Below are 71265 nucleotides of genomic sequence, written 5' to 3'. Positions count from 1 at the left end.
GGTTCCCTAGAGAATCAGGCTGTTTGGGGCATTCAGTAGAATCATCTCCTGGGACCTGACACAGACAAAGTGTTCAGTTAGAGCTCGTTATTGATACTATTGTCCAGTGCTTAAGAAACTTCCCCCTTCCCCACCCCGTGCCCGGCATACTGCAACTCAGTGGCAATGTCAGGATTTGAACCCAGACTGTTTGGCAGGATATGGCAGGAGAAGAGGAAGCATAGAAAACAGGACTGGAAAGGTCAGGTAGGATCAAAACTTGAGGGCCTTGGATGCTGTACCAGGAGGTTGAGATTTTACTCTGCACATAATCAGAAACTTGGAAGTAAATCTGGAAGATTCTTCTGGCAGAGGCATGGAGAGGCTAGAGGTGAGACTGGGAGAAGGTGCCCTGGTAGAAGGTCTTGTGACAGTCGGGTGACACGGAAGCAAATGTGTGACCTAAGGGAGAGGCAATGGGAAGGAAGACAGGGATGAAGATTCAGGACATGATTGCCAGGAGGATGTAAGACCTCGTGGCTGTGGACTGGGGACCATTCAGTCCCACACAGTTGAAATCCCTGTGCTGCAAACAAATCTTCAGCTCACAGTTTGGACACCATTCTGTAATTTCCAGAAAGGCAGGGGCTCTAGGGCAGGTGATCTGTTTCTGATAAGACAGCGTCCCACCTTTGGGGACAGAATGTGGAGCTGACCAACAAGGCCCCTCCTGATATACCAGACCCTCAGCTGCCCCTGAGCTTGCAGACTCTAGAACAAAAGCAAGATTCCAACCCCCAGGTATCTGGGGGAGCTTTGGCCACTGAAACCCGTAGCAACGCGAGAGCACTGTGTGCCTAAGGAATACCACCTGCTAGGTTTGCTGCAGATTGCGTTTGTGATAGGAGGTTGGGATGCTCGGGCCTTTGCAGCCCCCAGCCAGAGGTGCCTGAGCAAAGGCACTCAATATTCCAGGTACTTTCTTAGCTTCACGACTGAACCCCCAGCAGTTTGCCTTCAGCTTCTAAAGGACCAAGAATTGCTTTCGGGAAACAGAGGCTGCCCAAATGTGTCAGTGAGGTGTTCAGTGGGAGATGAGGAGGGGCAAGGGGAGAAGGAGAAAACACCCAAAGATTCTGCCTATTCACAGCTGCAGGAGAGAACATGACACCGCTCCCAGGAACGAGGCGTGGGTTTGGAAGCTCGCTTACTGGGTGACAATAGGCCCCTGGAGGGGGAACCTGATCCAGAGGCCCGGGTGGTCCGAGCTGGGGAGCTGGGCACTCTCGGCATCAAGGGATCACTGAAGGTGGGACTCCCTCAAGAGACAAGACCTGGGAGAGATCCTCGGAGAAATGCTGACAGCATGACATTGTCCCCAAGTAGCTCAATCCAGGTGAAGACCTAGCACATCTCACACACGTGAAAAGATAAAGCAGACAGATTGACAGACACTGGGGCTCTGCGGTAGACACCTGCGTTGGTTCACAGCACTACCATAGCAAACACCACACCCTGGGGGGCTTAACAACAGAAGTTGATCTGGAGCTTGGAAGTCCAAGAGCAAGGTGTCGGCTTGGTCGGTTTAACTAACATGTATTTTCTGGTGCCAAGAAGAAGCCCTATCCTCTGTACCCTCATCCTTTTATCCAAATGAAAGGAAGTCCCTTGGAATAACTGGTACATAACTGGAGAAGAATATCCTAGAGTCTCAATCTTTTTAACCATATATTTTTTTCTTACATGGTTACATACATTTAAGATGCACCCACTGGAAACATCCATTTCTTTCCTTACACAAAATCTAAATACGATACAGCTTACTTACCTAAGCTATTTTTTATTTATCTTTCTTCTTTAGAAACTAGATATGACATCACCGAGAGGCAGGGAGGTTGCCGTGGCAGGAACAGGTGTTTGTATTTGCAAGAGCTGAGCGGAAGTCCCACTCCATCGAGTGACGCGGACACCATGGGATACAAGTGCGCGGCGAGAGTGGTCGTATTTGCACTAGAAGGACCTGCTGCTTGTTCCAAACCCTCTCTGTTCCAGGCTGCATTCCAGTTTCTGCATGGTACTTCTTGCTACTTCTGTATTCTGCTATTTGTTTGTTTAGATGTTTATGGCTGCCTCCCCCTCTAGGGTGTAAACTCTAGGAGAGCAAAGCCCTTCTTGATCCTCCAGCTCCTTGAACATATAGTAGGTGCTCAGTAAATGTGTGTTGAATGAATGAATGAAGGTCTAAACCAACACTCCCTTTGGTGTGGGGGCCAGCCCAGGTGCATCATGATCACTTAAGATGTTCGTTGAAAGTGCAGGCTCTTGGCTTCGTCCGAACCCCCTAATCAGAATCTCTGGGCAGGGGGGAATCCCAGGACATAGCATCACTCATTCTGGCCTGACTTGCTTCCAGAGAACTCCAACAGAGTGTGGGGTGTAGCTGGGTGCCCTCAGCAAACTCACCCTCTAATTGGCAAAGCAAGTAGCCAATGATTCCAGAAAATGTATCACTATGAGCTCCGTGGCCAGGTGCCCATTTCAGGTGTAGAGGAAGTTTACCAAGGGTGGGCTCAGCCTGGGCTCATGGGGTTAAAGAAGCTTTCTGGGGAGACACGGCTCTGAGACAGTACACAAAAGATGCGTTGATCTGGGAGATGCAAACAGGCCCATTTGCAGACCAGCAGGCTTTACGAAGATTGTGAGGTTGTTTATGAGGTTGGCAAAGTTGTACAAACCCAGAGAGGTTTGGTACCTACCGCTGATGAGAAGCACAACCTTGGAGGAAAAGCAGGGGCATGAGCTCTCATCTTGCTTGAGTCGCAGACTAATTTCAGAGCCCGGGCAGGTCATGTCTTCTCTCCGAGCTTTAATTTCTTCACTCAGAAAAGAGGGAGAATAATTTATGTCAACCTCTCCCGTAGGCCTAGGGTAAGGAGAAAAGGGAGCTAATAGCTGGGATAATAGTTGGGATAATAAGGAATAATGGGAAAAGTCGGTCATTACTATTACCTCTATGATTTGGCAGCATACAATTAGTAATCCCTCTGCATCCCATCACCAAGAAGCATCTCGAAGCTACGAATTCTCTGTGGGCACTTTATCTTGAAATGCACCAGGTTTTGTAGATACTAAAACCCAGTTTCCACAGTTTTATTTTCCACTATAAGCTTGCGTATTCCCTACATGCTTAAATCCCTGTATCTCCTTCCAAGTGGCTCCTGACTCACGCTCGGGGTCACTCAGGCTTCCAGAATTGGGCCCCTAGAATGTGTGTTCTGACTTAAGCCACATAAAAATGGAACATATGGGGAGGGGGGTGGAAGGAGGGGTTAGCCTGGTGATGGGTATTGAGGAGGGCACATTCTGCGTGGAGCACTGGGTGTTGTGCACAAACAATGAATCATGGAACACTTCATCTAAAACCAATGATGTAATGTATGGGGATTAACATAACAATAAAAAAATTAAAAAAAAAAGAAATGAACTTCCAAGGGAACAGAGAAAGAGCAATTCTAATGTATAATTTACCTCACATAAAAAAAAAATGGAACATATGACACACTTTATTTTTTTTTAAGACTTTATTTATTTTTCTTGAGAGAGAGATGGATAGAGCACAAGCTAGGGGAGCAGAAGGAGGGGGAGAAGCAGACTCTGCACTGAGCAGGGAGCTGACTGGGGGCTCGATCCCAGGACCCTGGGATCATGACCTGAGCCGAAAGCTTAACCCACTAAGCCACCCAGGCGCCCCCATACAACACACTTTATAAATTTTTTTTAAAGATTTTATTTATTTATTCATGAGAGACAGAGGCAGAGGGAGAAGCAGGCTCCCCGCGGAGCAGGGAGCCCCATGCGGGACTCGATCCCAGGACCCCGGGATCATGACCTGAGCCTAAGGCAGACGCTTAACCGACTGAGCCACCCAGGCACCCCCATACAACACACTTTAAAATCAAACTTTCTCATATTTGGAGTCCCAGATTGCATCTGAATGGCATTTTATAATTAGCCCAGGGCTCTGCGCTTCCTCCAGCACAAGGGCAGGGGGTGATGGAGAACCTGACACGGCCTGTCTTCCTTGGGCATCAGCTTCAGTGAATGTTAAGTGTCGTCATCACAGTACGTCAAACATGCTTCACTGGGTGTCTCTGATCGCACAAGCTTGTGTGTAAAAAGAAAATTTTAAATACCCCTAACGCCAAGATGTGGATGTCATGAGTTCGCACCAGGCTGCTTGCTGGAATTTCCAAGAATTCCCAAGAGTGCTGCCTCACTCCCAAGAACGTCTCTCACGATTCCAGGACAGATCACCTTGCTCTTGCTGCCCTCTTTGTCCTCCGAGGGGCTGCCATGATGCAGCCTTTGATCTCCACAGTCTCGTGAGATACCTGCCCATTGAGCCCCGCTGTCTTTGGCCACCAATGCCACCCACTGTCAGCCTCCTCTCGTTCTCCGCAGCTCAAAGATGGTGCGCTGCCTCTCAACAGAGCGTCACTAGGGACTGGGGACAACTGAGGCACCACCCAGAGGGTGACAGTGCTGCTCACCCAGAAGGTCACCCCACCCTGGCTCAGTCACCCTCGCGGTCACCCACACGGCCGTCAGGGGGCTTCCTGGGGGCACAGAGCGCCACATGGGCACCCACCGCCCAGCCGTGAGACTGACTACCCAGGTGGCCCTGCACCACATAAGCGCCAAGAAGAAAAGTCCTACTTCTCCTAGTTTCTGTCCCCGCTCTTTCCGACTCTGGGATTAAACTCTTTTCAGGAAGGTGAACACCCATTTACTGAGAGGAACACATGCACTCCCACCCACAGGGGCTGGTCACCACCAGTCGGCACCGGTCAGTGGAGTCACTGATGATGCATTGCACGGAGCCCAGCCTACTCAGACTCGGGCGCCAGCAAGAAATCAGTCCAGGAGGACAAATACTATGTAATTCCCCTCATACGAGGTACCCAGAGTAGTCAGGTTCATTAGACGGGGAGTGGAACGGGGTTGCCCCAAGCAGAGGCGGCGGGCGGCGTGGGGATGAAGAGGTAAGATTTCATGGGGACCAAGCGTCAGTTGCAGAGGTTGACAAAGGTTTGGAGATGGATGGTGGTGACGGCTGCACAGCAGTGTGAATGCATTTCACGCCATGCTTCAAAGGTTACAGTGATACATTTTCTGTTAGGCATATTTTACCATAAAAGAAAAGAAAAGAAACAATCAGCCCGGGTCACACTGTGCCTGGGCTGGGCGGCTCTTGTCATCAGCTCGCTCCGGCGCGAGGCGACGCGGGACCAGGCCCTCCGGCAGCGTCCGGCACTCCTGAGAGCATGTTTGCCCCAAAAGGCACCGAACATTTCCCGAGAGCAATATATTTTTCTGCTCAGGCTAAATCCACATTGAGAAGGGAAAAAAAAAAAATTCTTCTAACTCTGCAGGGGTGCAGTGTGCTGGTACAAACAAGTGCCCTCAGGGGGTCAGGATCAAGCACGTGCTCCCCTCTCTGACCTAAAGCCCCTTCCTGGACTATTTGCTCAAAACAAGAAGTCTCCCCGGGGCCTTGGGAGCGTCCACCTCCCCCATGCAGGAAAGTGCTGGGAACTTCTCAGTGGTAAAGGGGGAACCATCAGGCTCTATGAGCAGTGGGTTGTGCGTGGATAGAGCGTGGGCACCTTCAGGTCTGTGCGGATGTGGGAGATCAAACCTGAGTCCAAAGAACGTCTTGTCTTCGCTCCAGCTACACCCAGTCCCCTTCCCAGTTACTTGCTCTCTCGCTTTCGGCCTTCAGCAGCATTCCGGTGGAAAGGATTGGGTGACCTGACCCAGTGTCAACTATTGCCAACATCCCATGTTGGGAAAGGCTGGGGTTGTGTCCCTTCTGGTTGGAGGCCCCTCCCAGAAACTGGGAAATGCTCACTGTTGGACCGATCACTCTTCTCCACTCACGCACACGTCAAATACAGTGACTGGAAAGGGAGTTTGAGCAAGAGAAAGAAACAGAACCCACCTGTGTGCATCAGTGAGATCTCAGAAGGAGAAACCCCCACTATGGTTTATAAACCCCAGGCAAACCCTACACACACCCTTCTTGGGCCTGGGAATGCCAGCACCCCCACCCCCACCCCAGCAAGCCTCAGTGGGGCCTCTGGGCTTCAACACACTCCCCGAAGAAAAAGAATTCCAAGAAGTCACTATGAATTGTCCTAAGGTGGTCATCAACAGCATCTGAGCATTTGTTAGGATGGGATTTTCTTTTTTTTTTTTTTAAGATTTTATTTATTTGAGAGAGAGAGAGAGAGAGTGTGTGAGAGCACAAGCAGGGGGGAGGGGCAGAGGGAGAGGGAGGAGCAGATTCCCGGCTGAGCAGGGAACCCCATGAGGGACTCCATCCCAGGAAACCGGATCATGACCTGAGCCGAATGCAGACGCTTAACCAGCTGAGCCACCCAGGCGCCCTAGGATGGGATTTTCCAAAGCAGGAAAAAAAATCGAACCTGTACCCAAGTCATTAGATTTTGCTTACCACTATTAAACATATTTTCTGCTGCCCCAACTTTCTGAGAAGTTAATCTGAACGGAAATGATTCTTTTTGTTATGCTTTTTGGCCGCCCCACATCTAAACGTCTTCATTTCAGGAATCCCGCCCACCTTATTGAGACAAAGCTTGCCTTTGGAAGGAAGAAAATGCCAGAGGCTCACCTTCCCAGACTCCCTTGCAGCTCAGGCAGTGACGCAGGCTCTGTCCATCAGGGTCCCAGCCCAAGCTTTCCACTGGAAGCAACCAATGTGAGGAAGCAGGGGCAGGGCAGTATCCATTTCGGTGCTGGGTGGTGGCAGCCACACGCTCTCTAGAAACACCTCGAGCCAGCAGTTGGTAATCTGTGGTCCCTGTAGGGACTTGAGCGGTTCTGGGCAATGATTTTGGCAGTTGTTTCTGGCCACACGGTTCCCAAGCCGAACTGTCCAGTCCTTCTGGCGATTCTGTCAACTACCCAATATCCTTTCTCCTGTAGCCTCTTTCTTTTCAAGTAAACCAGAGTTGGTTTCTGTTGCTCAAAAATAAATTCCCAAATGAAGTCTTCTACTTGCATTATACCTAGCACCATGTACAAGAGAATTTGTATTTAGATTAAACCCTGACTTTGCAAAAAAATATCAAACATAGTAGGGTGCTTTAAAGTAATTTCCAACTCTCTAAAAACATCAGCAGTAAGTTCTTACTTCCTGAAGCACGGTCTTCATGGAAGAGGCAGAGGAATGGACATTGTAAAGAATTTGCTGTATACCAAGCATTTCCCAGTGGGCTGAAGAATCAACGTACCCAGCTAAAGGACAGCTAAAATTCAGAGAGTGTCAGACTTGAGGAAGAGTCCAGAGCAGGGCATACAGGATCCAGAGGACAGGCTCGAGAAGGGAGGGGCTCCTGTTACTCCCTCTGTCTCCCTTATCCATCCCTCCCTCCCTGTTCCTCATGCAGGCAGGCCCGGGCTGGGTCCAAGAGGGTCCTTGGGTTCGCGAAGGATGGAAATCAAATGCGAGCCAGCAGAGGTGACTGAAGATGTATATATAGAGAGAGAGATGGATGGAGCGTCCAGGAGACTCAGAAAGGAATGGAGCATGAGGCTCTTCTTTGCTTGAGATCTGGGGTTTTTATTGGAGATTGTGGTCTGGTGCATGTGTCCTCTTAGGCATCCAGGAACTGGGCTGAACAAGGACAGGGCCCAGGGGTCCTCCATCAGTCACTCGTTCCCTGCACTCAGGGGTCTTGGCGTCAAGGAGTGTAGAGTCAGTGGTCTTGGAGAATGTTATGACAACCCCGCCCGGTCACTCCTTAGTTGTTACCTACTGTGCTGGAACAACCCAAAGATACCATGATCCCTTTGTCCCTTACAAGGGAGACATACGCCATTTGCATTACAAGGCACGTGTAGAGTGGGGTGGGGGTGCAGGCCCTAGCAAGGATAGATGCCTGAAAAGGAGCTAAGGAAAAAAAAAAACAAAAACCAAACCCCTTTTTAATGCAGTGCCTTCAGGTTCCCTGGGTCATTCCCAGGACTATATTAACCATCCGTGGAAGGAGAGAGATGGGGCAGACAGCAGGTACGCTGGACTTGGATTCAAAAGGCTCTCCCTGCACAGAGCTGTTCCCCAGCTGTGAGCTGGCGCCTGAGATTGGGCCATGCTTATGGTCCCTTGGACCCTCAGTTTCCCCACTGGTAAAACAGGCAAGAGGTGTGAATTATATCAGTTCGTTCTGAAATCCTAACGCAACAACTGGTACTGGACTGGAAAGAAGTTTTTGTTTTTCACGGGTCACCGTAGAAATGAGCAAACACCCCCCAAAAATGTAATGAGTTTTTCATAAAGCGAATTTATTTCTGTTAACACACTAAGTTATATTTTGTCGTAATTCACTTTAGATGTAATGTCATGGGGGTGATAGTGAATAACAGGTGCTTTAATTACTTTATCTGAGGGAATAACAAGTTGGCAAATTCTATATCGGTCTTCTATATCCTTTTGTGGAATTTTTATCAGTCTGTGAAATCCCCAAATCTGGAAACTGTTAGACGAACTAAACTCTAGTTTCCCTGGGTCTGCTCTACACTTCTTTGTGTCTATAGATTTGACCCGTTGGAAGTACCTGGAGAGTCTGTAAATAGTCGAGAGTCAGATTTTGATTTAACATTCAAAATTGTGCTTAATGCTTAAGCAGTAATATATTCTCATAGCATTGGTTGAATTTAATTGACATCCCGGTTCTACTCCCTACGGTCTCTTATAGATGGATTACAGCCAACACTGTATACCTCCCTTTCGCCACTGGGGAGAGTGAACTCTGACTTACCTAAGCCACCCACGTTCTTTCAGAAAACCTTGAACAAAGGACATTACCCTCACCTTTTACCTAGATAGCAGTCAGCATTTGCACTATTACTAAGTCTTGCGAGCATCCCAGGCTTGCCACACTGCCATCTTCCTCCCCCATGTCCATGCCTCAGTTCAGTATGGAGCCAGACCCACCCTTCTGGGCTTGAAACCCTTGAAGGAGCCTGGGGTCACCTTGGGGACGTGACATCGCTTATGGGACTTGGGAACATTCTCCTTGTCCCTGTGAACATCTTCCAAGCCCAGCACCTCCCAACCTGTCTTCCCCCACCCCGCCCCCTAGTAATGGGGTTCAGCCCACAGGCTGGGTAGTTTGATTCCCTTTGTCCTTGGCGGTTGTGAGGGAGAGTGGAACTGACACCGGGTTCTCCCCCTGCCTCTCTCCCCACTTCTCGATGCTCTATCCTTTCCCCTATTTGTCACACAGAAAACTCAGATGCTTGGGACTTCCTCAGCGCCCCCCCAGTCTGTAGCGGACCTGCCAGGGTTCCACCCCATGTTCCCCTTGGGCATCTCTCTTCCGACCAGTCCCCCGCAGGGCTCTGGATCTCTGTCCCGGATGCTGAGATTCCCTCCGGTCCAGGGCAAGCACCACCTGCCCCTCCCCTGTGCCCGCGGTGTCAGTGACCAAGCCCCTGCCCAGCCCCTCCTCTGCGTGCTCCTCTTAGGCATCCTCTCCCTGCCCCATGGACACGGGCGAGGCCTTTGGCACCTAGTGACACCCCATCCCTAGCACATCCTGGAGGGGCTCAGCTTCTAGCCTCTCTATTCTTGAATCCATTAGATTAAAAATTGCCAGGGTTTTTGGGTGTCTGAGTGGCTTAGTCGGTTAAGTGTCTGCCTTCGGCTCAGGTCATGATCCCAGGCTCCTGGGATCGAGTCCCGCATCGGGCTCCCTGCTCCGAGGGGAGCCTGCTTCTGCCTCTGCCTCTCTCTTTCTCTCTCTGTCTCTTATGAATAAACAAATTAAAATCTTTAAAAATATTAAGAAAAAAACCTGTTAGGTTTTTACATTAAAAACCATGGACAGCACCTACGGGGTCTTTCGGGGGGCTTGTTAGAATGCAGACGCACAGGCTTGCTGCAGCCCAACCCCCCCCCCCCAATAAAGCACTATTCGGAGGTGGCCCTGGGGACTGTGCCTTCCAGCTGACATCCAGATGCCTGACCACGTTCTGAATTCACGGTGCTAATCTGTCCAGGATGGCATGGTGACAGCGCACACTGTGGAGCCACACACGCCTCGGGTTCAGATCCCAGGTTGCTCACTTACTGGTTTTGCGACCTTTAACGAGTGATTTAACTTTCCGGTGCCTCGGTTTCCTCCCCCGTAAAATGGAGCTGGTGTGACGATTAAAACTCACAACACATGCGAAGCATCGAAACCAGCCTAAGTACTACTAAAGGTTAAGATGTCCCCTTCTAATACACCAGCCACACACGGAATTTCATTCCAAAATACTCCTTTCACCAAGTCATTTTCTTTACTCAAAAATACCCAATGCTTACTTCCAAAGAGTAGAGTTTGGAGACCAGGGGAAAAAGGAACGATGGAGAAACCTGACAAACAGTACCTTGGCCAGGTGGTCAAGGATTCCATCAACAGTGATAAGTCCTGTTGACCGTCTGTAGCCCCCGGTAGGGTGAGGTGAGCCGGGCACTTTACCCTGTGGTCTTCCTCCAAAAACCCACAACCCCAGTGCAACCTTGAGAAAAACAAGTTAAGGGATGGTCTACGGAACAGCTGACCACAACTCCTCAAAATTGTCCGCAACATCAACTGAAGGAAAGTGTGAGAAACTGTCCCAACTGAAGAGACTGGACAACTAGAGGTAATATATACTGGTGGCCTCCTGGCATAGAAAAAGGATACCAAGTAACAATTAAGGAAACCGGGACAGTAGAGACTGCACTTAACAACATATCGATATTGGTTCACTAATTGTAACAAGTCTACCATACTAATGAAAGGTATTAATAAGAAGGAAAACTGAATGCCCAGTATATGGGAACTCTGTACTATCTTTGCAGTTTGGGATGGGTACAAATTTGTATGCATATTCTGGAGGAAATCCTGCAAGAGAAAAAGGACATCAGGGGAAATCTGAATAAAGAATGCACTTCAGTTCATAATAATGTATCAATATTGGCTCACTAGTTGTGACAAACATGCCCTAGTAATAGAAGATCTTAACATCAGGGGAAACTGGGTGAGGGGTATGTGGGAACTTTTTGTATTATCTTTACAACCCTTTGGTAAATCTCAAACTATTCTAAAATAAAAAGGTTATTTAAGTTAAAAGAGGAGTCCCAACAACTCCCACCATCTACACCACCCACTCATTCCTGTGACACCCAACCCACCTCCTTGCATCTCAGTGGGAACCCTCCACTCTACCTGGTGGGTCTTCCAGACCTCACCACCCCAGCCCCAGCAAGCATTCTGCTCTGAACCCCACATGCTCATCTCTGCCTCCCTCCCACCTCCCTTCAAAACTCAAGATTCTGCCAGGCCGTTGGGGTGGAGGGATACTTCTTCCATAGTTTTCCTGCCATGACCCCTCAGACATCCTGGCAGTGCCCTCCTCTGAATTCTTATACTAGTTCCCTTTCTCTCCTTTTGGATTTGCATTTTGTTAGTCAGTGTCATCGAATCCATCTCTCCCCCAGCAAAGCATAAGCCACTCAAGGGTATTTCTCTGTGTCTCCACAACACTTACCATGGTCCTCCCACTCTCCAGATCTCTTTCCTCTACCTAAGAGAGGCTTCGCAACTGGTTTTGAAATTGTGGTAAAATCTACACAGCATGAAATTTAGCATTTTAGCCATTTTTAAGTGCATGGTTCTGTGGCATTAAGCACATTCGCGTCGTGCAACCATCAGTTTGCACCAATCCCTCCCTCTGAATACCTCATTTACTGGTAGCAGTGATGCTGCTGTCATGTGTTAATAGAAGCTAACTTTTGATCATATTGCTCAGGAAAAATCCTGAAATCTCAGTGACTTCATAGATTAAGGCTGGTTTCTTGCCCCTGTCGGGCAGGTAGCTGTCCTGCATGGTGGTGCGCCTCCACAGAGTAACTCAGAGCCACCTTCCTTCTTGCAATTTCACCACACCAGATGCCTTTCCTCCGGAATGGGAGGGACAGAGAAAGCAGAAAAGCCACCCCTGTCTGAACAGGCGCAGACTGGAAATGACTTTTCACATCTGTTGATAGTCACGTGACACCACCTAGATGCAAGGGGCAAATTCTCCCTTCCTGAGTGTCCAGAGAGAGGAGACAATCACACAGCATGGTCTCTGCCACAGTATTGCCACATATACCTCGAGCTCAGTGACCCTCTCTGAGAGCAGAAAGGTCTTTGGCTAATTCTCTGCAGAGTCTGCAAGAGAGATTTGCCCAGAAAATTCAGTTGTTGGGCTTCATGGTAATAATAGCCATCATTTACTGCACGCTGACTGAAAATCAGACGTCAAGCCAAACGTTTTATGTGCATCATTTCATTTAATCCTCTTCACCACTTTATCAACAAATATAATTATTCTTTTTTTAAGATTTTTTTTATTTGAGAGAGAGAGAGAGCACGAGCAGGGGGAGGGGCAGAGGCAGAGGGAGAAGCAGACTCCCCGCTGAGCAGGGAACCCGATGCGGCACTCCTTGCCAGGACTCCAGGATCATGACCTGAGCTGAAGGCAGACGCTTAACCGGCTGAGCCACCCAGGCATCCCTAATTATTCTTATTTTACAGATGAGAAAATACATCTGGTTCCCTGTACTGGTTAGCTAGAGTTGCCATAACAAAGCACCACAGACTGGGCGGGGTGGGGGTGGAGGGGCGCTTAAACCACTGAAATTTATTTCTCATAGATCTGGAGGCTGGAAGTCTGAAATCAAAGTGTCAGCAGGATTCATTTCTTCTGAGGCCTGTCTCCTTAGCTTGGAGATGGTTGCCTTCACCTGTTCTTTCCTCTGTGTGTATACATATTTGGATCCTGATTTCTTAGTATAAGGACACCAGTCACATTGGCGTAGGGCTCACCCTAAATCCTTGTTTCAACTTAGTTCCCTCTTGAAAGAGTTTATCTCCAATGACATTTACATTTGAGGTACTAGAAATTAAGACTTCAACATATAAATTTTGGGGGGAACACAGTTCAGCCCATAACATCTCCCAACTTTTGTGAATTTATCCTATAAAAGTAGTTAAGAATGTGTGCAAAGATTTCACCATTAGCTATTTATTGTTTAGAACCTTGCTTCTAGTAACAAAAATATCTTTTAGGAATGAGTTCAGCAGCAATGGACAGAAAACCCAACTTCAAGTGACTTAACACTACCCAGGAGCTTGGGTGTAGGTGATTATTGGTATTGGGTCATTGGCTCTCTGAAAATTTCTTGCTGTTCTCTCATGCCCATCCCCTCATGGTCACATAATGGCTGCTGCAGCTCCAGACATCATGTCTTTGTTTAGGTAGGAAGAAGGAGACAAAAAGAAGTATTGCATTTTCTGCCTCTTTTTATGAGGAAAGAAAAACTTTTCCAGAAATCTCCACAGAAAACTTTCTGTAATGTCTTGGATTGGAACTGGGTCCCTAACCCAGCTCCAGCTGAACAACTGGGAAGTAGAGAACTTTAGGGTGAGTTTTAGGATGTATAAAGCTCTGGCGTACCAGGTGGGAGAGAAGGAAAATCTGTACAGAGGTCACTGAGGCTCTATTTTTAAAGATTAACATTACCAGAACATTCTGGGTGGATCAGGACTGCTCCAATTCACCCGGGAAGAAGTCAGGACTGGTGATGTGGGCTCCGCAAGTGGATCCAATCGTTCAATGGTGAAGGGCGGACACTCACCTAGGGTGTGACTCAGGCAGCCCTCCCTTCCAGACTTAGCACACTTCTTTGGAGGCAAGGCTAAATTTATGAGTATAAGCTTAAAAAAAAAAAAAGTAGTAGCCTTGGAAGTTCGGTTGTGGGCATCACTGTTACTTGTTTGGGAATCTGTTTGTTTGAATCTCTAAGATTCAAACCATTTTTCTGCAGACACTCCAGCCAGTAAGAGAACAAGGCCAGTGGATCACCCAGGTGATCAGCTACACTCTCCAACAACCTCTCCATCGTATGTTTGGAATAAGAAACAAGGCTTCTGGGTCCTCAGGATTTTTAGGTAATTGAAGAGAAAGGTCGTCCAACTGCTGTGCACAAGGACTCAGACAATTAACTGGAAAGATAGAAAGTGAGCCCACAAGTAGGTTGTAAACATGCCAAGTAACTTTTACTTTCTAAAACTTCTGCAATGAACATGTTTTAGCTTTGTAATAGGAAACAAAACATAATATTTTTTAGGAATCAAGGTAATTATTATTGACAAAAAGAGAACAAGCCCAAATTTTCAATTATTTCCAGTTATACTTCTCATAGTAGCAAAAAAATTATAAACCATCCACATGCCCAACCTTTAGGGTATTGTTGTACATCCATTTGAAAGACTTTAGAGCCATGAAAATAATAAACATGTGGACTGTGTCAATACGTGGCAAGTGTGTATGAATAGAAAGAATAAAGACACACACATTCATTGATTGCTACCATGGAAAATCACGTTTAGACAATGATAAGAAGGAAAAATAAGAGAGTTAGGCAAACAGTTGGCACTTTCAAGCCTCTGCCGTGTGGCTGCATTTTCCCTCAGGTTCAAATCTTCAGGGCTGTCTTAGGCTGTCTGGCGCCAAAAAACATAAGTTCCTTTAAAAAAAAAAAAGAAGAAGAAGTAAGTTCCTCCTCCAATCTTCCTCCCCAGTTCTGCCCTTCCTAGAATCTCAGGACTCTGGGTCAGTCGTGGGTTAGTCTGTCTCTCTCGCCTTCCCACAGACTGAGCACAGTGGACCCATTCTCCATAAACTTGCTCTCTGCTCCTTGGTAGTTAGCCAACGTGGATGAATTAATCCCTGCTTTTATAATCAGTGGGGACATACCAGTGTTTGTTATCTTTTTGGGGAAATATTTTACTTTCTTATAAAATATTATTTTCTACTCCTCCTGTCCTCCGATTTGAAAAGTAACAGGTGCCAATTATAAAGAACTTCTAAATTTTGCAAATTACATTGCCAAGCGATCTGTTATGTTGTAGGGGCCCACCGCATTCACAGTCGTTCCTGGGGGATCCTTCCCCACCTTGTGCATGCCGCGTGCGTGCCTTGCGGTCCTGCCGTTTAGCCAAGGCTGGCTGGACCAGGGTGGACACCTGCCACGAGGTTCAGCCAAACCGTGAGCTGGCCATCATTTCTGCGGTGGGTTCTTGAGAAAGTCTCACTCCAGTGATATTGTAGCTCACTGAGCCAACAAACAGATCTTCTCTCATGGGGAACTTAAATGTGAGGCACGCAGCCTAAGGACATACAGTACAAAGGAAAGAAACAAAAGCTGGAAGATGCAGGAATCAGGCACACACAGGAGCCACAGAGGAGAACTAAGGGGAGTAGACGGAGTTCGGCTGGTGGTAGGAGAAGGGAGAAGGGACCACGTTTGTATTGTACCTGGAGATCAACAGTACCTGGCACACGGAAGCTACCCTATGGGAGTGAGAAGACAGCACACTCAAGTATTTTGCAGAAGTGGGGTGAGCAGGGACTGTTGTTGCCTTTATCTCTCCCCCCCCACACACACAGATTGGGTGACCACAGAACCAATCCACTCCCCTTCAGCTAAAGGGTCAGAAGGGGCTCCTGGGTGGCTCAGTCGGTTAAGCGTCTGCCTTCGGCTCAGGTCATGATCCAGGGTCCTGGGATCGAGTCCTGCATCGGGCTCCCTGCTCCGCGGGGGAGTCTGCTTCTCCCTCTCCCTCTGCGGCTCCCCCTGCTCGTGTTCTCTCTCTCTCTCTCTGATAAATAAATCAAACCTTTAAAAAAAATAGTGTCAGGAAACTCCTCGTCCACCAACTTCCATTCCTCCATCCCTAAAGCCAGAACGCAGCGCCCCCCAGCATCGTCCAGTTGTCGTGGGAACTGTTCTGTACATGAGTGTCCCCTCCACCAGCCACGCTGAGCTGAGTTCTTGAAATGCGGCTAGTGCAAATGAGGGACTGCATTTCAAATTTTTCTTTAAATGTTCAGTCTAAAGTCTTAAGTTAAAACTTAAAACAGCCACACGAGGCTAGCGGCGAGCCTACTGGACAGCACAGCTCTAGAACAAATCTGGTGCCCGAGGACAGGAGACACAGAAGGGTCAGTAGCTCGGCGTCCCACGTCCGGTCAGGCCAGCTGTGGGGAGCACATCAATGGTGCAGCCCAGGCTCTGGCCTCCAGTCTCAGGACACGGCCCCTGTGTCGGCCTTCCTGCTGCGGCACCTGCTCAAGTTCCCCTCCTGGTCCTCCGCCCTTGCCCCCACCCACCCATCTTGCTCCCTTTAGCCCTCTGGAGACCCGTCCTGTCCTTGGCCCCCTTCACAGGCTGGACACCGGTGCTCCAGACACCACATCCCACTCAGCTGGCATCGGCCCTCCCCTCCCTCCCTCCGAACCTTTCATCGCAAGCCTCAACGCTTATCTTTGAGAACTGACCTCACCCGTTGGGACTCCTCCTAAATGCCACATATGCCAGGTGTGTTGGAAAAGGCTGCGTGGCCAGAGAGGAAGCATTCGGAGAAGGAGCAACTACCGATTCAACCTTCTCCATCCCAACTGAAGCCAGCTTGGCTGGTTGCTAGGAGGAAGCGAAGGGAAATACGACAGAGGGTCCTGGATGGTCTGGTTTCAAAGGTACGCCTGACTCCTCTCCAGCTGGAAGTAAGTCCCCACAAGCACCTCCCCAGCCCACTCCCAGCCTGCCTCCACACCACGGGGCCTTCGTTCCCCAGCCCCGGGTGACACAACCACAGCCCTAGGGAGACGTTGGCAGAGGTCCCCTTTCTGGCCCATCCAAAGTCAACACCCACCTTCCGAGCTTCGGTTTCCCAGTAGAAGATGTGGGTCTTCCCGGAAAACTGGGACACATGTGGCATTCACTGGGATGTGGATATGAGTGGAGACTGTTTGCTCACACTGCCTCCAGTCTCCCACCCTGTCTCTCCAGACGTGGCATTCCTGGTGAGCTGAGCGCTGGCAAGGATTCGGACAGGAGGCCTCTTGGTCCTTTGCGTCAAGGACATTTATGGCCTCTGAAGGGCAGGAAAGGAGATGACACATTTGTTGTCCAGGAGCAGTCTCCCAAAATGACGAGATCTTGGCAATGATCATAGGGTTAACATAGGTCATTGCTACTATGGCTAATGATGACAAAAAGCTGTTAGGGAAAGCCATATATTTGCAGTACATATTTGGAACACAAGTGGTCAGGAGATACACGGCAACGTCATCGGGGGGGCGGGGGGCACTCTTGTCCGTGTTCATTGCCCCGCCGACCAGCGCGCAGCTCCCGTCCTCAGGACACCCCTGAGAGAACCACTGTGCCTCTCCTGTTGTGTCCAGAAGACTGAAGAATAATGGGGGTGGGGAGGGCAGTAGTCTGGAAATTCTAGTGCTCCATTAAAAGGGGTTTCTAAATTACAGCCACAAAAGTATTGTGTGAGTCTGTCATCTACCACCACCTTGTCCCTTGGCAACTCAGCATTTAGTGCCAGACCTTGGAAGCTAAAATGATTAGCTGAAATGTGGTTAAATATATAGGTGATACTTGTTTACATACTCTCCTGAGTCCCACCGCCGTCTGAAGACGTTTAATAATCAAACTGTATTTCTTTTGCCTGTAAAACGTGGCATCTTCTATTTGGGTACATAATATGTCATAAAACCCGACTGGAGAACAGAAGGCTCTGACTGAGTTCACAGCCCGGTTATAGGACCCATAGGGGTCATCAGACACAGGCTGCGACCAGGAAAACTGAGGCCTGGAAGGATTCTTAGAAAAGGTTACCGATCTTCCACAAGCTGGAAGGCAAGAGGTGATGGTTTTGTCAAGGTTTCCTGGGTGTTGTTCGGCCTTCCTCTGATGAGTCAGGTCTGTGACTTCCCGGGGGTGCCGCGGGGACACCCAAAGGGCATCAGTCCTGGGCTGCGAAGACATGGGCGATTGTGCGGACCCCCCGCGGACGGACTCTAGAAACCCTTCGCATCGATCGATCTCTGTCCCGTGCAGGGGGAGCCTATTTCGTGCACAGTATTTGGTTCCTCGAGCTGAAAACTTGGGATTTTAGCTGAAATGTTAGAGATGAGTCAAATGGCATGTCATCAGCCCCACGAAGCAAACGGTTAACAATGAATGTGTGAGCGTTCATCGTACTTTGTCACACTCTGCACAGAGGTGTTCAGATCTGGTGAGCAGTTCACACTTGAAATAGCTCATGTGTCTTTTAAAAGGTCTGAGAGAGTTAACTGACTGGGCGCATCACGAGAGCTTCAACTAGCCTCCAGTGTCCAACAATCTCCGCCTCTCTCGCGGAGCCCCACTGAGCTCCGTCTCTCTGCCTCCCCAGGGCCCCGGACACCCCGCCTGTGTTGTCCACGTGCCTCTCCAGCTCACAGCCTCCCCCCGGGCCTCTTCTCTCCCCCAGAAGCCTCTGCACCATCCCGTGAGCTGGGAAACTCAGAGTCAACCCTCTTTGCTCTCCTTCATCCCCAGCCAACGGATCCCCAAGCCCCATGGGTGCTGGGTCAGAAATACCAGTCAGGTGTTAGCCCTGAGCATTTCAGGCTTCCTCCTACTCACCCAGGTTCCTGCAACAGTCTACCCACCGACCTCCTGCCTCCAGGCTCCACCTCTTCCACCCTCCACTCTGCCCCAGAGTCCTCCTTGAGACCTGTGTAAAGGTTTTCAAAAGACGGAATCCAAGCTCTCCAGAGGAGGAGAGGACATCTTTGAGCATCTGGCCCCCAGGCTAACTTGGCTCCCCTTCTCCTCCCAGCCCTCACGCTCTCGATGCGCCAGCCCAGCTGAGTTGTGCTTCAGGCCCCGGCCACATGCACACTTCACCCCTAGCACTCACCCGCTGCCCACCTGCTCAATTCACTCACCCCTTGAGGCCCTCCTGTAAAGCTCTCCGACGCCCCCTAACAGCCACACCTCTCAGAGCCCTTGTATAATGTTTCGTGTACGTGTGTGTGTGTGTGTGTGTGTATGTATCTCCCACCAGACTCTGAGCTCCTGGGAGGTGGGCAGGGAGCTCATGCCCAGGGCACGCCATCGAGCATAGGTGGAAGCCACACATGTGGCCTGGCCCGATAAATCTGTTCTGTCCGTGGGGATTTGACCAGTCGCGTTACGGTTGAGACAGGGGAGGAGAAGAGAGCCCCTGAATACAAGATGCCACTTAACTAAGCTTTTGTACCAGGAGTGAGACTCCGTGCCAGACACTTCCTATATTATCTCACTGGATCCTCACTACAAGTCTGTGAAGATAGGAGTCCTGTCATATCTTACAGGAAACCAGATCCTACAGCGTCCTGAGCCTCAGAGAAGCCAAGTCTCGTGCCCAAAGCCCAAAGCCTGGACTCTCAGCTACTGCACTGGCAAAGCGAGTGTTCTAGAATGCATCCTCTTATATCCAACGGTGGTGGTGCGGACTCGGCTCAAGGCTAAGTGTCCTTGGGGAACTTGTCATAGTTTAGAGGTATCGGGGGGATGGAGGGGGAGAAACATGCTGGCTGGGCAGGAACACTCAGGGAGCGGTCTTCACTTGAAATGGCATTCTGATTGCTTGAATGCAGTTTCTTCCCATCTAGGGTCTCATCTATTGATTACCAGGTGCCTTGTACGTGCCCACAAAGTCTACTTACGAAGCAGAGACATCTAGGACCCTGGTGATCCAGCCAACTGACCAATTCTTTTTTTTTTTTTTTTTTAAGATTTTATTTATTTGACAGAGAAAGACACAGCGAGAGAGGGGAACACAAGCAGGGGGAGTGGGAGAGGGAGAAGCAGGCTCCCAAGGAGCAGGGAGCCCAATGCGGGACTCGATCCCAGGACCCTGGAATCATGACCTAAGCCGAAGGCAGACGCTTCACGACTGAGCCACCCAGGTGCCCCACCAACTGACCAATTCTTAAGTTTGGGTTGACAGTGGGGGTGTGCCCTGGGCTGTGGCTGCCAGAAACTTCCCTAGAGACTTGGCATTAAGTGATAAAAATGGCTTTGGATGGTTTAGGTAGGACCCATCCCAAAACACATACCGTTCTGTTACTCTGCATCATCTGCAAAGGGCCCTCCCTTGATCTGGCCCAACGACGGACCCAAGTGTGGGGTTTGGGCAGCTTCTAGCTGGGTAGGCGCCAACTCGCCCTCTCTCCAGAGACCCCTCCTGCAGTTTAATCATGCTCCGGATCTATTCTGGGCCACGCTCATTTCCCATGGTGGAAATTAGGTTTTGACAGTGTTCCTTTCACATGTAATCTGTACATTCTAATTACAGCCAGTTTCTTCAGCTCAGTGAGGACTCTTCCTGAATTAAACGGATGGTTCTGCCAGAACACAAGGCCCCTTCAGAAGCCTGTCCCTCACCCTCTTTTTGCACCTCCTCCTGCGGCAGGAAATCATGGGATTTGTAACTGACCCTTGCCTTTTATCCACTGTCACTCCACAGAGGATGTGTAGGGAAGCCCCATTCTGGCTGCTATTTGCTAGCCAGGGGGACACCTTGTGGTGAAAGGGATGAAATACAACAACAAGGGGTTCAGAATATTCTTTTTTTTTTTTTTTTAAACAGCTTTATTGAAGTATGATGGATATACAACCACTTTATACGTTAAGGTATACATATACATTGTGAAACGATCACTGAATCAGGCTAATTAATATGTCCACTATCTCCACATAGCTACCTTTTCTTTTTGGGTTTCTGTGTGTGTGTGTGTTTGTGTGTGTGTGTGATGAGAAGACTTAATCCAAGATCCACACTCTTAGCAAATCTCAAGTATACAAAAGAGTATTGTTAACGATAGTCACCTTGCTGTACATTAGATCCCCAGAACTATTTCATCCAGTGAAAGGAAAAATTTGTACCCTTGAGGTTAAGGATATTCTTTTGAGTCTCTCATTTGTCTTCATTTATTTTTCAAGGTTTGTAAATCATATCATTGAAGGTAGAATGCTGTATATTGGAACCTCGCTACATTTTTTAACCTGGCATTTCTAGGGGGATTGGCCTCACTCCCCCTTTCAACTGCATTGGGGCCACGAGTGTATATCTAAAAACAAAACTCTTACTTTCAAAGTTCTTTATCATCATCCCCAAAAGTAATTTCAAGCATCTCTTAATTGGAGGAGCAGGGTTAGCATTTGGCAAAATAGAGGCAAGAAGAGGTGGGGGAAAGGGCCTCAGCCAGCAGGTGTGGGACAAGATTCTGGTCCCTGCTCTGCCCCATGGACCACGTCCATCAGGAAAGTCACTGACCTCTGAGCCTCAGTCTCCTGAGCTGACCAATGAAGATGATGAACTACAGGATTTTGAAGCTGTAAAACTGTATAAATATATGAGATGCAATGGACTATCATTTAGACCTCTTGGGGGCTTGAGAGGCTAAAGATGGAAAAAAATTAGAATCTGTCTGGGTAACCTTTCTGGTATGTGAGCACTAGTTATGTGGGGCACAGGGAAATTGGCCCAAAGGTCCTCCCATCCCATTTTGCAAGCTCATTTATGAATTATTCATGTCTTACACACAGCATGAAAAGGGGGAAGGTAATTGCTGGTTTGACCTCTGAGAGGAGATAAGCCCGGGGAAGGAATGTTGTTTGCCAGAGAGTATAGAACATGGGCTTTTCAGACGAAAAGGGCCTTTACAGATGATCCAGTCTGCACCCATCCACTTCCAGACAAAGGAAACAGCACGTATATTGACTTCAGAGATGGTATCCAGATCACATAGCTCGCTTGTTGCAGAATCAGAACATCGCACCGCAAACAAACTCGAGGTATTCATAACCCAGCCCATCCGGTGGTAGAGAGCCTGGTTTCCACATCAGTGTTCACAAAAGTCATAGACAACAACACAAAACTGTGATGAATGTTAAAAGTCATTGCTCTGCGCTTGCCCCAGTCACAAGCAGACCCCAGATGTCCTCGAGAGAGGAGAGAGAGCTGGTCCCCAGGAAAAGGAAAGGACAACTTTGGGGAGGCTATTGATTTCTCAGGTACAGAGCCTGACCAGCGACGAAGACCCCATCTTCCTGAATCTTGGGTCAAGTAATAAAACGTTCCATTTAAAAATTTTCTAATGGGGGACGCCTGGGTGGCTCAGTCGGTTAAGCGTCTGCCTTCGGCTCAGGTCATGATGCCAGGGTCCTGGGATCGAGTCCCACATCGGGCTCCCTGCTCAGCGGGGAGCCTGCTTCTCCCTCTGCCTCTCTCTCTCTCTGTCTCTCATGAATAAATAAATAAAATCTTGGAAAAAAAATTTTCTAATGGTGTTACTGAACACAAAGAATTACAATACCACTAAATTTTCTCCCCAAGTGTTGGCCTGCTGAAGACAATTTTACCAGCTTCATATCTTTCCACTGTCCTGCTCCCTGAGCCCCCTCCAACCTCACTGCTGGTCCCCTTTCCGATCCCCAAACCTGGTGGTCCCCTTCCAGCCTCAGCACCTGCGCACGGGCAGCTCCTCAGCGCGGCATGCTTGTCTGCTGGGATCCACCTGACTCTCTCCCCCGCCTCCTTCAAGTCTGCTCAAATGTCATCTTTGCAGGAGGCCTTCCCTGACCACTCTGTAATCTAGGGGACCATCCCACTCCTGGCCCCCTCACTTGCTGGCTTTTTCAGTAGAGCTCACCACCTCCAACCCCCATACTGTCCCTGTTTCCCCTCTAGTATGCAAGCTGTGTGAGGGCAAGGACTTTGATCTGTTGTGTTCTCTGTGGGGTCCCGGGGCCCAAGTACAGTGTCTGGCCCATAGGAAGTGCTGCGTAGATACTTTCTGAGTGTGTGCAAGCTTTGACTTGCTCCCCGTTTTTTGTCTCTGCTTTCCTCTGCCTCCAAACTGTCACCTCTCTCCCAGACCTGCTCAAGCCCCCTCCCAACCAGAAGCACGGCTCCCTCCAGCTCATTTGAGCAATACTGCATTCTGATTCTGCCACTAGTTAGACATGTGGCTTTGGCCAAGTTACTTGACTTCTCTCTGTCTTGGACTTCCCATTCCTTAAGGGAAATATTTGCTTTACAGGATGTTCCAAAAGATTAACCAAGATGGGAAAGCACAGACCCTCCCCTAGTGTGAGCCTAGTGCCTGGTTGTTTCCTTCCCTTTTGCTGGCTTCTGAGGAAAAAGTAATAAAAAAAAAAATTACATTTCTCAAAGTGTCCTTGTCTTCATCTCCACGGCTAAACTCCTAGCAGACACTAAAGAAATACTTAGGGAGTAAAAGCAAATTTAAAGCGGAGGTGAGGGGCGCAGGGTGGCTCAGTCAGCTAAGCATCTGCCTTCAGCTCAGGTTATGAATCCTGGGGACCTGGGATTGAGGCGTCCTGGGATTGAGCCCTGAGGCCTCGGCATCAGCATCCCGCTCCCTGCTCAGCATGGAGCCTGCTTCTCCCTCTGCCCCCTCCCTCCACTCAAGCTAGCTAGAGATCCTGCTATTTCCACTCAAAGAAAGAAACCGGCATGGATTGTAACCATTGAGGCAGACTTTCCAGAGACAAAGAATGAAAAATGCATGAGTGTGTATGTTGTAGGAGTGATGGTGACAGCACTGAGAGATGTAGTCTTGCCCAAAGTGGATGAATAGTACCACCCCGCCCCCGGCCCCAGCCTTCTCCTGCCCTCACATGTTCTTGGGAATAGTTCATCACCAGCCGAGTCTGCGTCCACCATGGGCCGCACACCTGGATTCACAGTGAGAGGCTAGACAATGGCCTCCAGAGATAACCCTGTTGCAATTCCCAGAACTTGTCGATGTCACTTCCTACAGCAAAGGGGACTTTGTAGGTGTTTAGGTGAAGGGTTTTGAGGTGGGGAGATTATCCTGGATTGTGGGGGGGCTACATGCAATCACAAGGATACCTTCCAAGAAGAAGACGGAGGGAAATTTGGCTCCAGAGGGGAGAAGGCTCTGTGCTAACGGAAGGTACAGGAAGAAGCCGCAAGTCACGGAGGACACGTGGCCACCAGAAGCTGGAAAAGCCAAGGAAACAGATTCTCCCTGGAGCATCCAGAAGGAACCAGGCCGGCCCGCATCTCACGTAGGCCGGGGAAACCGACTCTGGACTTCTGATCTCTAGAACTTGTGGTGTTTGAAGTCACTACATTTACGGTGATTTATTCCAGCAGCCCTAAAAAATCAACACATCCCCTTTGGTGAGGACATCCCGGTTTGCTGTGGGAAGGCTGTGCCGCCCAGATTGAGGTGAGCGCTGAGGATGGCCCGCCGGGTGGGGTGACAGGTCAGGTGTGTGGCTCAGTCACCCCACACGGCTGGCAGCCAACCAGAGCTCTCCTCCGAGCATCGCCCCCTGACAAAGTTTCATGGTGAAGGCACTGAGCTTCCCTGTTCAGAGATAAGGACATCCTGGCCTCCTGCGGAGTCGGTAATTTGTCCCTCTGGCAAGAAGCAGCCCGTGATGGATCTGTGACACTGCACCTTCCCCATGCCACCTTCAGTGATGGTTTTCCTTGGCAGAATCACAGTTTAGCCACCGGGCAGAATTCAAGTCTAGCAAGTTAGGTCTGCCTGGAACGAGCTACACTTGCTTATGAAGTGTTTCAACATGTCCAGTCTGCATTTGCTCCCACATGCTCTGGAACGCTTTTTGACATCCTGATCGCTCCCTCATGGCCAGCACAGGGGCTTCATCAGGGAGCAGCCCCCAGATCAAACCTGGGGCCTGGGAAGTTATCTCAGCTGGAACCATCGAAGCATGACGCGAGTCAGAACGAATTTCTTACAGGTCAAGGCGGCTGAAGCCTTAGCTGCTAGTTTGTTCCCTGAAGAGCGGGTCTGGGGCAACATTTCACTAAGTGGCAGAAGTCCGCTCCGCCATACCATTGCTGTAGGCTGCTGGGCTTCACTGTGACTTCCCGAAGTGGGTGCTGGAGGGGACGGCACGGTGGCTGAGGGGACCCTCTGTGAGGCCACCCCGCTACCAAACTGACCGAGCTGCAGCTTGAGTGCTCCCAGCACCACACAAGCCCCCAGCGCTATAAACGGGTTCGAACGACATGTGAAAAGTCACCCGGACCCCCCAGCTTTAGTCCCCTCACCAGAAGGGAGACATGACAAAGGGTAAAGAATGTGGGATGGGATGCTGCCTCCCTCGCCCACGGGACACCATTTCAGCCTGTTTTTTGCTCCTCTTTCAGGATGGACACATGCACAAGACCCGACAGGCTGTGCATGGACAAGGGACCCACCTGCCACAGTACCCCGGCGCTGGGCCCGGGTGCCTGAGGGTGTTGAGTTGTACAGCTGACACTTCTTAACTCAGCAGCTCAAGACTTGGTTCCCAAAGCCCCGGAACGCTCTTCCCGTCAAAACAGATCGCCTCGGGCGCCTGGGTGGCTCAGTCGGTTAAGCGACTGCCTTCGGCTCAGGTCATGATCCTGGAGTCCCGGGATCAAGTCCCGCATCGGGCTCCCTGCTTGGCAGGGAGTCTGCTTCTCCCTCTGACCCTCCCCCCTCTCATGTGCTCTCTCATTCTCTCTCTCGCAAATAAAAAAAAAAACAAACAAACAGATCGCCTCCAGGGACCAAGCTTCCGTCCATCTCCTGGCTCCACATCCTCCACACTGGACCCCAAGGTTGCCTTGGGGCTTGTCGCCATTGGGGCCGCTCAAAGAGGGACATGGAAGGAGTAGCAGGGGAAGTTTTGTGGGCCAGGCCTACAGGTGGGACCTCTCAAGTGACCCACAGTCCTTCGGCCAGAACCCAGCCTATACACCCACCTGCAAGGGAGGCTGGCCAGTTAACACCTAGCATTCCCTACCACCCCCCATCAAAAGACTTAATAGGACAGGATGACATTGCCTTCAAAAAAATCCCACCTGAATTAGGTTTTGGTTTCTAGTTGAGTTTTAGTTTCTCCCTAGCCATGGCCCACTCAAAGTTCAATATATTCCAGGGATTTCTGGATATAGACATGCTCTGGGGAACGAGAATCCCCTATTTATCCCAAATTACAAATGTTCATGCTTTCTCAGGTGTCCAGGATTTTATAAACGACAAGTTGGATTTTCTCTCTTGCAATCACACATTTTCAGTTTAATCCACCACCTTTGGATATCCCCAGATTCACAGATTTGTTAAAATAGGTCATCAAATGAGTAGCTGGGTATTTTGTGCAAAATAGAGACTTTCAGAATCTAAAATGTGAAACACGCAAGAAATTGACATTCAGCCAGCAGGCTACAAAGTGGCTGCTGTGGAACATCTACTTTTTAAATTACAGCAAAAGTTCTTAATTATCACCAGAACTATAAAACAGACTTAAAAGCTGGTAAAACTCTCAAAAGCACCACAATTCATTCTTGACTTTTCAAACCACTGTATTTTTTTGTATTTTTATTAATGCTTAAATTTTTAAAAATGCTAACGTTTTGGTTTCTAACGGAGCAATAAGGATATATAGATTTGGTCGTGGTTTGCAGAAAGCTTCCACGTGAATGGGTAAAACGTTTCAGAGTGGTAATGACCAAAGGTATTACTACAAAAGACGGTCTGTCTGATGAATGGCTCAAATTTAATATATCCACACCATTAAGTACAAAAGTGTGAATGAAGAAGTAAAATGGTAAGATAATTTTTTTAGAAGTTGAAATATGGGTAGAATAAAAAATAAACCAAGAAGCAACAGGAAAAACTATATAATATACCAAAATTCGGCTATTACTGGCTAGAAACTAACAGTGAACTTTATAGAGTATTTAAGAAATTTGAAGAACAGCCTTAAAACTGCTTGAGAAAAGTTAGTCAAACCAAAATCTAACAGAAAAGTTTCCATATAAAACCCTGAAATCAGGGGTTCCTAGTGGTAAAATATGCTTTACCAGATCCTAAATATATTTATTCATAAGAGGGCTATAATGATCTATGATTGTTAGCTTTCTGGAAATTGAATCTTACTTCAATACTGTTAGGCTGAAAACCAGTTAACTAAATCTTTCCAGGAAACTGTTTGCTATTAAATAACAACTCTTTGCTATTAAAGTAATTCCCATTCAATACGAATGACAAATCTAGTAAATTAGCAAATGTGGTAAATTCAATGAATTCATCATTAGGCAAGTTTTATTTCCACAGAATCAAATTTTGGCAAATCAATTTTCAATGCATTTACCTAAAATCAACCAACATCTGCTCCATCCCTTCGCAAATGAAAGGTACCTGATTATGGGGCGGGGGGGTGGGGGAGACCAGTCATATTTTGTATGAATTACCGTTGTCCCCGTTTCAGCCTTAAGCTCTGCTGCTTAGTTTACAAATGCCTCCTTTAAAGGAGGGGATGGTGGCTGAACCTACCAAAGTGCAAATGGGACACTGATGCCAACGAGGTAAAAAATGAGCCCATGTGTCACCCTTATTAGAAGCAGCATGTAGCCTCAGATATTTCCTGCCTTCATTAGCTCCCAGGACTGCTGTAATGAATTACCATAACCTGGGTAAGACAACAGAAATGTATTCTTTCATAGTTCTGGAGGCTAGAAGTCCAAAGTCAAGATGTCAGAAGGGCTGGGCTCTATAATCTGTCCTATGACTTTCTCTTGGCTTCTAGTCCTGCCGGCAGTTCTTGGCATGACTTGGCTCGAGGTTGCATAACTCCAATCTCTGCCTGTGTTACATGGTGTCCTCTCTGTGTCCTTATATCATCTTTTTTATATAATATATATATATTTTTTAGATTTATTTATATCAGAGAGAGAGAGAGCAGGGGGTAGCGACAGAGAGAGAATCCTCAAGCAGACTCCCAACTGAGCAGGGAGCCTGAGGAGGGGCTCAATCTCACAACCCTGAGATCATGACCTGAGCCGAAACCAAGGGTCAGATGCTTAATCAACTGAGCCACCCAGATGCCCCATCATCTTATAAGACAATAGTCATTGGATTAAGGGCCCTCATCTTAACTGATTATATCTGCAATGACCATATTTCCAAATAACGTTAGGACTTAGGGTTTAGGACTTCAACAAATCTTTTTGGAGGACACAATTCAACCCCTAACACCACCTTTGCCCTCGCTTCCCAAACACTGATGGTCAATGACCACTATTTTAAGCAATCGCTCTCATGCCCTTTGTCATTTCTCTTTTTTTAATTTGTTTGAACAATAATTTTAAATGATAAGTCATACATACCAGCACACTTGACTGATACAAAAACAGCTTTGGCTGAATTAAACTTTGTAAAATCTCTTGCCAAAACCCTGGCTAAAATAGAACATACAATTTTCTCCTTTTCTCATCTTATTTTTTCTGCAATAGCTTCACTTGACCTAGCAACTTGCAGTTCATATTTTCTAGAACAATTCCAATTTAGTGTCATTTTATCCTTTTTCAGTAAGATTAGTATCGAGATCATTTAAATGCATTATAACTGTCATGTTTCTTAAGGCTTTTTGAGCAAATAAATTCACAAGTAAAAAAATCTACGTCAAGAGTCCCAATTTGAAGATCAGAAAATTTGTCACTAACTGATGTTGATTAAAAAGTAAGAGTCTGGTAGTGACTGGGTGGCTCAGTCAGTTAAGCATCCGACTCTTGGTTTTGGCTTAGGTTGTGATCTCAGGGTCGTGAGATCAAGGTCTACGTCAGGCTCTGAGCTCAGCATCGAGTCTGCTTGGGATTCTTCCCCCTTCCCTTTGCTCCTCCTTCCCCCACTCACACGCTCTCTCTCATAAATAAATAAATAAATAAATAAATAAATAAATAAATAAATTCTTCCAAAAAAATAAGATTCTGGTGAAACCTGGGGCAGGAGGGTATGTAGGAGGACACTGACTTCTAGAGAAAAGTCCAGGATGTGAGAGTGAAAGCCAGGATGGGCCCATGGAACATCTAACTTCTTTCCCTGTGGGTGCCATACCACTGACAGGAAGGACACCATGATTTTATAATTTAGTTCTTAGTGGAAAATGTTCCTTCTCCTATTCTTCCTGGTAATTAAGAATCTGAGGAAGGAACTTGAAACCAAGACTAGAACAGGAAATAGCACAAGAGTTAACACTGGCTAACAAAAGGCCTATCAGCTGAGAAGAAGCCAGCAAGAGGGGCAAAGCCAGGCCAGAAATTGTGCACAATCCTGGTGGCAGGTTCATCTTCTGACCCACCACAAGAGCTAGGGCCTGGCCAGAGGGCTTCAGAGTCTATTTTCACAGGACAAGCTAGGATACAGAATGAAGAAAAATTCAAGATACGCCATGAGAGAAGAGAAGCTCTCTCTCAACAGAAAGAATGGAGGAAAGAAACCTAAATGACAAAGAAAGAAAAAGGGAGAAAAACAGATCTGTGACGTGAGACAGCCATTCTGGGTCCCTGTATTTGTAACAGAAAAAGAAGGAACAGCTACCAAGGAATTTAGGGGTCAAGATAATCCAAGCAAGTATCTACTGAGCACTAGCGAGGTACCAGGAAATGTGTTGGAAACTCAGGATATGAATAGGAGCAGATGTAGTATCTGGAGTTTGTCAGACTTACAAACAAGTGATGATACTATAAGATAATTACTATATTGGAGGTATGATGAAAGGGAAGTGGGAGAGGTATGTCACATATCTCCTTGGTGTCTCTCAGGAGGCATGTCTGAGCAGTTTTTATGGAAGAAAAAGCATTTGCTAGAGGGACAGAGAAGGGAGGGGTGTTCTCAGTAGAGAGCATGACAACCAGGTCAGTGTTACTGGAGCACAGACTGCAAGATTGAGAGCAGCTCAGCAGGGCCTCTGTGAAGGCCTTGGGCACTATGGGAGGGATTTTAGGCTTTGTCCTAGAGCCAGTTGGGAGCCATCGGTAAATTCTGGTGAGGAAAGCAACATCACCTGATTTGTGGAACAGAAAGATCTTTCTGGGAAAACTTCCAAATTCATTCTCCAAGGGCAGCATTACTCTCATACCAAAACCAGACAAAGACACCACACACACACAAAAAAACCCACAAAAAAACCTGTGGGCCAATATCACTGATGAATATAGATGCAAAAATCCTCAACAAATTATTAACAAACCAAATTCAGCAATACATTAAAAGGATCATTCACTAGGTACCTGGGGGGCTGTGAGTTAGGTGTCTGACTCTTTTTTTTTTTTTTTTAAGATTTTATTTATTTATTTGAGAAAGAGAGAATGAGAGGGAGCACATGAGAGAGGGGAGGGTCAAAGGGAGAAGCAGACTCCTTGCCGAGCAGGAAGCCCGATGCGGGACTCGATCCAGGGACTCCAGGATCATGACCTGAGCCGAAAGCAGTCGCCTAACCAACTGAGCCACCCAGGCGCTCCTAGGTGTCCGACTCTTGATTTCAGTTCAGGTCATGATCTCAGGGGTGTGAGATCGACCTCCATGTCAGGCTCCACACTGAGCATGGAGCCTGCTTAAGATTCTCTCTCCCTGCCCCTCTGCCCCTCATCCCTACCCACACACTTGCTCTCTCTCACTGTCCCGCTCTCTAAAAAAAAAAGATCATTCACCATGATCAGGTGGGACTTATTCTAGGGATTCAAGGATGGTTCAATATTTGCAAATCAGTCAATATGATACATCACATTAGCAAGGAAAAATCATATGATCATCTCAATAGATGCAGAAAAAGCATTTGATGAAATACAACATCAATTCAGGATAAACTCTCAACAAAGTGGGTTTAAAGGGAACATACCTCAACATAACAAAAAGGCCATATATGAAAAACCCACAGCTAACATCATACTCAATGGTGAAAAACTGAAAGCTTTTCCTCTAAAATCAGGAACAAGACAAAGATATCCACTCTGACCACTTTTACTCAACATAGCACTAGAAGTCTTAGCCAGAGCAATCAGACAAGAAAAAGAAATAAAAGCCATCCAAATTGGCAAGGAAAAAGTAAAACTGTCTTTATTTGCAGATGACATGATATTATACATCTCCACCAAAAAACTATTAGAACTGATAAATGAATTCAGTAAAGTTGCAGGATACAAAATTAATACCCGGAAATTGGTAACACTTCTATATACCAATAATGAAGAGGCATAAAGACAAATTAGGAAAATAATCCCATTTACAATTGCACCAAAAAGAATAAAATACCTAGGAATAAGTTTAGAGAAAGAGGTGAAAGACCTAGGCTCTGAAAGTTATAAAACACTGATGAAGGAAATTCAAGATGATACAAACAAATAGAAAGATATACCATGCTCACGGATTGGAAGAATTCATATTGTTAAAATATCCAAACTACCCAAAGCAATCTATAGATTCAATGCAGTTCCTATCAAAATATCAATAGCATTTTTCACAGAACTAGAAAGAATAATACTAAAATTTGTATAGAACCACAAAAGACCTCAAATAGCCAAATCTGTATGGTGACAGATGGTGACTACATTCATCAAGGTGAGCACTGAGTTATGTATAGAGTTGTCAATTCACTGTGATGTTCTTGAGAGAGAAGAACAAAGCTAGAAGTATCACAGTCCCAAATTTCAAGACATACTACAACACTGTATAATCAAAACAATATAGAACTGACACAAAAATAGATATAGCTCAAGGGATCAGGATAGAGAGCCCAGAAATAAACCTATGCATATATAGTCAATTAATCTATGAAAAAGGAGGCAAGAATATAAAATGGGGAAAATACAGTCTGTTCAATAAATGGTGCTGGGAAAACTGGACAGCTACATGCAAAAGAATGACCACTTTCTCACACCATCCACAAAAATAAACTCAAAATGGATTAAAGACCTAAATGTGAAACCTGAAACCATAAATTCCTAAAAGAAAACATAGGCAGTAATCTCTTGGACATTGGCCTTAGCAACATACTTATGGATAGGGTCTCCTTATATAAGGGAAACAAAAGCAAAAATAAACTGTTGGGACTACACCAAAATAAAAAGCTTCTGCACAGCAAAAGAAATTATCAACAAAACTAAAAGGCAGCTTACTGAATGGGAGAAGATATTTGCAAATAATATATCTGATAAGAGGTTAATGTCCAAAATATGTAAAGAACTCATACAACCCAACACCAAAGAAACACAACAATCCAATTAAAAAAAGTGCAGAGGACCCGAACAGACATTTTTGCAAAAAAAACATACCGATGGCCAACAGATACATGAAAAGATACTCAATATTACTAATCATCAGGGAAGTGCAGATCAAAACCACAGTGAGCTATCACTTTACTTTAGTCAGAATGGCTAGTATCAGAGAGAGAAGAAACAGTGACGCCTGGGTGGTTCAGTCGGCTAAGCGTCTGCCCTCAGCTCAGGGTCATGATCCCAGGGTCCTGGGATCGAGTCCCACATCAGGCTCCTTGTTCAGTGGGGAGTCTGCTTCTCCCTCTGCCTGCCACTCCCCCTGCTTGTGCGCTCTCTCTCTCTTTCTCTGATAAATAAATAAATAAAATCTTTAAAAAAAAAAAAAGAAGAAACAAGTGTTGGTGAGGATGGAGAGAGAAAGGAACCCTCATGCACTGTTGGTGGGATATATATATATATACACACACATACACACACAATGGAATATCAGTCATAAAAAATGAAATCTTGCATTTGCAACAACCTGGATGAACCTGAAGGGTATTATGCTAAGTGAAATAAGACACTTATTGGAATCTAAAAAACAAACAAAAATAAACAGACTCTTAAATACAGAGAACAAACTGGTGGTTGCCAGAGGGGAAGCGGGTAAGAGGATGGGTGAAATAGGTGATGGAGATTAAGAGGTACAAACTTCCAGTTATAAAATAAAATCATGGAGATGAGAAGTACAGCATAGGGAATATAGTCATTAATACTATAATAACACAGTGTGGCGACAGACGGTGACTATGCTTATCGTGGTGAGCACCGAGTTACGTACAGAATTGCCAGATCACTATGTTGTACACCTGAAACTAGTATGTCATTGTATGTCAATTATACTTCAAGAATAATCTTTTTAGGGGCGCCTGGGTGGCTCAGTTGGTTAAGCGACTGCCTTCGGCTCAGGTCATGGTCCCGGGGTCCTGGGATCAAGTCCCGCGTCGGGCTCCCTGCTCTGCGGGGAGCCTGCTTCTCCCTCTCCCACTCCCCCTGCTTGTGTTCCCTCTCTCGCTGTGTCTCTCTCTGTCAAATAAATAAGTAAAATCTTAAAAAAAAAAAAAAGAATAATCTTTTTAAAAGATCTTTCTAGACCATTTTTGGAGGTTGGCATAGAGGGAGAGAGAATGGAAGCAGAAATGCTTAAAATAAGGCCATTTCATCTGAACAAGGTTTTGGCAGTGGGATGGGGGGATGCGGGGCGGGGGTTGGTGAGGGCTGGTTAAAGGACAGAGGTGAATAGATTTAAGAAAAATCATGAACAGTGCTTGGGAAGTGGGGAAAGGAAGCCCTGCAACAATGCTCCGAACTGTTTGGGCAGCTATGTGTGGTGACAGTTCCCTGACACAAGAAACAGAGGACAGGAATATTGGAATGCATTCATGCATGTTGAGGATGGGTCCAGTCCTGAAATGCCGAGTGTAACTGATCTGCCCAAGCGACATCTAGGTGGAGAGACACATCGGGGTACAGGAGAAAAGTCTCTAGAGAAAAGAGAGAGAGATTTTAGCTTAATGAACCTGTGGGTACAGTTGAAAACATGGTTGTGAGTGAAATCACTCAAGCTGAGTAAGAAGGGTAAGGAAAAAACCTACATAGCAGGGGAGAGAATCCAGGGAACATTCTATATTTAAAGGACTGGCAGAGGTAAAAAGAAAAATCCACAGAGGAGATTGAGGAGAGTTCAGAAATCATAGGAAGACCAGGAGAGCAGTGTCACAAAAACCAAGTGAGGAAGGAGCTTCGAGAAGGAGGGTGTCACCTGCACCAAATGCCAAAAGAAGTCAAATGCCCATCGGATTTGAGCACAAAGACACATAGGACAGTTTGACTGGGGCAGTGAACAAGGAAGCTGAATTTTGGGGGATGGGGGCTGGTTGCAAGTGAAAAGGAAGAAGAGACAGTGATGGAGCCCATTCTTGTTAGGTGCTTGGCTAAGAATTGGAGAGAAAGAGAGCTAGAAAGGAAAACAGAGGCAGGAGAGTTTTTATTGTTGCTGTTTGTTTCAGGACATGGACATTTTGAGTAGGTTTATATGCTAAGGGGAAGGAGCTAGGAAATGGAGATGGATGACACGGAAAAAGAAGGGGTGGCCCATGGAGCAAGTTCCTAGAGGCAGGAAGTGGATGGGATCCAGAAAATAGGGGCCAAGTGAGAGACAGGGGAGGAGAAGCTAGCCCCTGAGAGAAGGAGGGGCTCCTTCTTGCAGGGGTGGGGAGGGGTAAGAAGGAATGTAACCCAGGAGGGGTGTGGGTAGAGAGGAGAGACAGAGAGTTCACCTTAGCAGTAACTACTTTCTTTGTGAAGTAAGACACCAACACATCTCCACCTGATCTCGTCTGATCTCAGAAGCTAAGCAGGGTCGGGCCTGGTTGGTACTTGGATGGGAGACCAAGATATCTCCAGAGAAGAGGGTTGAGCAAGTCTGGAATTACGACCCAGGAGACTAGGACATGGGTGTGAGCACAGCTAAGCAGTCCTCAGGGTACATTCGGGGCTAGATGTCCTCAAAGTAGGGGGTGGGGGAGGACACCCATTCATGCTGCTTTGTGAGTATCCGCATTATTCAGGAGCCCAGTTTAACAGAAGAGAGATATAAAGCTGAATTGACCCCATGCTTGTCGGTCTGCCAAAGGCAAGGGGCCAGGTGCTGGGAGAGCCGGTAAGAGAGGACTTGAATGATGTAGCATGGGAAACAAGTGGGGATAAGCAGGGGCTTGTCATGCCTGGAGAATGTAGGGGAGAACAGTGACGAGAATGGGACAGGTAGCAGGGCTTTTCTTCACAACATTTGCTGCAGTTAACAATGAAGTCCTTATTTGCTTGTTGTTCTCTTGCAGCCGGTACGGGTTCTAAGCGAGGAGGGACCATGTCTCTTTGGCCTGCCCTCCACTGCATCTCAGAGCCTTGCAGAGTCCCTAGAGCATAGCAGGTGCTGATTAAATCTTTGTGGAATGTGGAAGGAGAGAACTGGAAGGTCTAGGAGAGACTGGATGAGGGTCAGAGAGGCACTTGGACTCTCTTGCAGGTGGAATATTCCCCAGGGATAACGGGACCCAAGGTGGAGCAGCTTCGGCTGCGGCTGAAGCAGAGTGGAGAGAGAGAACCGTGGAGGTAAAGAGGTGAACACACACACGCACTGAGCCTCTGGGTCACAGTTATGGTGGTCTGGAAGTGGAACTGTGGAGCTAAGAGAAGGTGGTCGCCTCGTGGCCCCGTGATATGGGAGTCGTGGGACAGAAGAGAATGAGCAACTCAATAGGAAGTGGTCTCTTCGGACAAGAGCAAAAGTGTGACGTGCAGTGGAAAAGGGCAGCATGGAAAATGGTGGTGGGAAAGTCAACAGGGCCACAGTGACCTACCGGGAGGCACAGAGCAGAAGGGAGAAGGGAAAATGAAGGGGTGGAGGTGATGGGAGATGAAGGGGATGACAAGCCAAAATTAACTCGGCTCACATTGCTGACCAGAACTCTATCCAGAAGGGAGCTGAGTGTTGAGATTGATGGGGGAGGCTTGAACAGCTGCTTGCATCTGGCTCTCGTACTGGCTAAAACCAGGAGCAATCGATGGGAGTGGCCACCCAGGCCAATGGGATCACCATGAAGAGAAAGATTCTGTTCGTGGGCACGTCTCAATTTAAGGCAGAAATTAACTGAAAATCAGTTGGGACACAACTGTTTCATCTTTTCAAAATTCCTCTGCAAATACTTTTCCTTCCACACGAGTGTTCTGCATCAGATCCACCTTTGCTATCAGCACATAAATAATCAAGGTCATGGTCTAACCGGTCCAATCACTGCCAACATATGGGTAAAAAGGCGGGAGTCGTAGCATTATTTTTATTAAGACTGGGACCCAATTGGCTGTGAGCATTTTATTCTCATGATTATTCCTTGATTCTCATTGCAGATTATTTTTATTTTTTCTAGATTGATTCTAAGGATTTGTTGTTGTTGTTGTTGTTTTTACCAAAGAATCAGCTTTTGGATTTGGCACCACCTTTTCCTGAATGAATTTCTGCTTTTTAACTGTGTTTCATTTCTTCCTCTTTTCTTTGGCTTCTTTTCTTGTTCTCTACTGTTCAATTTTTTGAGATGAATATTTAATTCACTTCTTTCTCTTTTTTTGATTGATTTAGGTTCCCAGAAATTTTACAATTTCGATTTCTGTATCTTCTTTATGCCAAGAACGTTTAATAAAGTACTTTTTAAATTCTTTTGTGGAAAATTCCAAACATACACAGAAGTAGAGAGAATAGTATAATGAATTCTTATGTACCCGTCACCCAGCTTCAACAAGGGTCAATATCTGACCAATCTTGGCTCGTCCTAACCCCAACCCCAGACATCTTATCAACTCCTCTTTAAATATTTCAATATGTAAATAGAGAGATTTTTAATCTCCCAGTGGAAGAGACATTTTGTTTCTGGCTTTATCATTAACGTCTGATTTCACTGCATGATGATCACTGAATATTTTCTGTATTGTTTATAATCTTGGAATATCTGTAATTCACAAACATCACACAGGCACTTGGGAAGAAGGGATATTCTCTATTTCCAAGATAAGAGTTCAATCTCCAGGATAAAGAAGATGTGGTATATATATATACAATGGAATATTATGCAGCCATCAAAAAATGAAATCTTGCCATTTGCAATGACGTGGATGGAACTAGAGGGTATTATGCTAAGCGAAATAAGTCAATCAGAGAAAGACAAGTATCATGTGATCTCACTGATATGAGGAATTTGAGAAATAAGACAGAGGATCATAGGGGAAGGGAGGGAAAAATGAAACAAGACGAAATCAGAGAGGGAGACAAATCATAAGAGACTCTTAATCTCAGGAAACAAACTGAGGGTTGCTGGAGTGGTGGGGGTGGGAGGGATGGGGTGGCTGGGTGATAGACACTGGGGAGGGTATGTGCTATGGTGAGTGCTGTGAATTGTGTAAGACTGATGAATCACAGACCTGTACCCCTGAAACAAATAATACATTATATGTTAATAAAAATTTAAATTAAATTAAATTAAATTTAAATTTAAAAAAAGAGTTCAATCTCCATCAATCAGCTCTGCCTAACTCTATGTCATGGATTAGAAGTACTAAACGTAGACTTCTCTTGATATCGCTTGTAATTCCTACTTTACAAATGGAGCTGCTAGAGTATTCAGTTTACAAATCCCCCTTGTTATTTTATCTTCTTATAATTACACCTATTAGTATGAGAAAGTGCCTTTTGGGAAGGGGGAGGGCCTGAATTCCATTCCATCTGATACTAAGACTGAGCTCTCTACTTTCCTTCTATTTGTATTTGCTTATTACCCTGTAGCCTGTCCTTGGTTTTCAGTTTTGATCACACGGTTCTTCCAAACACCTTAGACCTTATCATATTAGACCTAAGCAGTCCCATCAGTCAAGGTTTTTAATTGCAAGCAACAGACTCCACTAGAGTGTTTAAACAGAAAATAAATTTGTCGGGCGCCTGGGTTTCTCAGTCGTTAAGCGGCTGCCTTCGGCTCAGGTCATGATCTCAGGGTCCTGCGATCGAGGCCCACATCGGGCTCCCTGCTCAACGGGGAGTCTGCTTCTCCCTCTCCCACTCCCCCTGCCTGTGCTCTCTCTCTCTCAAATAAATAAATGAAGTCTTAAAAAAAAAAATCTATAACCAGATATCCTCCTGATACCACATTGGATGTAGTTGGGGTTTTTAAAAATATTTTATTTATTTATTTGACAGATAGAGACACAGCGAGAGAGGGAACACAAGCAGGTGCGAGGGTGCCTAATGCTCTGAGGACATGCTGCAGGTGCTTTAACACCAGACTGTAGGCTGCCTGAAATAACAGGAGAAGACTGGTATCTTAGAGCAAGATAGGACACATTGAGGAGTTGGAATACTTTTCTTAAAGCCAATGGGAGGCAACTGAAGGCTTTTTTGCATTTTAGAGAGATCGCCCTAGCAACAGTATACATAGAATGGACTGGAGGAGCTTGCTGGTGGCAAGCAGAAAGTCCGGAGGCTATCGCCAAAACCCGAGAGGGAACCCATGGGGCAGTAATGATGGTGTCTGCGGGGGTCCTGAGAGGGACAGCCGGGACAGGCGTCCAGATGGAACCAACAGAACTTAGCGGCTGTGGGAGCAAAGCTAGAGTCACAGATGACCCCCCCCTTTTCCGTGTTCCTTGAGCGACGGAATTCTAAAGCGAGGTTATGAGAAGAGGTGCAAATTTAGGGAAAGAGGGTAGCGTGCTGTTTTGAGTATCCCAAGTTTGGGACAGCTGAGGAGTGATGGAACAAGAATCTGGAAGCCGGGAGATGCCTGATGAGCAGGACTTCTCAACCCTGGGCCCACACCACCAACACCTGGAAAGCTTTGAAAAATAGTGATGCCTGGGCCCTGGGCCCAGAGCTTCTGATGTAGTAACAGCCCTGGGGCGCGATAAAGCAGCGCAGGTGATTCCGATGGGCAGCCAGGGTTGGGACCTTCTGGCACAGAGAGGAGGGTGCAGGGCCTGCAGGGTGGCCCTCCCCTCGCTACCCCTTATGAGCCAGGTGACCATGGGCAGGTCATTAGTCTTTCCCCTCCTGAGTTTCCTCCTCCAGAAAATGAAGATTGTCACACTTCCAAGAACTGAAACTATTAAATCAAATAATACGTGTAAAGTGCCTAACCCCGTTCCCGGGACATGCGACAGCCCAGACAGGGATTCACTGCAGGCCCGAGTCTGGGGAAGGGCAGAACTCTTGGCCAGTGCTCCTGAAGAGATTGGGGCTTTCTGTGTGCTGGGAAGGGAGAGGAGGAATCTCCCCAGCCTGTGACAGACGGACAAGAGGACACCCGCTGTGTGGCTCACAATCTGGTGGCTCACGCCACAGTCTTGGGGACTTACCTCAAGACACGGGAGGCAGCCGAAGGCCTCCCCACTCGAAGCAGGGCACCAGCGGCCAGGACCCCATTCGGGTACCACCCTGGAAGTGCGACACATCCATGCGCTCGCGTGGGCGCTGGGCAAATCTGCAGGAAGCACCGCTGTGTGCCAGGCAGGTGTTCAGGTTCATTCCGTAACCAACATGATGGAGTCCCTACTGCGTGCCAGAGGCCACGCTAAGTTCTGGGGAAATCATAAACCCGAAAGAGATGGTCTGCAGCCCTGCAGCCAACAGGCCCTTCTCGACACCTGTCTCGTCTGTCCCCGCTCCGGCATCCCCACAGCCACTGCCATCGACACCCCGTCATTTCTCTCCTGGGTTTCGGCAGGAGCCCCTCACTCTTTGGCCCATCATTGGTAGCAAGCTCCTCCAGTTCACTTGACACTCAGATTACAGGTTATTTATCAAATAATCACTCAACAACTGTTCAATAACTGTGCAATTACGTGTCACAACACGAGTACACAAGGCCGGGACGATATATTGGGGGCTTCCCTGAGGATGTGCCCTCCAAACTGAGAGAGGCGGGCCGAGGAGACCTCTCCGGCTTGCCCACCCTCCCCGGGGCTCCTCCGTGCCCTGCTTCACAGTCTCCCTCAGCCTCGACTGCCCGGTCGCCTGGGCCCCCACCTGCGCCACTCGACCCCCACCAACCCCAACCCACGTCCTCCTCGGGGTCTCTCCTGCCCGCACCCTGCCCCCCAGCCCCCACTGTCCACCATCGCGGGGCTATCATCGGACCTCTGATTCCTCACTGCGAGGGACACTGCAGGGGGCCGAGCCTCCAGGTCTGTTTCCCACTGGACCCAGCAGCTAACACGATTCTGAGAGTACGGGTCAGGGTTCAGAGAAACAGAACCAACAGGGTGTGTGTGTGTGTGTGTGTGTGTGTGTGTGTGTGTGTGTGTACAAGGGAGGAGGAGAGACAGAGAAAGGTTTGTAAGGCTTTGGCACGTGCAATCATGGAGGCTGACAAGTCCCAGCCTGGCGAGGAGTGGAGAGCCGGAACCAGAGCCCCGGTCTCGTGGCAGGAGGGCTCTGCCAGGAGCCGTGCCCAAACACTGCAGGGAGGGCTGGCTGGGAAGTCATAAAAGGCCCCTTGCAGGAGAACTTACTGCCCTGCAAGCTGCACTTCAGAGAAACCATGTCCCACTCCAGCAGGCAGAAGAAACCCCACTGATGCTGGAAGGCAAAGCATTCAGAAGGGTTCCAAGCCGCTGGTGTCAGGAGCCAGGTACTTGCTCCTCCTCCGGGCAGCGTGGGACCTACCGCAGCCGTGCCGTCACCTCTCGGTCATGTTTCCGATGGGAGCGGTGCGGTGCTAAGCTCCACTTTGCAAGACTTAATCTTAACCTTCCACCTCTTGAGCAAAGAGAAGCAAGTTCACCAAGCTGCCTTTCTTCCTTTTGCCTTCCCTGCTTTCAATATTTATTTGAATACTTTCTCCATGCCAGATCTTAAGGACACAAAGACGACTAAGCCAGGATCCCAAGTTCAGAGAACTCACATTTCAGCCTGGGGCATGGCGGGGCTGTGACAGCGCGCTCCGTGCTGGGCGTACCTGCCCCCTTGCTTACACTTCACATGTGACCGGTCTCCCTGGGCAGCCCTTTGTATGTGCAGACTGCTGTTCACTAATATCCTGCCCACCCCTTCCAGTTTATACAGAAAAATACCGTAGCCAGAGATGAGGCACCCTGGCAAGACGTGGCTGGTATCCAAACAGCAAGTCTAAGGCAGACAGACAAGCCCACGTGGGTCAACACATCTGAGAAGTTGTTGCATCGTTCCAACCACTAGAAGGCACCAGCCAACCCCTGATCGGTCCAAACCTGCCCAGCCCCAGGTCACTGTGTTCCCAGATCCATAATACTAATTAATACTGTTTATCTTTTCTCAAAACGAGTCTTGCAAATCAAGCAAGCTTTAAACTGACCACAAAGACTTTACTCTTGAGCCAATAAGAGGGCAAGGGGCGAGGGAATCAGCTGGCCTAAAACAAAGAAGAAAGGCCACAGATGAGGAATGGATCAGAACCAACGACAAGGCATTTTTTAAAAACCTATGCTCATTATCCCACCCATCTGCCAACAGGTAAGCACAACATAACCTCACGTTACTGACAAGCCATTGTATAACAATGGTATCCAAATAAATGCCAGGTTAGGGACCACTGCATCAGAATCAAAGATACAGATCCAAGGACCACACCATGGGAAATTTTTTTTTTTTTTAAGCAGGCTCACACCCACCACGGAGCCCAACACGGGGCTTGAACTCACGAACCTGAGATTAAGACTTGAGCCGAGATCGAGAGTCACCCAGGCGCCCCAGATATTCCTCTTAATAAGCCTGGAATGGGACCCCCGGATGCGTATTGTCCAAAAGCCTCTGTATAAAAGAGCTTAGGAGCTATTGTTATATAACTGGAGTATCGGAAACGTGGACATCAAGAGTGAGAGAGAAAACTGAATTCAAACATCTGAGGATTGTGGGTAACTTGCACCTTTGGAAGCTGTAAGAGGGAGAATAAATCTACAGGGTCACTGGGCATATTGAGAACTGCCTTCCTGCTTTGTGAAGTAGCAGCTACATTTGGTTGTTGGAAGGTGGGTGTGAGTTATTAGCTGAGAAGCCTTCTTCCGGGACTTCTGATCTCAAAGGGATCAAGGCTACAAGCTGGAAAGGGGACTGGTTGGAGTTAGGTTAGAGTTGGAGTTAGGTTGGCCTCATTTGTAGTCAGCTCTACCATTGGAGTTGGAGTTAGGTTGGCCTCATTTGTAGTCAGCTCTACCATTTAATGGTTTTATGCCCTTGGGTCAAGTGTCCTTGAATTGCCCTTGCCTCTCGTAAAATAAACATGATACTCACCTCATTGTGGGGATTAAATGAGCAAAGATCTGTAAAGCACTTAGTGCAAGGGAGGGGAGGGCTCCTGGCTCTGTGCTGACCATTGTTATTATTAGCCCAGGAGAAAGAGCGGGACACCACCCCCCACTGCCCTCTACAGGGCACCAGTGGCCTAGGCTCTGTGTAGGTCTGTGCAGTACACATAGACCTCATGGCCCCGGCGGGGAGTTCATGGGGAGGACGGTCTTTTCTGGCATGTGGTCTGAATTCATCACCTAAGAGCCTCACAACGCTCCTTTTCTGAGTATCTCCTTCTGGAACCATCTGCACCCTGGCTCCTAGGAATCCTAGCAGCTTTGTGAGCTCTTCTCCTTCCCCTCCGATGACCCCCTTCCTTGTTGGTGGCCTTCTCCCTCTCTCTTTGCCCGTGGGCATCCCCCAGGATTCTGTCCTTGGCCCCCTCCCCTTCTCCTTGAAGCTCTTCTTAAGTGACTTCATCCACTGTCATGGTCGTGGGTCCCTGTACACGGACAATGACCTTTTTATCTCGGACCTGCAGTTTCATATCTTACCCGTCTTCCGGGCACCCAGTTACGGGTGTTCATGAGCTTTAGCGTTTTCAGGCCCCAAATTAAATCAGTCATCTTCTCCTACACCTCCTGCGCCATAACCATGCCCCCCTTACATTGTCCTCTTATTGCTAATCTCAGTGGGGTCACCGTGTAGTCAATTGCCCAAACCGGAAATCCAGCAATGATCTTCCCCATTCTTCTCCTGCCACGTTGAATCCTTCCCCAGGTCCTGCTGATTTTCTCTCTCCCTGATGTTCAGCCATCTCTAACTCTCATGCAGGACCTCGGCATCTTTACCTCAACCTGTGACAGAAGTTAAACTGCTTTGTGCCAAGCCTGCCCCCCATCCATGACTCATTCCCTCCCTCCATCCTCCTCGCAATTCCTGGTCTAGTAAGACTACATTGTGGTTTCCCCAAAACCAGAAAGCCATTCCATGCCCTTGTGCCTCTCTGTGCCGCCCCCTTTACAACTGAGAGCACTCCTCCCACCTGGCTTTGCTCGGCTACCTCTTACTCACTGTGGTGGGTTGAATGATGGCTTCTCAAAAGTTATGTCCATCCAGACTTGAGGTTGTTCCATTATTTGGCAAAAGGGTCTTTGCACATGTAATTAAGTTAAGGATCTCGAGATGAGATCGTCCTGGATTATCCAGGTGGGCTCTAAGTCCAAGGACAAATAGGACAAATGTCCTTATAATGTCACGCGGACAGCCATGTGAAGACAGAGGCAGAGACCGGAATTCTGCTGCCCCAAACAATGGACTGCCTGCGCCACACAGAGCTGGAAAAGCCAAGGAACCAAATCTCCCCCAGAGTCTTCAGAGGGCCCACGGCCCCGCTGACACCTCCCTTCTGGATTCTAGCTTCCAAAACTTAAGAAAATTCATTTCCATTGTTTGAAGTTACCACGTTTGTGGCAGCCCTAGGAAACGATACACTCAGTTACCGTTGAGAACTCAGTTCACTCATCATCTCCTCCAGGAAGTCCTCCCTGAGCTCCTCTCACCACCTGCCTCCTGCTAGCTTGTGTCAGATTCCCTTCCCGGGTCTGCCTCGCTCAGTAAACTCCTGAAAGGCAGCGACGGGGTTCTGATCCCCATGGTCACATGAGGTGTCAGCACTGTTCCAGGAAGATAGCAGGTGCTCCCTACCAGGATTAACCCATGAGGAGGTCAGCCCCTGCACACCTCCCAGGGGCCAGGTGTTGTGGCAGGAACTTCACAAATGTGACCTCACTGAGTCATCTCGATAAGCCTAGGAAGTGGGTTATCAACTCTGCTTCATGGATGCAGAAACTGAGGTGCAGCGGCTTGCCCGGAACCTTCGCACAGGCAGAGTTAGGATTCACATCCAGATCTCCTTGAATCACAGGTCCTGGTGAGCGTGAGCACGGCATTGCCAAAAGACCTGTGGCCAATTAGAAGAAGGATGCTGGAGAAGGGTGGGGAAAAGAAAGACTGAGTCTTAGTTAGCTAGGTTTGAGACAGAGCAATTGCACGTGTGTGTGTGTGTGTGTGCACCATAACAAAGGCATGGATTATAAACTAACTCACAATGCAGCATAAATATATCAGAGTATCTTTAATCCTGAGGCCTGGGAGCAAGGAGTCCTGTGATGGAAAAGGGATAAGAAAGGACGAAGAGGGAGAAGGGAAAAGGGAAGGAAGACAGGAAGGAGGAGGGGTAGCTCTGCTAAGTTTGGAAACAGAGCATGCTTTTCTTTTCTCCACCACCCCACTCCCTCTGGCCCACCCCTTGGCCCCTTCTAGCCGCCTGGCTCTCAGGGCCTCAGTGCAGATGCTGTCTGAGCTCCCGCTATGGCACTTCACCAGGGACGGGAGGCTAAATAACGGCCCCCCAAAGACATCCATGTCCTAATCCCTGGAGCCGGAGAATGTTACAAATGTCACCCGCCTAAAAAAGGACTTTGCATATTTGATTAAGCCAAGAATCCTAAGGTAGGGAGACTGACCAGGTGGGTCTGAAATACAGCCACAAGTATCCTTCGGAGAGAGGGGCAGGTGGGGAAGAGAAGGTGGTCTGACCCTGGAGGCACAGATTGGGGTAATGCAAACACAAGCCCAGGAGTGTTGGAGCCATGAAGCTGGAAAGGCTTCCGATCCTAGAAGCAGATCCCGCTTTAGGCCCTCCAGAGGGAGCGTGGCCCTGCTGACACTGATCTCCGCCCCTGTGCTACTGATTTCAGACTTTTGGTCTCCAGGCTGCGAGAGAATAAATTTCTCTTGTTTTTTAAGTGTATGGTAATTTGTTTATGGTGATTTGTTACAGAAGCCACGGGAAGGGAATACACCAGGTCTTCCAAAATTATACTCAATTTCAATCAAAACTTATTTTCTTGACAGCACCCTTTAATTTGGTGTTAGAGGGCCAAAATCAAGTTGTACCAATTCACGCTAAGGAGAGTCCCTAATGCTCTAAGAGGTGATGAAATTTTTAAAGGAGGGGATTTAAAATTCCTCAAATTCTTTTTTTTTTTTCCTCATTAAACTTTTGTTTTAATGAGTCTCAAAATTCTGTGACAGATTTTTGGTCAAATCATTTCCATTAAAAAGGACTGATCTTTGGGGGCGCCTGGGTGGCTCAGTTGGTTAAGCAACTGCCTTCGGCTCAGGTCATGGTCCTGGAGTCCCTGGATCGAGTCCCGCATCGGGCTCCCTGCTCAGCAGGGAGTCTGCTTCTCCTCTGACCCTCCCCCTCTCATGCTCTCTCTCTCACGTAAATAAATAAAATCCTAAAAAAAAAAAAAAAAAGGACTGATTTTTAAAAACTAATAACTTAAAACTGCCACACACACAGAAACACAAATGGTCCACAAAACATTCTCCTTTCCTTCTGAAGGTTTTACAATGCATTGTTATCACTAACCAGTCTTTTACTATTCAACTTAAATGGCCAATGACGTTGGAGGGGCGTCTAGGTGGCTCAGTCGATGAGCGTCTGCCTTGGGCTCAGGTCATGATCCCAGAGTCCTGGGATCAAGCCCCGCATCAGGTTCCCTGCTCGGCGGGAAGCCTGCTTCTCCCTCTCCCACTACCCCCCTGCTTGTGTTCACTCTCTCGCTGTGTCTCTCTCTGTCAAATAAATAAAATCTTTAAAAAAAAAAAAATGGCCAATTGACACAAACAGTTCTGAGACCGTTCTTCCACCACTCATTAAGAGTGGGTGGCAGGTATTGGGGCTAATATTCACTTAGCCTTCTGAGCTTTCTGGGCAGACTTGGTGACCTTGTCTGCTCCAGCTGACTTCTTGTCCACTGCTTTGACGACACCCACAGCAATCGTCTGTCTCATGTCACGAACAGCAATCCGGCCCAGAGCAGGAGAGTCAGAGAAGCTCTCAACACACACAGGCTTGCCAGGAACCACATCAATGATGGCAGCATCACCAGGTTTCAAGAACCTGGGACCATCTTGCAGCTTTTCTCCAGAACGATGATCTATCTTCTCCTTCGGCTCAGCAAACTTGCAAGCAATGTGAGCTGCGTGACCATCCAGCCAAGGTGCATATCCAGCACTGATCTGGCCTGGATGGTTCAGGATAATCACCTGAGCTGGGAAGCCAGCTGCTTCCTGGGTGGGTCATTTTTGCTGTCACCAGCCACACTGCCACGACGAACATCTTTGACAGATACGTTCTTGACATTGAAGCCCACACTGTCCCCAGGAAGAGCCTCCCTCAAAGTTTCATGGTGCATTTCCAAGGACTTTACTTCAGTTGTAACATTGACTGGAGCAAAGGTGACCACCATGCCGGGTTTAAGAACACCAGTCTTCACTCGGTCCACAGGGACAGCACCAACACCACCCATTTTGTAGACGTCCTGAGAGGCAGATGCCAGGGCTTGTCAGTTGGATGAGTTGGTGGCAGAAATGCAATCCAGAGCTTCGAGCAGTGTGGTTCCAGTGGCAACCCCATCTTTATGGGTGACTTTCCATCCCTCGAACCAAGACATGTTAGCATTTGGCTCCAGCATGTTGTCACCATTCCAATCAGAAATTGGCACAAATGCTAACTGTGTCAGGGTTGTAGCCAATTTTCTTAATGTAGGTGCTGACTTCCTTAACGATTTCCTCATGTCTCTCCTGGCTGTAGGATAGCTCAGTGGAATCCCTTTTGTGAACACCAACAATTAGTTGTTTCACACCCAGTGTGGAAGCCAGAAGGGCTTGCTCACGGGTCTGCCCGTTCTTGGAGATACCTGCTTCAAATTCACCAACACCAGCAGCAACCATCAGGACAGCACAGTCAGCCTGAGATGTGCCTGTAATCATGTTTTTGATAAAGTTTCCGTGTCCTGGGGCATCAATAATGAATGGTCACATAGTACTTGCTGGTCTCGAATGTCCACAGGGAGATATCAATGGGGATACCACGTTCACATTCGGCCTTTAGTCTATCCGAGACCCAGGCATACTTGAAGGAGCCCTTGCCCATCTCAGCAGCCTCCTTCTCAAATTTTTCGATAGTTCTTTTGCTGATCCCACCACATTGGTCGATCAGATGACCAACAGAGGTAGACTTGCCCAAATCTACGTGTCCAGTGACGACAATGTTGATGTGATTATTTTCCTTTCCCATTTTGGTTTAGGTTGAGCTGTGGTTTTCATGACACCTGTGTTCTGGCTGCAAACCCACTGCGAAAAAGCTAAAATTCCTCAAATTCATGTCTCATTGGTAAGATTAATGTAAAGAAATAGAGTGGACTGAAACTGTAATCAGTGGGGTACAAACTGGGGGACGGGGGGCAACAAACAGGCAAATTACAAATGAGGGTCTGCCCTTAAGGGCTCTCCCTTAGTAGGGTGCTTCTTTTGACACGTGAGAACTTACAGATTCTTCAAACACCCTACATTTGTTCTCAGCGGCTGCGATGTCATCCCGTCCAATGCTTGGCACACAGTGAATGCTGGATCTGGTGGTGAATGAGTGAAGGGGACAGGGAGGAAGGGGAGGAGCTGGGCTGTCATCTGCAGGCAAGGATGGGACCAGGTGACCCACCCTCAGACCTCAGGGTTACAGCCCATACAATGGAACTGTTATTAACATTCCTATAATGTACATTTCTCCCCAACCTGAATCTTTTCCCCAAGTTCTCGGTCATGTATTGTAATTTACAATAATTTCTTATTTTCAGTAGCATATACCTCTAGTTTTCTGTGCAAATTTACCCCGTAGAGCACATGAAATCTTCATGCTATAGAAAGAGCCAACGCTATGAGCCAAAACTCTTCAGGGATAACTTCTGGATGGCCACCCAAGTTAACCAAGAGTGAAAAGCTATAATTATCAACCCAAAAGAAAGCCAGTTGCCTAGAATAATCAAAGTCCATAAGGGACACCATTCAAGGCATCTGCAACATACTTTCCTAAGCAATGTTAACATCAAAATATGGACAGCAACAGCCTCATCTCTCCTGCAATCTCCCTAAAATTACTATTTCTCAGTAGTTATATTTATACTCCCCCCAGTTCTTGGACTTCTTTTTAAAGTCCAAAAATAAATAGTAAAATAGGACAACATGGGGTCCTGTGAGAGACTGCCTATTGAATTAGCTGGAGCATGGATGCTAAAATAATCCTCAGGGCTCCACTCCCAGTTTTTGCTTCATTCAACAAAACAATGTTGAAAAACTACATTTGAGAGCATCTATTACTTTCAAGTACTACACAGACAAGTAGGAAATAAATCATTGCATATAGGAGACAGTACTTAAGGGAAGTACTGCAAATGCTCTATAGAATATTTGGACAAGCAGAGCTACAAAGCCCCCTTTGTTCGTCGGAAGCCTTTCAATCTATGCAATTAATTCGTACCACCTAGGATAGCCTGGAAGTCTCCTCTACCTTTGCTCTCCCGCTGCCACCCGCCCAGGGTGGCCGTTCCTACCTGGGATTTGCCCATCAAATGGTGGCCTCCAACTTCAGCTAGAGCAGTGCTTCTGAACTCTGAAGGACACTGGAGTCCACAGAGGATCTTGTTCAAATGCAGATTCTGATTCAGTTAGGTCAGGGGCGGAGCCTGAGGTTCTGCATTCCTAATGAGCTCCCAGGTGGTGAGGACAGGGCCAGTCTGAGAAGTCCATTGGAGTAGCAAGGGATTAGAGCACTTTGTTTTTTCCTTAAAACAAAACAAACCAACTTCTGAAGGTGTCAGATTCTAGCAGCAGGCGTGACGTGTCAAGATTTCCATAAGGGTAGAGAAGCTGAAAAGCATTTGGATAAAGGGTGGTGCTAAGTAGCAAGTGTGGTTTCAGAGGGGCTGCTCCGTTCAGCAAAGACTGTCAGGTACTGTCCCTGCCACATACTTCTGTTGATCCCATCACTGAGTTGAGAATACTACTGGTGATCAGAGGGGGGCGGTGAGGAATCGGGGATGCTGAGTAAGTAAGCTAAAGGCCAGAGAATTGGCCAGCCCAAGAGGCTACCCAATGCACGTCTGCTAGAATAGGCATCGGGAGTGACCGTTGTGTTGAGGCTACTGGACTGGGGCCATCAATAGAATATTTTCTCCTTTCTTAGAGTACCAGCCCATGGGCCATGTCCTTTTCTGCTGGGTATTCCCAGCTTCTGGCTCCTATCAGGGCTCACAACATGCTGTCATTACAGGACTTGTGAGAAGTAGGAGCACATAAAGGAGGCTCAAGGATGCAGCTGATGCCTCGGACAACAGTCACGCCAGCCAAAGGCAGCAGGATGTCCCCGACCAGACTCTCCTGCACAGTAACAGAGACGACACTGGAGCAGTCAGCCTGGAGGTTAGCAAATCCACCGACAGGGGAACACTTTGAGGAAGCAGCCTACCGGCAGTATCAGCTCTCCTGCTTGCCCCTCAAACTCTCCCGCAGTACAAGGGTGTGCTGGATGGGACGGTCTTTAGGCTTCTCTCACAGGAACGATCCCGCTGTCCCACATTCCGTGATGCCACTTGCTTCAGAAAGAGCCTAGGAATTCGACTCCCTTCAGCCCTTGTCTTGCTGGTACCTCACATTTTCTCACTTGATTAAATCCCCAGTCCCATTAATGAAACTAGAAAAGCTGCTCTGTGTATTCGAGGTGAGTGTTGGAGGGAGAGATTTGAAATCACCCAGAATACTTTGTCTTAGAGCAATTTGGCTGAAATTACCAAATACTCACTATATTTTCCTCATTCTATTCATTTCCTCTTCCCCTTCCCAAATCCATAAATCCTCAGTTTCTAGAATTGGGGAGAAACCCCAAAGAATCCATCTTTTCAGTGTTTGGAAGCTACAGATCAACTCTATAAAGAAAAAAAAAGCAATATTCACAACCATAACATACATAGTCGGCTTGTGATTGCGGTATTCTCCAACAAAGGTCTTCAGATACTAGGAGTCTTAAGTGCAGACTAATATTTAATTAGCATTGCCTAATTTCTAAGTAGTCTTCCTAGTTTTGCTTTGAGGCTAGTGTTTGAATCATTTGAAATGACTCTGATATCAAGAAGCTTCTGCATTTAGAGGCTTTTTCAGTCTCCCACACACAGAGAGGACCCCACTGGCCAGCAAGCCCCAGGTGATGTCACCTGCAAGAGGGGGCATCTACCGCCCCAATCATTTGTTCCAGTTTGGGTCAATTTAACAAACCTCAGGAGAAAGTACTGTGGCCTTTTCAGGAGAGGGAAGCTTTCTTAGAGATGAAACAAACAAACAAACAAACAAACATGAAATGAATGAAAATATCACACAAGGGCGCAGACCCCACAAAACACTACCACATGAGAGCCACTGCAGAAGAGATTTCTGGGCAAAATGAAGCTATGAATTGAGTACTTCAATCTTATTTTAGGTGCCTTGCTTATATTTACTTAGTTCATTTCAGTGGCCACCTTGTGACCTAGTAAGTACACTCATTGTTTCCATTTTACAGAAGAGGACACTGAGGCCCAGCCCAAAGTCTGGCCCGGCTGGTGAGGGGGGCGGGGAGCTGGGATGTGAACGCCTGTTGGGCTCCAGCACCCACAGTTCATGACTCTGCTTGGTTCTGGGTGGGAACTAGGTCAAGATCAGGGAACACTTTATCACCATCCTGCCGAGGAGGATTCAAGGGAAGATGGCCATGAGGGTCCTGGTGCCCCACTTTTTGGGATGTGCGATTGGAGCCTTCCGGCTGGGACTGAATACAGTCCTTGCCTCACTGGAACCAGGTGGGGCGTTCCCCCTCTCCCAGAAAGGGCTGCAGCCGCTGGAGGACATGGTGAGCAAGCCTGGGAGTTCATGGTGAGGAAGCAAGTGCCTGCTCCCCACCCCCACTCTCCACCCACCTACCTACTATGAACCCCGGCCAAGCCACACGTGGGTACTTACAGCCCTGGGCAGGCCCCGGAGCCCAGCTCAGGGAGCAAACACGAAAAATTCAAGTTTGCATGGAATGAAATTTGGCCGGCGGAAGGTGCCTGCAGCTGGTGGTTAACACCAGCAGTAAGAGGATCAACGCCTAGTCCAGGGCTTAAAAGGGGAGGGTGGGGTGAGAAGCGTGCGCACTCCCTTTTACCCATTCACGTTAGTTAATTTGGATGATAAGGGTTCGTGTTTAATCCCTTTGTGTGCGGGTGAATATACTGAAATGGACAACCCCTGAGAGGGCACCCGCGGCTGGCAGAGCGACCTGCGGGAGGGTGCAGGTCGTGTCCAATCTGGCGTGATGTAGAAAAGAAACGTCCTGACCAGACCGAAAGCAAGACGGAGAGGGACAGCCTAGGGGTGCGTGGTGCCCACCGAGCCGCACACCTCCCAGGCCACGGCGGGTGGGCTGCTCTCTTCCCCAAGGCCCAGCACCCCAGGCCCGCCTCTGCGCCCTAGGAGCCCCCTAGGTCCCACCAGCGAGCGGGGCTCCTCCTTAGCCACCTCTGCCGAGGACAAACGACACCCAAAGGGAGAGTCCGGGCCCTGCCACGGCCCATTACAGTAGAGAGAATTTAGGCGAGGTGGGGGGGGTTAGAAAAGGAGGGAAAGATATCTAAGGAGAGGTCTCGGTTGTTCTCAGATGGAACAGATCAGAAAAAGGTGAGAGCTCAGTGGCTCTAGAGCAGGTTGTAAAACAAAAACCATTTTTATAGTTTCCATCTGCAAGAAAGCTCACACTCCACCTATACCCCGCACGCCCGGAGCCCCCGGAGTGCGGGACCGAGGCAGCAAACGGGAGCGAGCCCTGCGGGTGGGGGAGGAGGCCCCCCGGCCGCTAGCCAGGCTGCCCGCAGGGGCGCAGGAGGCGGCGAGAGTTCCCAGCCGCCGCCGCCCCCCTCCTTCCCCTCGGGCCCGTCCAGCAAATTTCTTCCCTGGTTTCTGTTCGTGCCTTCCCTCCCTCCTCCTCCCCCGATATATTCGCTCTCTAAAACCATAAAAAAGAGATCAACTTCCCTAACTTCACGGAGCCCTTTTCAGTGACAAATATTGATGCCCAAAGTGTCTGCGCTCTCCCGCCCCCAAACGTTAAGAAAAGGCGCCCGCGAAAGGGGGACATAAAAAGTTAACAATGCTGTGAAAATATGTTTGCAGAAAATAGACAATCGTTGGATTAAACGTATTCAAGTATGAAATAATGCCTTTTTGTGTCAAAACTTGGGCGATGGGCGGGTACAAAAGTTCCCTGTGGCAGCTACTTGCTCCCTTTGTGAGCCGTGCGCTTTGGCGTCTCCACTTGGGCGCATTACTCAGAGCACTCTAAGCGCGATTGTTTCTCCCTTTCTAATGACATTTACCGGATCAAAACATGCTGTTAATTCGATCAGAAGGCTTCACCCTCCCTGACAAAGCCACAATAATTTCTCCTGAAGTTTGTTAAATTGACCAAAATTAGGCAAATGAATAGGGGTCTGTAGGCGCCCCCTCTCGCAGGTGACGTCGTATAATGCTCGCCTGGGCCAGCTGCATTCCCCCTTTTCTTCTCGGCCCACTCTTCTCCGTGTTGCCCCCCAATCCTCCCAACCCCCCCCCGCTCACTCTCTCTCTCTCTCTCTCTCTCTCTCTCTCTCTCTCTCACACACACACACACACACACACACACATGCCTGCCTGTCTCTCCTCCCCCACCCTCTGGCATTATTAAAATTTAGCCCAATGAAACTATTCATACTTTTCAATGGACATTTTCGTATAGGATAATAGGCTACAAATTGAGCCTCTTCCCCCCGCGAAGAGAGAGCCCGAGGGGGGAGAAAAGAAAGCAAGCGACGTGGTCAGGAGTAGGGGGGAGCGTCGCGTGCCAAAGACCGGAGGGAGGGGCGAGGCGAGGCGGGAGCCTCGTGTGCCAGCCGCAGCCCCACACCTGCCGGGATGTCCGGACAAATAAAGCGGTGTAAACAAAAAGGGGGGAGATGGACGTGTCACCAAGTCGTGTGAGAAAAGCCTGGGAACAAACGGGGCGCCTCCGTCTCCAAGAGCTCTCCCTTGAACCCGGCGGAACAGCCTATTAAAGGCTTACTTAATTACTTTAATGACTCTGGACAGGCTTTAAAACGCACTCGGCGCTGGGACTGCGGGCTTGCTGGGATTTGTAAACAGGCAATCGTGTGAGACTCAGCGGTGGGACTAAAGGAGGCGACACTGTTTTGTGAGGGCCCTCGCCCCCCGGTGCCCGCGGCCGCTGCGCCCCGGCGCTCTGCGCCTGCTGCAGGCGCTCCCTCGCCCGCCACCCCAAGTTTACCGCCTCCTTTTCCCGCCGGGTTTGTTGCCATGCAAATGTTAGTCCCCCGCCGATCACGTGTCCTTTGAAGGGCCACGTGGATTAACAAAGCTGATCTGCCCCCAGCTCGCCCCCCTCGGCTGCTAATTTTTTTTTTTCTTAACTTCTTTAAAACTGATCTTGAATGCATACATCCCCCAAACGCAGCTCCCCTAATCCTATGGAATAATTCAACTCGTGAATGCACTTGGAGCCCTAGATGACCGCTTTATAAGGCAGTCCCTCAGAGTTGGGAGGCTGCAGTCTACCTGGGACACTCGAGGAGGCACACGAGGCGGAAAGTGGACGGGTGACTCGCGCCACCTCCTCTCCCGAGGGCGCGTACTGACCAGGATGTCAGACAAGCTCAAGGAACGCAAAGTGAGTCGGCTGAGTCCAGACAGCCCTTGCGCCCTGATGGTGGGGGCGTCTGAACTCCCCGAGCCGCCACCTGGCTGGACCGACGGCAGGGACGCGGCACACGGGACTCTCGTGCGGAGGAATCTTGAGTGGTCTGGCGGGGGGAATGAGGTTAGAGAGGGGAGACTCCTTAACTAGGGAGGAGCCCACGCCCGAGACTGATGGCCACCTCCCCAGTGCCCTGGCGCTCAGCTTGACGGCGTGGCCGGAGCGGGTAGGGCTGCTGGAAGAGGAGCGCACCAGCCTGGGCGTGAGAGGGCAGAGCTCATTTGACTCTTGTATGGAGGGGCAGGGACCCCTTCCGGGGGGAGTCCCTGGGCCGCGCTGGGGGTTTGGGAAGACGGTTGACACGCAGCTACAGCCACGACTTTGACGACTCCCTGGGCAACACTACCCTAAACGTACAAACCTCTGTTCGCAGAGAACCCCCGTTTCCCACAAAGTGATAGAAAAGCGGAGGAGGGACCGGATTAACCGCTGCTTGAACGAGCTGGGCAAGACCGTGCCCATGGCCCTGGCGAAGCAGGTAACGTCAGAGGCCGAGCTTACAGAGCCAGGCGCTGGGGCTCCTCCGCTGCCACTCTCGGCAGGGATGCAGGGAGTCCGGAGACGGAGAGGGCCTTTCCCGTGGGCTCTTCTCCCTGCGGGCCCGAGCGCCGAGCGAGCCCCAGGCGGCCCTCTGCGCAGATCCACTGCAGCGCCCTGCTCGCTGCTCCAGATTAATCCGTGCACCCAGCCTGCCGGGGTTGGCTTGCGCCCGTTGGGTCGCTGCGAGGAGCCCTTCCTCCTTTTGCAGAGTTCCGGGAAGCTGGAGAAGGCGGAGATCCTCGAGATGACCGTTCAGTACCTGAGAGCCCTGCACTCCGCTGATTTTCCCCGGGGAAGGGAAAAAGGTGGGCTTGGGTTGGGCAAAGGGGAACCTGGGCAGGGAGCATTCGCCTTATAGAGACTTGGGGGTGGGAGTAGGAGTGAAGGCCTTCACGAGAGGTCTCCACTCTGGATGCGGCCGAAGCAGGGGGAGGCGAGGTTCTACGTAAGCAAGGGGGACGGGGGACAGGTTTCTGGGGATGCTGGTTCCGTCGCCTCCTCTCAGGTGGGGGAAGGGTGGGGTCTGGCTCTTAAGGAAAAGGGGGTCGTTTGCTTGCGCTTTCCGGTCTCCAGAATGGGGTAGGAGAGGACAGGCCTCGAATGGGAACTCTGGCCAGAAACATGATGGGAGGGAGGTGCCTGATACCCGCCTCGGGCTCCCGATGGGCAAGGGGCTGCTCATGGCTTTTGCTCCTTTCCGCGGGTTTACTCGCCCCTCCAGCAGAACTGCTAGCGGAGTTTGCCAACTACTTCCACTACGGCTACCACGAGTGCATGAAGAACCTGGTGCATTACCTCACCACCGTGGAGCGGATGGAGACCAAGGACACCAAGTACGCGCGCATCCTCGCCTTCTTGCAGTCTAAGGCCCGCTTGGGCGCCGAGCCCGCCTTCCAGCCGCTAGGTTCGCTCCCGGAGCCGGATTTCTCCTATCAGCTACACCCAGCGGGGCCCGAGCTCGCGGGCCACAGCCCCGGGGAGGCCTCCGTTTTCCCGCAGGGCGCTGCCCCCGGGCCCTTCCCCTGGCCGCACGGCACGGCCCGCAGCCCGGCGCTGCCCTACCTGCCCAGCGCGCCCGTGCCGCTCCCGAGCCCCGCGCAACCGCACAGCCCCTTCCTGGCGCCCGTGCAGGGGCTGGACCGGCACTACCTCAACCTGATCGGCCACGCCCACCCCAACGCTCTCAACCTGCACCCCTGCCAGCACCCCCCGGTGCTCTGACGCTGCCTCGCCCGCCAGATTTCTCCGAGCGTCGGGCGCTGCTTAGGAGAAATACTGTATGTTGTACAGGTGTAAATATTGTGCCAACAAAAAAATGGGTGGGGGGAAGGCCAAGAGCAAATTAGTCTCCTGAAGGATCTCCCCCCTGGCAATAAACGATTTCTGATAAAGACCCAAGAGATGCATTTCTTTGTTACCTCCCGCTCCTCCACAACCACGTTTGGAGGTGCCGAGGGCGCCAGTCTGATAGGGCCAAGGTGATGCTCTTCAGTACTTGGGGGCGGGGGGCGCCGCAGGGTCTGAGCAGGAGGGAGGAAAGCCTAAATGGAGCCTCGCTTCGGGGCCGGAAGTCGTGGCTCCCTCGGAGCTCCAGACCCTCACCCGACAGGTGCGCACCTTGGGCATTTGCCTCGGAGCAGGGCGCGCGCGAAGAACTGGGCCCTTGACTCTCAGAAAATGCAAATCGAGGACCCGCCCCAAACTGGCTTTAGCGGACTTTTACCAGCTCCGACCCGGGCGCCCTTCCCACTGCGACACAAGGCCGGGAATCGCGCGCGCACCACGCGCCGACTGGCCTGGAGAGCGGCGCAACTCAGGCCAGCGAGATGCATGACTAAGTTTACAGCTTTAACACGTCTCTGGGAAAAAAAAAAAGAGAGAGAGAGAGGAAGTAACTTCTGAGTTATGGCTCAGAAACAACATACGAGGAAGTTCGTTACTTTTGGATGACGACTACTCAGCGCCGCCGGAGGGTTCAGGGAAGCGGGCCTTGCCTTTTTGCGCACAGATCCCCTCAGCTTCAGGGACGCTAGGCAACCGGGTGAGCAGCCGGCAACAACCAGGTCAAGAGACGCGCTCCCCAGGGGACTGTTCCCTCTGCAGATCCCCACCATCCGCCACTGGCGCGGGGTCCAGACGCTGGGCCCAGACGCGGGGCAGTCTGTCCAGGTTCTCAGGCCGGTGAGAAAAAGCCTCCCTTTCCCCCTTTCCCGGGAGAGAGAGGCTGGATTTTAACCTTCTGCTCAACCCAGAACGTCGTGAGGGAAGTTTTCAGGGCCCAGGGGAGACTTGGCCAGTGATCTTTAGGAGATGAGGGTTTTCAATTCCAACTGGATCTGCACCCCACCCACAACACAGCGATACACTCAAAATAGCAAACAAAAATCATGTTTTTCTAAAGTCCCAAATAGCAAAATGAGCCTGCTATTGTTTTATGTAAACCGGTAAAATGAACAAGGTATCCAAAAGGCTGATGTTGTTTGTGGCGATTTAAATTGTTTTCTTTCATTGCTTTTTTTCCTTTGTTCCTATATTTCCTTTTTTGTTCCCTAGCTCTGATACCCTTTAAATAAATAATTTGAAATTATGTAGCAGGTTTTCCTGTTTCCAGAGGCCATTCAACCAAACTACAATTATTTGTCTTCTCCCAGATTAGCTGGAGGACAATAAATTAACTTATTCCATTTCTGTGGACAGGGTTTAAGGGAGCTCTGACCTAGACTATTTACTGAGGTCATGGAATAGGATGACCTGCAATTTGTAAACCATCAAACTCGATTTAATCAGAGACAGGCGAAAAAGAAAAAAAAAAAAAAGGAAAGAAAAGATAAGAAAAAAAAAAACAAAAAATAAACCCTCTTCATTACATTGCCCATAAAGTGAAATTTAAATGTGCAAGGAGGGGGCAGGGGAAATCTATAAACTTTAGAAAAGGTCTTGCAAGTAAGGAGTTCTTGCCCTAACCTATACTCCATGTCACTACAATACTTATCTATAAAATGTGAGATGCAAATACCTCCTCCCCTTATGAACTGATATAGCTGGAGCCTGAAAGCAAATGTCAGGCCAGGAGGCCTTCCGGATCACAAATATACATTGCACAGTATGGAATGGAAGTGAATTATGCAGAAATGGGAGAATGCATGGTGCCTATTATTGGAACACATGTCTTACACCCATTTTCATCAGCGCTGGATACAGAATATGAAGAAGGCCTTTCAGGCTTTTTTTTCTCTGAGCATTAAGCCAATCTGAATTCCCTTTGGCAGTGAAGCATTAAAGATATAGTGTTACCCTGGAAATATAAATTATTAATATATTCAGCATTTTTGTCACTTCTCAACTGTTAACCAAATTAGACAAAACTTTCTTTTACTAAGTAGATTTTCTCTTTGGGATTAGCTTTGGGAATGCACAGGGCCACCACAGTAAAAACTGTGGTCATTTACATATAATTTTGCAAACTTCCACTGGTCCATGACAGTCTTTGTACCTCAAATGTTGGTATTCTTGATTTTTTTTTTTTTCTTTCTCATTTAACTGTGGAGGATAAAACCCTGCTTTGGGTTTACAATGACTTTAGGATAAAAGTCTCCCTCCCCTTTCTCTTCCTCCCTCTTCTGTGTGTGTGTGTGTGTGTGTGTGTGTGTTGTGTCTTTTTCAGAAACCTTCATTCCAAAGTTCCAATTCTCCGGGCTTGGCCAAAAGTCAAACTTGGAATAGTCTGACTTTGCAAAAGATTAAAAATGTCACTACAAAATGGAATTGATTCAGATCAGATTGTGACTTTAAAGTGTTCTTTCCTGCACTTTCTCTGACAACACATTCCTCCCAGCCTTGCTGTCCCAAACCCCCACCTCCTCCCTGCCTCTGTCTGAGTCTCTTAGGCCCAATCCCTCCACTCTTTCTTTTAAGTAAGTTGTATAGTAATGGTTTCCAAGAGAGGCTCAACCAAACCCAGAAATAACAAAAAACAAAACGCAGTGGGTTTGGCTGGAGGTGACCCATTGTGACACCCCTGAAAGGGGCAACCCCTTGTTTCTTGGGCTTCATCCTTGAGTAGGCAAGAATAAAAATAATCATCCCCATGAAATCAAAGGTTTTCTCCAGAGGCTTGAGGGACAAAGCTGATGGCTGGTGCTTTGGGTCGGTCCCTGTGGCTCTGTAGGGCTAGAAGTAGGCGGTTCCAGGCTCTCCGGCTGCCCCTGCCGAAAGGGTGGTAATACAGAGCTCACTGATGCTTCCGAGCGTTATTGAACAAACACAGCCCATGTATCAGTGGGGGCCCTCCAGTCTGGGCTGCTACATACCAGGCAAGGAAGCTGGAGGAGCAGCTATGTAAGGGCTTCATGGACCCCACAAAAGTATGGCATTCCTAGGAACCTGGTAATGGGTATCTGCATGTATGCCAAGAAAAATAAGGCAACACTTAGTAGGTGCTCAATAAACATTTGTGGAATGACTAAATGAACTGCCTAACAGTGCTGAGCCTCTTGGAATTCTGCATCTCCCCTAGACTTCTTGTTTCTGGCCCTGAGATCCCTCCTCACTTCAGCAGAGACCAAAACGTACCGGTATACCCAACTTTGCCCAGAAATTCTACCTTGTGGTCTGGCAGCGGGAGACAGTGCCTGGCCTGCTGGGTGAAGGCAGTTAACTCGTGCTGAGGGCCCAGCTAAATGCAGACCCCAAGTCCAGGATTTGAATTCTGAACTCACCTGATGGAGGTTCTGCTCCTTTCACATGAGAAAGATCCAAGACTGGGCTGAGCCAGAGTCTACCTTCTCTTCTGCACCATTAGTTGTTCAGAGTGGGGCTTCTGGAGCCAAACTACCTGGATTTGCATTCCAGCTCTGCTGCGTACTAGCTGTGTGCCTCTGGACAAGTTGCTAAGCCTCTCTGTGTCTGTTTCATCATCTGTAAAACAGGGATATTAAAAGTGCCTGTACCTCATGTGGGTTGCTAGGAGGATTAAGCGAATTGGTACACTCAAAGCACTCTAGACAGTGTCTGGCCCACAGTGAATGTTCAATAGATGTTAGCTATTATAATAATAATTATCTAGCACTCCCTCCTTTCTCCTAAAGAGTCAGACCCTTGCGGCCACCTCAAAGAAAAAAGTAAAATGTCAAGGCAATCATTAAAAAAAATCTGAACTTTCCCCGCCCCCCAAAACAAATCTTAAACCTCAAGGCTTGTTCTGGAACAAGGCAATAGTCTCCATTTAGGGCAAGTGGGGCTAAGGAGCTCTAATTCCAGCACATGGTCAATCTGGGGGCTGTGAGCCCTTCTCCCAGTTGTGACTGATAATCCGAGCCCCCCTGATAACCTTGGAGTACCATCTCTCGCACTCTCCCCTTATGGCCTTATGTGATCCTGCAACAGCTCTTATACCTACATTCCCACATTGTCTCTCCAATTACACATCAATGCCTGTTAACATACAAATCTTGGCTGTTGCAAATTCTCTTTTGGAACATGGGGTACACGAATAAACAAATTCAATATTCCTTAAGTACACTTTCTATGGCAGCTTTATGTTCTTGTCAGCATCTCCCTCCACCCCTGCGCTTTTCCTATGCAAGCCTTTCATCTGTCCTCTTCTTCACCTGTCTGCCCCACCGCTGGCTCCAGACTCAACCCTTGATGCAGGTAAAGGCTGTGCCCTGGAGGGACCCTGTCCCAAGTGCTCACTCCCGGGCTCGCTTGGTCTTCAGTCCTCACTCTCCTCACCTGTCGGATTGCTTGGCTCCTGCTATCTGCTTCTCCATGTGTCAGGCGCCTGGCATAAGAGTGTATCTGTGTGTGTTCCCCGTGTGGAGGGGGGATCCCTGGAGTAATCCTTCTGATACTCCTGGTATCCCTTCCTGGTCTGCAGCTATCAAGGGCAGTGCTCAGGAGGTGGGCCCAGGCACCCAGCTGGCCACAGAAGCCCTTTCTCTCTCTGGCTGCCAACCTGCCCACAGGAAGCGAGCAAGCATCCCTACTAGGCTGGTTGGCAGATTTCCAGTCTTCCTATACTTCTTCTGGGTAAGTTTAAGGTCAAGTGTTGCAAGCCCCCCTCTCTCCACCCACAGAAGGTGCATCCGCTGATCAGTAGCAAAATAGACATTTTTATCTCCACCTGACACCTACATCTACATCTCAGATGATTTAGAGCACAGAGAGGAGGAAAAAAAAAAGACTCACTAATCAGATAGCCTGAAACCCGAGAAGCTGGGGGCCTCCGTGTGTGTAGCTAGGAAGGTAGACACACATATATGCCCAGGAGCGCCTGCGTATGTGTGCCCAGGATGTGTGCTTGGGTACACAAGCATGCACTTGGGTGGGCAAACTGCAGCCAGAGGAAAGAGCCACCCACTGAAGACAATGGCTAGGTTAGAACTTGAGGGACCCAGCTATTTCTGGTTGGCTTGGAAGATAAGCAGCAACCATGATGAAGGTCTGCAAATCTGTCCCATGATCATCTTGGACAAACCCTCTGTTCAGTGGGAAGAGCTGAAGCAAAGCAGCAAAGAGGCAGTAGGCGGTGTGATGCCGAGTGGGGGCCTGGGGGAGAGCTGTATTCTATCCCACCGAAGCCACAGAAAAAGGGGGGATGGGAGATGGAGCAGGAATGCTGGGCTGAGCTATAGAGCAAAAAGGACCCCAAGAGAGCTGGGACCCTGAGCACTTTTTAATCTGTCTATTCCTGACTGGCCTCATTTATAATGTGTAGCTTAGAAGCAAGAGTCAATAAAAATCCATTAGTTAAAACTTTATAAATATGATGAAACTTTTTAAATACAATATTTCTAGGAGACCTTTTGCAAGGTTTGACAAAATGAAAGTCCATCCCCTCTATCCCTGTTTTGTTATAGGTCCATCGGTAGAGGTCTTTTTTTTTAAGATTTTATTTTTTTGTTTGAGAGAGTGAGTGAGCGAGCGAGAGAGAGCATGAGCAGGGGAAGAAGCAGAAGGAGAGGGAGAAGCAAACTCCCCGCTGAGTGGGGAGCTTGATGTAGGGCTCAATCCAGGGACCCCAGGATCACAACCTGAGCCGAAGGTGGACCCTTAACAGACTGAGCCACCCAGGCGCCCCTAGAGGTCTTCCACAATAAAAGAGTTTCATTTCTATGCACTAAACACCAGGACTTCATTTTCTACATAAACATGATTCCTATTTTATATCTATGTCAGAATATAAACCTGTGACCGAGCCCCGTTGCTCTTTCGAAATACAACCTAAAGTGTACTTAGCAGAGAAAAACAAGTGCTAGAAGGTAGCCATGGGGAGAATGCGCACAAGCCTCCGGACTATAAGGTACAACGCCGCTCTGAGCTTCTGGGATGTAGTCTATCCCACTCAGGTGGCAAAGCCATGACTGCAACCCTCTACATCCTCAGCAAACCTGGGGGAAGTCGGGGGAGCCAATTCTGGACACTTAGAAAAGTTGTTCTGGAAAAAGTCAAATTGCAGGGAGGGTCATTTGCAAATGTATATTCTGGCCACAAGCCACAAACAATAAACTTGTGAAAGCGTGAAGAGTCCCTGGTCTCACAAACCCTTCCTCCTCTAACATCCAGTAAAGAGGCAGAGATGAATACAATGGAACCTCATCTGAATTATATTACAACTCAGTCAGAAGGACCCGAGCAACATGGGTATTGTCAAATTAGAGCTGAATTATACCTGTTCTGACCCCGAGCCCCTGGCTGATGATGGCCCAAACATATGTGCTGAGGGGAGGCTCCGGGGTGGGGGTTGGGGGGAGGCATTTCATGGCTGCATCAGTAATTTCAAAGGGACAACATTGTTTCAGAGTGAAACATTTCTTAGAATGCAATTAAAAACTGAAAGAGAAATTTTAGAAATTCTAAAACTACTGAAAGTAGGATTGTGTTATCTGCTTTCTTGGTATGAAAAGAACATTTATCAGTGAGAAAACATTTTCAAATCTGTTCAATTATGAATTAGAGAGAGAGAGACACCAGCAAAGCTGAATATGCTTTGGAGGATGACGGATTTTAGGAAACAGTGAGTCCCAAGAAGCATCGAATGATTTCCTATGAGGACAGTCCTGTGGGTAATAACAAAGGGATGCGGAGAATGAGAATATATGATGAATTTATGTTGCACCTGATGGTGGTTTGGGAGCATGAGGTGTTTGCTGTGGTTTGCAAGCTTCTTCCAAAAAAGAGTTTGTGGTGTGTTTTTACATCTAATATCTGGTCATACTTTGCCAGGACACGATGAACCTCATCCTCATTAAGGAGGAAGCTGCAGAGCCGAAGTACTGACTTGAATTCTGGGAGGGAAACTATCAACATCCAGCTTCTTAAAAAGCTCTCTGTAGGGTCTTCTAGTCACCCTGGAGCTACAGGAGAGAAAATCATTGGACAAATAAACTCTTTCTCCCCAAATATATAAATATATCAAAACATAAATGTTTCCTCCCTTCTCTTCACCCCTTCTTTCTCTACCCACCCCTTCTTGTCCCCATCACCAACTTTTTCTCTTATTGGGTAGGACCACTTATCCTGAGGGTTTCTTTGGAGTTCCTTAATGTAGGCAGAGATATCCTACGCTACAGAAGGGGAAGTGCTTCCATTTTCTTTTCAGATCTCCTTACTTCCAGGGAGACTCACCATCTGCCTCCCCCTGATCCACCACCGTCCCTTGATCTGTCCCTCTCCCTTCTCCTGAACTCCACATTCAAACAGTCATCACGTCTGGTTGACTTTACCTCTCACCTCTTGAATCTGCTCACTTCTGTCTCCTCTGCCACAGCCAGAGCCCAGCCCAACAACGTCCCCCTCCAGCTTCCCGCCCCTTGTCCCAGCTTCCCTGTTTGCTTCCTCGAATTCAGTGTCAACATGGCCGCCAGAGTGATTTCTGTCTAACATACAGATCCCAAACTCCCCTGTTCAGCCTTATTCGATGCCTTCCCAGGGCTCTTAGGATAAAGTCCAAGTTCCCTGTTCAGGTCTTCCTACTGTGGCCCCCACATACTTCTCGGGCCTCTCTGCTTGATACTCACCCAGACCCAACATCAGGCACTCTGACTTCCTCCATTGCTCAGGAGTACGGAGGTCTCTCTCATGCCAGGCTCTCGCAAATGCCACATGTCAGAGGCAAAGGAAAGTTCAGAGTACCTTATTCCCTAGGCGACTGGTCAGCCTGCTCCGAACTACCTACTCTTCTCTGATGGGATGTTGATCTTGACTCACCTCAAGTGAAGGGGGATGCTTACTTGCAGCAACACTGTGCCCACTCACTCCTACAAATCTATCTCTGAAATGGCTTCAGAGACATTGACAAAATCATATGAAAATGATGCTCTGGTCTGTATGTTTTTTCTGGACTTTTAAAATAAGTCAAACAGCATCATTATTTGAGGCATTAAATATACTCACTTAGAGGCATGGTGATTAAGAACATGGGCTCTGGAGCTGAACTGCTTGGGTTGGAGCCCTGGCTCCACCATGTCCTAGCTGTATGACCTTGAACAAATTATTTAACAGCTCTGAGCCTCAGTTCCCTAGTTAAATGGACTGATAGTACCTACCCCATAGGGAGGATGGGAGAATAGTTACCACAGCAGTGCCTGGCCAATGGTCTGTACCCAGGAACCTAGCTATTATGGCTGAAGTCTGCATGGGATTGTTATATAGACTAAAACAATTTCCTTTGAGACTTGATGACCTATTAATAATATTGAATTTTGGGGGAAAAAGTTTATCCTTTCAATTCGCGGTCTCTTTTTTCTTGAACCAGTCTTAATGTTCATGTTTTCCTCTCTGCATCAGAAGACATCAAGAATGGAAGAAAGGAAGAGATCTCTTGTTAGGACTTGCTAGGTACCAGGCACAGGGGCAGCTCCAGAAGTTCTAAAGAGAGTTCAGAGAAGCTTGGAGTAGGGCTAGGGGATGTGTCTTAAAACTGCGACCACACTACCACACCGTTCAGGGTGGCCTTAGCTGAGCTGATGACGATTGAGAGCTCAGTCCCCCAAAGGCACTCTTTGCTGTCTTCTCTGACCTGGCACAGCGCTGGGCGCTTTCCCAAGCTGTTGTGTTGTTGCCCCATTTCATCTCCACAGTCACCCTCAAGTTTCAGATGAGAGCTAACTCAGAGACTCTGTCCTGAGCCACCCAAAGTCTCTTTGTGGCAGAGCTGGGATTTGAACTACAATATGTTTGCTTCCCAGCCCAGCTCCTTTTCTTCCCTGCAGTGGCTGCCACCATCAGGAACATTTTCCCACTTTCTTACAAGAGTAGGGTTTGGATCTAAGCTTGAGAATACTCTTCTTGTGTAAAGTTGTGGTCCTCCAGGACTTCAGAATTGGGCAGTTGGCTGTCCCAATGTACAGTCTCTAAAATGCAGGTTTCAAAAAATAATATAACATTAAAAGACTAATTACAAAAGCAATCGATGCTCATTGCAGAGGCTGTAAACACATTCGAAAGTATAAGGAAAATACAAAAACACCTATAATCCTACCATCCAGTTATAAGCACTAACATTTTTTATAGGTTTCCTTAAAACCTTACTGTGCACACACTAATTTTAAAATAAGTTTTAAATAACAAATACATTTATATGAAATAAAATGTTAAAAGTACAAAAGGGCAAACAGTGAAAAGTCAGCGTCCCTCCCCCCTTTGCCCCCAGCCATCCTGTGCTTCTCCTGGGAAGAGATCACTATTACCAGTTTTTATGTATCCTTTAAAAGATAGTCCATGCATACACACAAACTGAGTCATTTTACAACTCTCTTTATTTTATAAAATGGTACGTTTAAAAATTTATTTATTTTATGAGAGAGATAGAGAGCAGGGGAGGGCCAGAGGGAGAGAAAGAGACAGAATCCTCAAGTAGACTCCCACTGAACACAGAGCCCGACATGGGGCTCAATCCCATGACCCTGGGATCATGACCTGAGACGAAATCAAGAGCTGGATGCTTAACCGACTGAGCCACCCAGGCGCCCCAAAACGGTACATTCTTTTATGAGTAAATACAAACAGTACTTCGTTCTCTAGACCTGACTCACCTTCCATCTCCTTTAGTGTCACGTCTCCTTCCCAGCATTTCACACTCATATTCATTCAGGAGGTTGCACAAGCCAGTCAAAATCACCTTAAAATCTGCCTTCCTGGTAAATCCAGTGTGAGAGGGACCAAATTCTTGAAACTTCTTCCTGAGATCATCCGGTAACTATCACACGTAAGAGACAGGAACCAGAAACCCATCACATGGAGCATCTCTTCAGGAGGGCGCCACACAGACCAGGGTGTGTGATGTTCTATCACAGCTCTCTGAACAACGTCCTTCTCATAAATTAAGTCTTTCTGAATAGGAAGGGTCACTGGGTCTGAACAACTTGCCTGTTCTACCCGTTACAATCCTGGCTTCCAAACTTCTTGGAGCTTCCTGAACTAGTCAAGTCCTCTCCTGCCTTTGCAAATGCTCTTGGCCCTTTTGTCTAGAAAGTTGTTCCACCACCACCCCAACCTCCTCAGCTCCCTTCTTTACCTTGGGTACTCCAGCCTCCCCTTCGAGAGGGCACCACCAGCTCTTCTGGAGAGCTTTCTCTGATGTCCCACCTCCCACTGTCATTAGGCCCTTCTCTGTGTTACTCATTCCACTGCCAAAGCCCCCTCTGTGCCGGTCAAGTGCCCACGCCAAGGACTGAGGAAATGGGGAGTAAGGCAAGTGACGGCCTGAGGGCAGTTATATAGCCTAATGGGGAAGAAATTAGGTAAGCCAACTATTCAAGTGTGATAAATGCTAAAAAGGAACATTTAGGGTTGCTGGGGTGGTGGTGGGGGGCAGTGTCCAGAGCAAAAGCTCCCAACTGGTCCAAATGGAACAGAGAAAGGGACATACCAGCTGATGCCTGAAGGAAGTATAAGAAGTGACTTGGGGAAGTAAAGGAAGAGGGTTTCAGGTAGAAAGAACATCTTGTGTGAAAGCTCAGAAGCGTGAAAGAGGAACTTCTAAGGAGTTCACTGTTGCCCATATGGCTAGTGAATTGTCTTAAGATTTTACCGGATATGCCTTTTAAAAAGACCACTCTACAACCTAGTGGTTGCCAGAAAGGAGAGGGGTAGGGGAAGGGCAAAATGGGTGGAGGGGGAAGGGAGGTACAGGCTTCCGGTTATGGAATGAATATAGAATGAGCGGCACCGCATAGAGAATGTATGGTGACGGATGGGAGCTACACTTTTGGTGAGCATAGAGCATAATGCACAGAGTTGTTGAATCACCATGCTGTACACCTGAAACTAATCTAACGTTGGGTGTCAACTATACTTCAATAAAAAGAATTTTTTAAATAAATAAAAAGATCACTCTGATTTCTGTGTGGGCTGAGTCTCTCGTGCAAAAATGGAGATGGAGGGACCAGAGTTTGTGGCATTGACACAGGATTTCTCTCTACAAAGTTGAAGCCCAGTATCAGTTTATTCAAGTTTATAATTCTGCATAAATTTTGATGATGGATTGTTTCTGAACCTTTTAAAAGGGCACTAGATTAAATAATAAATAAATAAAAGGGCAAAAGATTATATTCCTCTCTTTAGCACCAGAATCTAGCAGAGGTTAGCACAGAGTAAGGGCTCAAGAAAGGTCTATAAAGGACGGATGGCAGTCCCTCCTCAGAGTAACTGAAGCTTGAAGATTAGGCTCATTTCTTGATTAAATTGAAAAGAGCAAGAATGCAACACAACATGGAGTCTCCTACTATTCCTATTAAAATATACTATCAAATTAAAACAATATTGTCTTTATTAAGCTAACCCCAATTTCCAAACTAGACAAGTGACAAGCAATACCTACAGTCGTGGAAGCAACCCAAAGGTTGAACCACAAGCAAGCCACCAAAATAGATCCTTATGAAGGCGACACAGGAACGAGTAACAGTGGTTTCGGGAACGTGAATTACCTGTGCACAAGAATAAAACTCCAAGGGAAACATGGCCGAATCACACCGTGGTGATGGTGAGAGCATCATGAATGTTAGGGAAGAGACAAAAGATAATAAAATGCCTAATAAGAACTAAACACCTTTTAATCTTTTTTATTGCAAAATTAAATAAAGATGCAGAAAACCACATAAAACAACGGTTGGTTGAAGGGTGTATTTTAAGGTGGATACACTTAACCACCACGCAGGTCAAAAAACAGAACTCTGCCATCCCCATGTCACCCAGTTCCAAGTCCTCGCTCCCCAATGACGTACCCGCTGTTCTGACTTTTGCAGCAATCACTTGCTTGGATGTTTCAAGATTTTATTTATTTGCGAAAGAGACAGAGCGAGAAAGAGCATGAGCAGGGAGGAGAGGGAGAGGCAGGCCCCGCGCTGAGCAGGGAGTCCAACCGGGGGCTCCATCTCAGGACCCTGAGATCATGACCTGAGTCGAAGGCAGATGCTTAACCGACTGAGCCACCCAGGCGCCCCTACTTGGATGTTTAAAAATGGCTTTATCACCCAAATGTGCATCCCTGGACAATAATACAGTTTAGTTCCTATCTTGCTCATCTGAAAATCTTTGATATGCCTTTTAAATCTCTTTTAATCTATAGAACCTCCCCTCCACCCCGTTCAATTGCTTACAATTTCTCTGTTGGAAAGCCCAAATCATTTGTCCTGCAGGATGTCTCCGAGGCTGGATTTTGCTGGTGATCAACTCGGGGGCAGCCCCCCACGTTCCTCTTTCATTTCCTGCCGCTGGATCCAGAGGCTGGAACAGACTCAGGGTTGAGTCCTTTGCCAAAACGAAGCACTTCATTTTTGCTACACTGGAACGAGCCATTAGTAAGCCTCGCATTTCCCCTGGGGCTCCTTCGGTGTTGCTCCCGCTCCGGGCTGCTCTGCCCTCTGCCACATCCTGCTCTCGGCTGGCTCTTGGCCATGGAGGTGCCCGCCGTGTCCGTGCACACCCCCCTTTGGGCCCTGAGAGTTCGCTGCCCTGATCACTCTTCTGACACGGAGGAAAGCACAGTCTCTCACTGCTTTAGGTAGACGCTGGCCTGGCCCACCGAGTTTATTCACTGACACCACACCTACGAAGCTCCATGGAATGGACACCTTCTCTCCTCTTCCACTCGAATACACTGGCCTCCTCCCTGCTTGAGTTCCCAGATACTACTTACAGTCATATTGAAGGAGAAAAAAAAAGGGGGGCTTTAAAGCTTCAGACTGTTCTAGTGACCTCACTGAAAATTCTGCAATGTAGCTTTACGTCACCTTTTATCTTCTGAATGCACTTTTGGCCCAGCAGCATTTAAAAGAGCACAGGCAGTTACCCATCACTGTCCTCATCATTTTCTAGCATCCAGTTAGTCAGAAATTAGGTTTGATCTTGGTAATGGATGGCTCAGAACGGGCATGCTAATAACCAAAATGTACGGAGCGCTGTTCTCTGAAGAATTAAAAGTACCTTAGCAGTTCATTTTTCCTGAGGAAGAATAAATAGATCCCATTTTTCCAATCAGGCTGAGTCACGCGCCACTGAAGCCTCCCATGGCAAGGACAGGCCGTTTAACCAGGGAGTCGTCCTCGGCAACCCCCCACCTGTGCGTACAGTCCTTCACCTCATCTTACCCCTCTCCTCGCACACAGGTCCTCCCGAGCTGGCAGAGCCCCAGCCACACGCTGCACAGCCTCCTGGGACTCACAGGCCACGTTTCCGTCTCCTCAAAATCTGCTCTCCACGCAGCACTCCGAGCGCCCTGTTTACATGGAGTTTGGATCCTATTTTCCTTTCCTCCCCCACTAATGACTTCAGTAACATCTCGCCGCTGCAGTTCCGGCGGCCTGCCGCAGGCCCCAGCCCATCACCGCTGTTCTCCCCACAGGTCTCCCTGTGCCGCCCACCTGCCCGCTCTTCCCTGCCCCTCCGCCTGGGGCCTTCGCACCTTCTCCCTCTCTCCCACTCTCCCTTTCCCTGCCCATGTCAGCAAGCCTTCCTGGACCATCTACTAAATCTAACTGCCCCTCACTTAGCCACTAAAAATCCAGTAGGAGAAACCTGTTGCTTTTTTCCCTTCAAATGACTTACCATGATTCTTTTAAACTGTGGTCAATAGACATAACAGAAAATTTGCCAATTTAACCATTTCTACGTGTACAGTTCCGTGGCATTCAGTACATTCACACGGCTGGGCAACTATCACCAACCGTCCATCCGCAGAACCTTTTCGGCTTCCCTTACTGAAACTCCGTATCCCTCAAACAACCACTCCCCCATTCCTCCCTCCCCTACTGCCTGGCAACCACCGTTCTCCTGTCTCTGAATTTGGCTGCTATTCCATCTCACCTAAGTGGAATCAGTCAACATTTGTCCTTTGGGGTCTGCCTTATTTCACTTGACCAATAATGTCTTCAAGGTTCATCTATGTTCTCACATGTGTCAGAATCGCCTTCCTCTTTAAGGCTGAATACTATTCCCGTCTACGTACAGACCACATTCTGTGTGTCCATTCATCTGTCCACGGCCCCTTGGGTTGCTCCCACCGGTTGGCGACTGTGAATAATGCTGCTGTGGACGTGGGGGTACAAATATCTCTTCGAGCCCTGCTTTCAGTTCTTCCGGGTATATACCCAGAAGGGGAATTGCTGGATCATAGGGTCATTCTATTCTTAATTTTATAAGGAACCACATACTGTCTTCCACAGCGACTGAACCACAGCAGCGCGCAGAGTTGCCAATTTCTCCACATCCTTAGCAACATTTGTTATTTTCTGGTTTGTTTTTATACTTGCCATCCTAAAGGGGGTGAAGTGGCATTTCATTGTGGTTTTGATGTGCATTTCTCTAATGATAAATGTCCAGCGTCTTTTCATATGTTTATTGTCCATTTGCATATCTTTGGAAAAAATGTCTATTCAAGTTCTTTGCGTATTTTTTTTAAAGATTTTATTTATTTATTTGACACAGAGAAAGAGATAGCGAGAGCAGGGACACAAGCAGGGGGAGTGGGAGAGGGAGAAGCAGGCTTCCTGCAGAGCAGGGAGCCCGATGTGGGACTCGGTCCCAGGACCCTGGGATCATGACCTGAGCCGAAGGCAGACGCTTAACGACTGAGCCACCCAGGCGCCCCAAGTTTTTTGCCTATTTTTAAATTGGGTTGGTTTTTTGCTGTGAGTTGTAGGAGTTATTTATGTATTCTGGATATTAACCTTTTATCAGATATATCATTTGCAAGTATATTCTCCCATTCTTGGGTTGTCTTTTCATTCTGTTGATAGTGTCCCTTCAGGCACAAAAGTTTTAAATTTTGATAAAGCCCAAATTACCTATTTTTTCATCTTGTTGCTTTGCTTTGGGTGTCATATCCAACAGATCACTCATAATTTTTAATTGTGTTTTATCTGAATTTTTATTTCATGAATGCCTACCCCAATAGACTATGCATTATACAAAGGCAGAAACCTGTTTCGCTCACCATCCTATCGATGACTAGGAGGTGTTCCAATATATATATTTGTAGTCTGATGAATGCATATCTTCTGATGTTTTTAATTTGTAATATAGCATGGTACCCTATTAGCTTGCACATTTATAAGAAAAATATTGACAAATGTGATTTGTGTGCTATTTAATTATCTTTAGCTTGAAAAGTCACACTAGGTGCATACATTTAAATCAAACCACAAGTTTCAAGACGTGTTGGGGAAAAAATTAAACACAACAGAAATCATATCAGTGGCTTATTTTAAAAACATTTTCCCCAAAACCTTTATAGATCAAATAGGAAATGACTAAAAACACATCTCCCGGGTGTAGCCCATCCATTTCAGACATGAGGTGACCTAATTATGTATTTCTTCATTCTTCGTTGGCAGTTTTTCAAAAGTGGTGTAGACCTGCCTCCTAGCTTCAGAGACAGCCCGGATAAAGTGTTAAAAGAGCCTCCCTTTCCTTTCTGATTTGGTAAGCTTTCAGGAGAAAGTTAAAAAGCATTTTCTGCCTCTTGGATCAAGCAAACCCAGAAAGGGCTCTCCAATTCTTTCACTTATTTGTCTCCAGGATTTAAAACTGAATGGGGCTTGTATTGTCAGCTGCGAAACAGCAGGGGGAGCTCATGAGGTTTTTAAGTCAGCTATTACCAGCCACTGCCCCCCTCCAAAAAAACATCATCACAG

At 48.0% G+C, this 71265-nt stretch overlaps 1 protein-coding gene, 1 long non-coding RNA gene and 1 pseudogene across 3 annotated transcripts in view; 1 reads left to right on the top strand and 2 right to left on the bottom strand.

Annotated features, from left to right (window-relative positions):
* The window catches only part of LOC135363527 (uncharacterized), a 2982-nt gene extending 120 nt beyond the window's left edge, over positions 1 to 2862 (bottom strand). The window contains exons 1-2 of the long non-coding RNA XR_010409211.1: positions 2736 to 2862; positions 1 to 55 (exon numbers count right to left, since the gene is read on the bottom strand). The exon at positions 1 to 55 is cut by the window's left edge and continues 120 nt beyond it. This is a non-coding gene — a long non-coding RNA (uncharacterized LOC135363527). The remainder of the gene's footprint in view (positions 56 to 2735) is intronic.
* Positions 2863 to 45555: 42693 nt separating this feature from the next.
* Positions 45556 to 47020, bottom strand: LOC123847846 (elongation factor 1-alpha 1-like; annotated as a pseudogene).
* A 6456-nt stretch (positions 47021 to 53476) lies between these two features.
* On the top strand, positions 53477 to 55351 carry HELT (helt bHLH transcription factor). 2 transcript variants are annotated; one of them, XM_045879279.1, is made up of 4 exons: positions 53477 to 53503; positions 53964 to 54068; positions 54339 to 54435; positions 54855 to 55351. In XM_045879279.1, exons 1-4 carry the CDS (start codon positions 53477 to 53479, stop codon positions 55349 to 55351), a joined length of 726 nt encoding a protein of 241 aa, XP_045735235.1. The 2 variants fall into 2 exon arrangements, with proteins under 2 accessions (XP_045735235.1, XP_045735233.1); XM_045879277.1 differs by having other exon boundaries at positions 54852 to 55351.
* The last annotated feature ends 15914 nt before the right edge of the window (positions 55352 to 71265 follow it).

Source organism: Mirounga angustirostris, unplaced genomic scaffold (genome assembly GCF_029215605.1).
Source record: "Mirounga angustirostris isolate CCGP_5_RB_7025 unplaced genomic scaffold, mMirAng1.0.hap1 SCAF_2, whole genome shotgun sequence".
In the NCBI taxonomy this organism is placed as follows: domain Eukaryota; kingdom Metazoa; phylum Chordata; class Mammalia; order Carnivora; family Phocidae; genus Mirounga; species Mirounga angustirostris.
The sequence above is the reverse complement of the archived record's forward strand: the minus strand, read 5'-3'. Positions and strand labels throughout refer to the sequence as shown.

Bases quoted from the DNA above. Each gene is read 5' to 3' on its own strand.
- HELT (XM_045879277.1), top strand. From the start codon at position 53,477: ATGTCAGACAAGCTCAAGGAACGCAAA. The intron at 53,504-53,963 runs GTGAGTCGGCTG...CTCTGTTCGCAG, and splicing joins ACAAGCTCAAGGAACGCAAA to AGAACCCCCGTTTCCCACAA. The intron at 54,069-54,338 runs GTAACGTCAGAG...CTCCTTTTGCAG, and splicing joins CCATGGCCCTGGCGAAGCAG to AGTTCCGGGAAGCTGGAGAA.